Genomic DNA, 61319 nt, shown 5'->3' on the forward strand with positions numbered 1-61319 from the left:
CTCCAACAATCACGAAATGAAACTTCCAGCCTAGTGCCTGGCACACAGTGGACACTCAACAATGTCACTTCCTTTCCCACTGCTGTGGCCATAGAGGTCACATGTAATTCTCATTTTCTATTTGGGAACTTCCTAATTCCCAGGAGACCTGCACCAGACAGTGGGAAGTTACCCCCTCCCTGCTCCATTCTCCACGGGGTCAGAGCCTGGGGCAGGGCACATGGTCAGTGCCCAGGGCAGTGCACGGGGGGCGGTGCCCAGCTGCATGAACTCAGTGCTGTTGTGGCCACCTACACCTCATGGGGGCCAGTGTCTGGATGCTTCCAAGCTGTCTGGTTAGTGATACCACTCTGGCACTTCTGCCTGTGTGTTCTCACCTGCAACACGTCTTCAATCACAACACAGAGAGCGGGAAAATGGGTCTTCATGGAAAGTTCTTGCTGTTCCCAGCCCCACCTCCCGTTTGGGACTGTTTCCCAGGCCACGTTTTCCTCCCACGCTGGCACCAATGTTCTTACTCTTGCCAGTTAACCATATAGCCACCCCAGTATGGAAGGACAGACAGCCATCAGATAGTCCATCCCGCCCTGGTTGTGATGTCAGGAATGTGGGGGCGTCACAGATACACCACTCAGGCCTTCCTCACAGTCCAGAGTCCTCCAGGCTTCCCCAGACTTAATGCTGTCTCCCTCTTCCCTACCCTTCACTCTCTGGGTGCCTTCCCGCTAATCTGGTATTACCCTGCTGCCATCCGCCCTCAGCGCCTCTACCTAGACATCTGCCAGTTCTTCAGCAGTGCCCTTGCACGGAGCTGTCAGCCCACACCTGTCCTCCCACCTCCAGCCCCCGCCTCACCCCTCCCCATTATTAAAGCTGCCCCCTCCCGCATGTGACCCCTTTTATTTCTTTCAAGGCTTCCCATGTTGGCCTGTCTGGGGATAATGGCAGGAGGAGGCAGGTGAAGAAATCCTCCTCCTCAAAAAATGAGAGAGAGAAATGCATGAAAACAAAGGGAATTGTGGAAGACCAAACAAATCACCTCTTATTTCAAGAGATTCCTGCTCCTCAGTGTAGCAACAAAACTCTTCAAGACGCCTCAAACCTATGGCTCTGGGATGCCTCATTTGGAAGGAATGGCCAAAGGGCTTGCTTCTGGTTGACCTTCTTGACACAGGAATTTTTAGTAAGGAAAAAAAAAAGATAACTGTTCAAAATTCTTAGGCCACCTTTTTTTTTCCACAGCAGAAACCATGGGTCTTCCAAACTCTTCTTTAAGAACCTTTTGGGTTAAAGCCTCTGCCTTCAGCTCAGGTCATGATCTCAGGGTCCTGGGATCAAGCCCCACATCGGGCTCTCTGCTCAGCGGGGAGCCTGCCTCCTCCTCTCTCTCTATGCCTGCCTCTCTGCCTACTTGTGATCTCTGTCTGTCAAATAAATAAATAAAAATCTTTAAAAAAAAAAAAAGAACTTTTAAAACTTAAGAAAAGCAAGTGAAATCATTGCTAATTCAACTGTAAATGTCTAATAGGATGAATAAAGCCATTCTTTTATTTTAAGACTTTTACTTATTTATTTTTTTGAGAGAGAGAGCGAGCATGAAAAGGAGTGGCAGAGGGTAAGATAGGAAAGGGAGAAGCAGACTCTGCTGATCAGGGAGCCCGATACGGGGTTTGGACCCAGGATCCCAGGATCACGACCTGAACTGAAGGCAGACGCTTAACCAACCGAACCACCCAGGCGCCCTAATATAACCATTCTTTCTAGATGTGTTACACTCGTGATGTGAGCTATAGTTGTATGAGCCATGGGTGCTCTTCAAAGCCGGTCAGGTAGTCAAAGCAGTATATTTGTTTCTATTTAGCAGTACTTTTATGAGGGAAGCTTTGTGACAAACTGGAAAGAGCCTGTTGGGTTGTACATGTTAAGTTCCTCTGCCTAAAAGTGACTGTGACCATGGCATCTGACCCCTCTTGCCAGGCTTCCCCTTCCTCACCTGCAGACTGAGTGGTGGAAACCAAGAGGACTGGGGAGAACGTTGGAAGTGGAGCCAGAGGATCTACATTCTCTTTGCAGTCCTGTGACCGACTGACTCTAGAACCTAGAGGCAGCCCTTGACTCTCTGAGCCTTGATCTTCTCATCTGCAAAATAGAGACATTGAAAAACAGACCTGGAAGGATCCTTTCAGTTCAGAAGTCAGCCCGTGCTTCAAATGGACATGGAGAGGTAAAGCCCTGTGAGTTGAGGCAAAACTCTGGGAGAACCTGGAGAACAAAATGTGCAGACCCAGACCTTTCATTGATCTTCTCACTGAAAATAGGGCAATGGCAGGAGGGGAGGAGGAGAGGGAAGCTGGAGAGGAAGGAGAAGGTCAAACAGGTATGGCTTCAGCTGGTGAAGGAGAGCTTTGTCAGCAGGCAGGAGCAGAGCTGCCCCTGTAGGCTTGGGGAGTTGGGATCTGAGAGATGCGATTTCATTCTGTCTTGAGCATCACCCCTTCCCAGAAGCTCCTCCAGAGTTTATATCTCTGTTTTTCAAAGATGCCTAAAAATAGAGTTGCTAACAAATATTTGTGTCTTTGAAGTAGCATTTCACCACCTCCAAATGCCAAGCACAGCAGCTAAAGCCTAGGTCTGCTGCTTCTCCTTCCATTCCCTGTCCTGGGCATCAGAATTCACCAACAGCCCCGGGAGCAGCAGAGAATTTAGCCTCTCCTTCCAGGACCCCCCATTAGCTAGTCACAAATAAGAGAAGTCCATCTGTCTGAGATTTGGAGCCCTTGGAATGTGAAAGCTCCAGGGTCTCTCTCCTCCCTTGGGTGGAAATACCTTTGCTGTTTCCAGCATTTGTCTAACTGCCAACTGGGTTTGCAGGCTTCAGTGTTGTATCTCTTCCACACACAGCAAAAGCCAGAAATGGGAATGTCACAGGACCTGTCAACAAAGATGCCAGGGGGCAGAGGTGGCAGAGGAGAATCTATATGGACCCCACCTTCCCCACCAGGCCCCCAAATCAGCATTTCAGCTGCCCCCTAGACACCAGAGGGTAATACACTGACTGTTTCCCAGGCCCCGTCTTGCAGGGAAGCTCTCAGACAGCCATGCCCTCTGGCCAAGTCCTGTCCTCCAACGACCCATTACTCTGTTCATGGGTTTGGCTCACTGAAGTCCCCATGGGGCCAGGATAATGCCCATACTTCTCTATGTGGGCTTAGCTCCATGCTGTTCACTATTAAGCAGAAGCAATGCTCTGGCAAGAATGAAAGATGAAAATGACATTGTGGTAGGGCTGTCTAGGTGAGCCTATGACACTTCCCGTTGCCCTATGCCATGTGGGTGCTCACCAAGCACACATCCTCCCATCCGTAGACAGCAGAAAGGAGGGTAGGAGCCACCAGGCGAGGCTTCCTTGGGAGAGGGAGACACAGTAGCTGGAGGCACTGACCCTCGGAGGGGAAGGGGGTGGGGTGTCTGCCTGGTTTGGCCTCTTGGCAGGATCTCAATGTCTCCCATCTGCACTTTGTTTGGGAGATGCTTTCTCATTCCTCACTCTATTCCCCAGGGTATAGTACCAGACAAGGAAACTGAGGCATGGAAGGGTTTGCTGTAAGGACACAGGCTTTGTGCTCAGAACACATGCTGTTGTTCATCACAGGGATTCCCAGTGTCACTCCAGACACCAGAGGGCCAATAGTCTGGAATGAACATGCTCCGGGCTCCTCTCCACCCATCCCACTTCCCCAAGGAAAGGCTGCTCTGAATCCCTCTTTGCTGGAAAGCTTTTCAGATTGACCCCAGGAGTGCCCCCTCCCCACCCCGCAGCACTGCACTCCCATGCCCTGTTGCACCTGTGCCTTGTTCCCCTCACTTATTTATGGCACCCTTTCTCAAGTGGTAGCCTCTCTCAGCACAGACTCCCAAGCTGGGTTCTTAAGCATGGGTCTGTGGTGCTATCCATACAGAGACCATGACGGGGGTCTGGGCAGTTCTTACAAAGCTGTGTTCTTACAAGATGCTTGTATGAGGCTGTGCCGTTTCACTGAGGAGACAGGGTAAAGCTCTTCCTGAGTCTCTGCAGGGCCCATGACCCAAATATGTTGACACACCACTGTCCTCAATTGATCTAACTTCCTGTGTCTCTGTGCCAGGCCTTGACTCCCAGAACTGGACTCGGCACCATGTTGTCTCAAATGTGCTGACTAACTCGTCTCTCTCAGGCCACTGCTTCACAGTGGCACAGGGGAGGCGAGAGAAGAGGACTTTTCCAGGCTTTCTGTCCACACTCAAGGGGGTTGAGACAGTGGGCAGGGAGCAAGGAGGAGGATCGGATGTGCATGTGGGCCGAGGAGGTTGGGGGGGAGAGAAGATGTATGATAGATCATCAGACAGAGTGCGAGAAAGAGGAGTGGTCTCCTCCCTCCTCCCAGAGAATGGGTGAGTCACCAGCTAGAAGGAACAGGACAAATATTAGCCTCCTTCTCCTCCCTTCTCAAGAGTGTGAATTCAGCTCACAGCCCCTGTGGTGTGTTACTGCAGGAGACAGCAGGGAAGGGCCAAGGGTCTCGCTGAGAACAGAGGCCCCTCGAGCTGCTGTCTTTGGGCACAGAGGTGCTGACAGAGCAGTGCTCCGGAGGCAGTGCTCCGGGGCGAGTGGGAAATAGGAGTAAATGAAGCACACAGGTGGGGAAGTTGCCACCTATGCTGTATCGGGGCCACCAAACCCCCCAGAAGAATGGGTCTCAGCACTTGTGGGGAGGCTGGGAATTAGAGAGTGTCCTGAGGGCTGGAGGGCCATCTGGGGGCAGACAGTGGGGTGGCCGTGACTTCATGGGTGAGTCCCCCTGGGAGGAATGGCAGGGCAGCAAAAAAACAGGCACTGAGGAGCCTGTCCTGCTGCTAATCTCAATGCTGTTGAAAGAAGTGCCTGGCTGTCTACACAGTATTTTAATAGCTCCCACACCCTTGGGGTTTGATGTCTTACTCACCAGCTGTCCTCCTCCCGTATTTTCCACTTCTCTGCTTCCCTAGAGCAGCAGCTGGGAGATTGAGTTGAGCATGACCCCCAGGATACCCTGAACCTTCCTAACCCTTTCTCCTGAAGAAAGTTCCCTCAGCCCCAGTCCCCAAACAGACCCCAGCTTGGGTCCGGTGTCCTGGCTCTCCTAGGAGCAAACTGCTTCCCAGACAGCAACCTGGAGAACCTCACAGTCCAGCACTCAGGCTACTTAGATGGCCCTGGAAAAGCAGGCTTTCACTTTGCCTTAAAGTTCAGACAACCACCTGCCAGTGGGGAGCAGTCTCCATCAGCTTCTCCCAAGAGCCAGGGACAGGAGTAATGCTAGGCAGTGAAGGGGAGGGATTTAAGTTATACTACTGCTGAGGCTGGGAGGTGTCCTCACTGGGGTTTTAGCAACAGCACTTGGCTCTCTGCTTGACACTGGGGAAAGCAGCCTCCTCTGTACCCAGGCAGACCAGGGGCCCTTCAAAGAGCATAGGGAACAATGCTCCTTTTCAACCCTTGTGAGGCTCCTGGTAGGGAAACAGCATGAGAGGGAACTTCTGAGACTGGGTCCAAGGTCAAGCTGCCCTGTTCTAACTGGGTCATAGAAACTTGGGCTTCCAAAATGGGGCCTTTGGGAGCCCCTCCTATCCCTTCGGTCTTCTCCTCTCTCTCTGACTCCATGGAAAAAGTGACCACGGTCTCCGAACAAAAAAAGATTCTGAGCAGGGTGCCTGGGTGGCTCAGTAAGTTAAGCGTCTGTCTTCAGCTTGGATCATGATCCTGGGGTCCTGGGATGGAGCACCATGTTGGGCTCCCTGCTCAGTGGGGAGTCTGCTTTTCTCCCTCCCTGTCTCCCCCTGCTTGTGCTCTCTGTCAAATAAATAAAAACCCTAAAAAAAAAAAAAAAAAAAAAAAGGAAGGAAGAAAGAAAGAGAGAGAGAGAGAGGAAGGAAGGAAGGAAAGAGGGAGGAAAAAGAAAGGATTCTGAGGGACTCTGTGTTCAGGGGGAGAAAAGCCATGGTGATAAGTGACCCCCATGGAGTGCTGTGTAACACATAAAGGCTACATCACATGCTGGTTATGGACATGGATGTGTGTCACACACCTTCAGTGAATCCCAGCCCCACCACTTATCAGCTCTGTGACTTTAAGAGGGTTACCTTCCCTTTAGTGGCCCCTATTTCCTCATCTGTAAAGAGGGCAAGATGGTGGTCTTTACTTCAGAGAGTTGACATGAAAATAAATGGAATAATGTATGTGGCACTTAGCACAATTTCCAGCAGGAAGCACATGTTTCTGCTTTCCCATTGCCCACAGCAGTTCACAGATGTCTAGAAATGTCAACACTGTGGTGAAATAAAATAAATAAAATAAAAGTAACATCACCACCCAACCCTGCTCTCAAGACCACCACCCAGTCCCCTGCTCCTTATGCTCCTGTCCCTTCTCCAGCTGGATCCCCACTGGCAGTCAGCTCAGCCCCACTCAGGTATTAACCAGCCACTCATTGCAGAGCTAGAGGTATCAGTTCTAGGAAATGAAACCACCCCGTGGATGAGTACTTCTTTTAAAGGAAGATTCTTGAATGCTCCCAGACCCATAAGAACAAAGCCATAGGGAAGAATGAGAGATAAGACTACACCGTGGTCCCCAAGGAAGCAGCCTTCTCCAGGCACTCCAGGCTGCCCACTGGCCCCACTTCTCACTCTCAAGAGCTTTCTCCAGGACGAAGGACGGTAGTAGTGATGCGCCCTCCCTGTAGCAGATCAGATTGCCCTCACAGATGTCACTTCACTTTCATAATCTCCTGAAGTAAGCAGGGCAGGTACTGTTATGCCCACTTCACACGTAAGCAAACTGGGCCTCTAAGGTAGTAAGAGAGTTGCCTGCGGTCACCAGGTGAGTAATGTGGCAGACTTGGAACTTGTACCAAGTCCAAGCAGGCTCCACATCCCTCTGTGAGCCCCACGTCTGCTCACTGCACCCTCTTCTGACTAATGCCTGCTCCTCACACAGAGACTGGAGGAGAGTTCTCTGCCCCTCTGAAAGGCTCTCCACTCTGCTCCAGTATCTGGATTAACAGCTCAGAAACAGGTTAAAAACCACCCCAACTGATACCTTCATTTGTGAGAAGAAGCAAGCTCAGTGACTTGTCAAGGTCCCGTGACAGAGGAAGAACCCACCCCACAAGCCCTGCCTCAGACCCACCTACCCCTGACAGCACGGAATTTCCAGCCAGAAAACGCCTCAGGTAAACCAGCTGTGAGGGCTCAATAGATACCACAATCAATGCTCAATTACCCACAATGAAGGAAAATAGGAAGTAAATAGGAGTTTCATCCTTTCCAGGATGTTAAATCTTTCATGGTAACACTTCCCCCAGGCTGTTAAGGCATCAAACCACCTCCTCCTTCCTATCCACACCTCTATGGATGGCCCAGGAAGAGGCTAATCGGTTGGGTCCAGGGGCAAGATCGTCCAACCCTCACTCCATCAGACATTCAATAAAAACAAGCTGGTGATCGTCCTGCCACAGGATGCACTGCATTTCTCGCCCTGGTCCTGCCAGGGACAGTCCTCCCTGTGGTAGCACGTGGTAGGTCACAAGTACCAATGAGGAGGCATGAGGCTCCTACTACAGAGCCTTGCCTCAAAGTCTGATGTCCTCACCATGGAAACCTTGTTTATGCATTATCAAGCCAAGAGAGAGGATTACAGAGGAGAAGGCAACCAAAACTTGGCACTTCCCCTGGAGCCCAGAGGAGTTTCTCCAATCCCAAGCACACCCCAGCAGTGAGCACACTGTGAGTGAAGACACTCAAATGTTAACCTGCTGGTGTTGATCAGGAATGCTTTCAACAGCAAGAATGTCTCGAGCTTTCTTCAGGGACACTGAGGTAGCACACTGTCTTCTGCTTGCCTAGAATGTTCTTCCAGTTCCACCAGGTATAGAAAAAAAGGGAATCAACTGTGCTGACAACAGGAAAAATGTTAAGGTTGGTAATAAAAGGGACTAATCAACTACCCTGTTGCATACAGAGCAGGAACGAGGAGAGTAGAAATGCATAGTAGAAAGCTAAGCCAGAGACCCGCCCATCCCCACACCCCTTCTCGTCTTCCAAATAACTGAGGTTAATTAAGGACACCTGGATGTACCTAGAGGAGGGGCAAGATGGCCTCACTGCAGTCCTTGCCTATGCACACCCCACCATGAACAACCCATGCCCAAGGATGGAATTCTGGCATTTTCTCAACTAAACAAACAAAAATATTCCCCAAATCACCTAACTGATCAGTTCAAACCAAGATCTCACTTTTATACTTTCTTAAATAACGAGTCGAAATATTCTGGAATTTGAATCTGAGACTTGGGGAAAAGAAGAGAGGAAGAAGAATATGGAGGATTTGGGGAAATTATGGGGGAAGGAAGAAGGAGGTCTCAAGGTTAGAAGTGGTTCCATTCATAGCTGACTCTCTCTTGAAGTACCCCTGCCTCAGGAAAGGCCAGTCTACTCATGTATCTCTAGCAGAAATTAACTTGTCATCTCATCTTTCACAGGGTGTCACTGCCAAGTGAGAGCAGGCCTCAATCTCTCCCTTCAACAATGGCTTGGTCCATCTTCAGTGAAAGTGACCGTCATGCCCACCCTCGGTCATCTTTGATCTCCTTTCAAGTCCTTCCTTTGCCTCAGTTCTTGCCCCTGAGTTCACACTAGCTTTTCAGGGAGTCCCTCAAACTTTTCCAAATGCTCAGGATTGAATGCCACACTGTGGCGGCGGGGCGGGGTTGGAGTTCGCTCAAATTACATGATCTTCACCTTCACTACCCCTTGAGAACGACTACCTTGCCATAACTGATCTAGGTCCCATCAATGTGTGTAAACGAGCTTTACACCAGCAGAGGACACTCTATACTGCTTAGACAGAACTAACAGAGCCTATTGACAGATCGGAAACTGGGCGTGGTGATGAGGGAAGGGTGGGAATAACCCAAGGTGAACCTGGGAAGGTCATAAGTTGACTAAGACGGCTCCATTTTTCTGATAATGGGTGACAGGGAGTGCCACCTTCCCTCCAGCAGATATGGGAGGGGCAACACAGTGACACAGAGCATCCCAGAGCAGCTCGGGTATCCATCCTTCCAACAAACACCAAAACTTGCTGGTGCCACCCAAATGTCTTGTGGGCATCTTTACCCTCCCTTTCATCTGGCACAAGATGCCTGCAAACTACGACTCCAGCAACTTTATAGACCATTTCTCTGGCCTCCTGCTCTAGCCAGCCTATTAGCCATGTCCTCTTCCCAAGGGATGGGGCCAGTAGTGTCCACTTCAACCCTTTCACCTGCCTGAGTCCTGCTCATGTCTAGGCTCTTCTCAATGTGTCGCTCCACCAGGAACCTTCTGCTCACACTTGACCTCTCTTCCTGGCTGTTTCTTGGACTGCGCTCCTTCTCTCTTGGTTTCCATGACATCACACTCTCATTTCTACTATCCCCCCCAACTGCTCTTGTACACTGTACTGATTTCTCTTTCTTTTCTGTCCTTAGGAAAATGGTCTCAGGAATTTGTTCTTGATTCTTCTCGTTCTCTTCCTTTTTCTTTTAAGGGAGTAAGTTTCTTTAATTGTAAATGAAACAAACTAATGGAAATAGTCACACAAATCAGGATCTATCTCTGAGATGGAGATATAGCTTTTCCACAACGTCTCCCACTCCATGGGTGCATCACACACACACACACACACACACACACACACACACACACACAGAACAACTGAAAATATATACCTCATATTCTCCAATGGGTGTTCTAAAAATGTCCCAGTTTCCAAGTGCCCTAAAGCAACAGTAATGGCAGCAGCTCTTTCTGCCCACTGGTCCTGTCCTTGTGCTTTAATAAAACTACCTTTTAGCACCAAAAAAAAAAAAAAAAGAAAGAAAGAAAGCAACAGTATTGCCCTAGAAATCTTTCAGAAATATGCTGAGTCATTTTTATGCTGGTCGCTGTGATTGGGGGTGGGGTGCAGCTATTGACACTTAGTGAGCATGACCCAGATTATGCTAGACTTCCTGAACAACTTTTGAATGCCCCACCATTTATAATGGCCCAGCCCAGAACCCAGCTCCATGTCACATACACACACAAAGTGGTTTTACTCAGTTTTCTATTCTCAACAACAGAGTGTTGGAAAATGCAACAGCTGTGTAAATCAAAAGAAGACTATATTTCCTTTTCATGAGAAAGCTTACAGGAATTTTCGCCTTTTAGGAAAATTGTGTTGGTCAATGACAAAGTTGCTCACAGTATTTAGATTGCGAGCACAGCAGACCTGCGTCAACCTGCGTTTATAGCTGACTGCACAAATAGAGATTCCATCTGTCGGTGCAAACATCTAATGCTTCATTATGTGTTCTAACACAGTCCTATCTGAGAAGTTACGGAGTGAAATATAGATGATATGATTACCAGTATTTTCCCTTTTGTGTCTCCTTTATATTGCAGTTAAGGCACTGTGTTGATTTGTTTTAATTATATGTGATTGCAAGATTTACCATCTATTCTTTTCTTTTCCTGACAGTAAAAGCATATTGTTTTAATCTTTGTTATAAAACAGAGACTGATACCTTTAGAATAACTGACCTAAAGAAAGAATTTTCCTTTGCAAAGTAAACTCTTATCAATGTCCATAAAGCCCCTGTTAAAATATCCACAGACGTGTTTGATAGAGCCAAGTAGTTGAATGAGACTTCCTCATAGTCCCTCCTAGGGACCGACATTCTAATGAAGACTGTCCTGGGAGGTTATGGTTCCTAAAATTCCATGCAAAGCCATAAGCTCTGGCTCAAGATCATCTTTAGAATTTTCTCTCCCAAGGGCTAAGGCTAGTGAAGACCTTCCCCCAAGGGAGGGAGTGAAGATGGCAGAACTGAGCTAAGCTAAACTAGGAGCTGAGAGGTTGCAGGCAGAGCTGCTGGGTTCTGCTTTTTCTCCCCCACAGGCACTAGATGATTGTCTGAGGCCTGGAATTATAGGAGAAGAGGCACTCAGTGTGGGAGAAAGGGAAAAGGTGGGATGGTCATTCTTCTTCAGAGTTGGATGAATCTCAGAATTCTATTAGAGATATGGCCATGTCAAAGCCAAACAGTTATAAAAAGAAACTTTGGCAAGTTTAGAACTTTGGAAGAGTGACCTTCCACAGTGAACTGATGTCTGTGACACTGTGACCATTCAAGGAAGAAGAATGACCCAAAAGGAATTCCAACGGTCGATGGAATGATTCTGTCCCTCCAGCTGAAATATTAGGAGTGAGACACATGGATCCAGACCCAGGGAAAGGAGCTGGGTGCAGGCAACTTAAGGTAAGGGCAAAAGGCTAAAACTGGCTCATAGACTGTGGCATGTGGGCGGAAGCCACAGCCAAATTCCAAAAGGTTCATCTGTTGAAGAATGTGCGGTTCTGGTGAGAGTTGGGGGAAGGCTGGGGTGGTAGTACCTCTGAGAAAAGAGAATAAATATTTAAGTATTTTTACTCGCATGTGCATATGCACATACCTTTGGAAGGATTTACAAGAAACTACAGTAGCTCCAGATAAAGGGAACTCGGTGGTAGGGGATAGAAGAATTTTTACCATATGGTTTTACTTATAGATTTCCATCCTTCTGAATACTTCAATAAGTACCTAGCATCAAATTTGCACTGGACTTACCCAAGGATGAAATATGGGGGTCTAAGGGAAACCTGGGTGGCTCAGTAGGTTAAGTGTCTGCCTTTGGCTCAGGTCATGATCTCAGGGTCCTGGGATCCAGTCCTGCCTTGATACTGCTTCTCCCTTTGCCTGATGCTTCCCCTCTTTGTGTACCTCTTTGTGTACTCTCTCTCTGAGAAGGAAAGAAGGAAAGAAGGAAGGAAGGAAGGAAGGAAGGAAGGAAGGAAGGAAGGAAGGAAAAGAGGAAGGAAGGAAAAGAAGGAAAGAAGGAGAAATATAGGAGTCTAAGATTTTGAGAGGTCATCACTAGATCTGGGGGAACTCCACTGTCTTGGCTGGAGAGCCCCTGAAGAATTACATCTAGCCTCGTGGACTTTAAATTTTCTCCTTTTTAGCAAGTTCCTCCCATATCTGTTTTTCTTTCCTACTGTGTTTTCTTGGCAATTCTCCCTGTACCCTTCTTCCTGAGTTATCTCATAGTTTAACTTTCAGATTTTGATGAAGTTCAGTTTATACTGCTAGCCCCAACAATTACATGGAAAGAGTAGAGGCACCTCAAAAAACCTAACTCATCATTTTTCCACACTAGCCCTCTTGCTACATTATGTTATTGCCCAAACCAGAAACACAGAGAATTCCTCAACTCTACCCTTTGTGTCACCCATTCCCAACCCACATACCAATCCATCACCAAGTCCTAATAATTTGAATCCTAACTACCTGTGGAATACAGATCCACATGCTCATTTCAGGCCACCCACCCACCTCTAAGGACCTGAACTTAAGGTGTGAGATTTTGTTGTCTTTTGCCTATACCTTTGCGGTCATTCCCTATCAAGTCTTCCTACTCCATTATGGTCCCTTCCAATCTGGTCTGAGTGATTCCTTTAAAACACCCATCGACCATGCCAGTCTCCTATTAAATTCCTTTACTGGCTCCTTCTCACCTATAATAGCTGTTTCAGCCCCTAAACACTTGGGGGGAAAAAGTGTTTCCATAAGCAGATCTCTCATAAGCAGACCAGATTTCTTATAGGATATTCAGGTACAAGACAAACTGTGGTTCATGCTCAACTTTTACTCCACCAGCAAAGCAACCCTTTTGTCCTCTACTATCCCGGTATATAGTAGGTTGCAATAAACCTATAGATCCAAAACCCCACCTGAGAACTTCTGACCCACAAACTAGAGTCCAGAATCCTTTGATGCCTACAAGGAAGGTCCTTTCTGAGTGGATCTAATGAATTCTTCACCCGTATTTCTTGTCACTAACTTCATGCTCCTTCAGATGATCAAACACTTCATGTAATTTCATTCTTCCATGTCATTACCCATATTATTTCTTCTGTCTGGAGTGTCCTTCTCTGCCTTGTCTGCCCAACAAACTCCTGTTTATCTTCTAAAACCCTGTTGTGCATCCCTTCAGTATGTACCATTTCTAGATCTTCTATATGTTTTTATCATCGCATGTTTTGGGTGCATTGTAACAGCACATTTGCATACAACCCATCACCCAAGCCCTCTGAGCTCTTTAACAGCAAGAGCCGTGTCTTGCTCATCATAGTATCCCTGAACTTATGAACTTGTCCCTGATACATAGTATGTATGAGTGCAGAACTGTATGTTGCACAGAATGGAAGCCCAGATCTTTCCTCTGCTATCTCTCTAGTACTAATGCATTTTCACACATATTATTCAATTTAGTTCTTCATTATATACTGACCTACACATGGTTTTCATTTAGTCCTGTGACCTGACAGGTTTTATTAAGTCTTGCTGTAAATTGTAGGATCTGTGTTTCATGTCTGAACTTACTAAGAAAATCCAAGTCCAAACAAGGTCAACAAGGGTTTCTCTGATGTGAAATGTAACTGAGGAAAGTTATAATGTAAGAAAGAAGTTAGAAAATGCGTGCCCGAGTACTAGAACATTCTCATTGGTTCGTTCACACAGTAGTATTCTAAGCAGCAGTATTCTAGTATCTAGTGCCCCAGAATTCTTCTCTCCCATGGAGGAAAGTAAACCATCTACTTCAAGTCCACTCAAATTCCATTGCTCTAAATCAACAAGCACCAAGCCACCTATTCTGACTAACTCAGTTTCCTAAGTGTCTTGTTAACAGGATGGGGAGCTCTGGTATTTCAGTCACTGAATATATCACTAACTAGTACATGGACATTATGGTTTACACATCCATTGCTTATGTGTTTGGTTCACAAATATTAGTCCACTAGGAGGAAACTCAAATTGGGTACATTAACAAAATCAATTCAACATCCCTACCAAGCTGTCACTGGGTCACAATGACCCTGCCAAGGCACTTATTTCCTTAGTGCCCTCAGCAGCCAGCTGTCCTCTACTTCTCTGTCACTCTCTTTTCATTCCATTTAACCACTTCTATATAACATATTCACAATTCACAAAACATTTCACATTATGTATCCTATCCTCTTGATGTCCAGAAACAAATTGTCTCATCCTCATTTAACCTATAAGACAAGGGAAGTTCAGAATGGCCAACTGATTTGTCCAAGGAGCCACACATCCAGTGAGCTGTGGATTATTTTCTTTAGCCCACCCCTTAAATACCACAGTAGCTTAAACATAGTTTCTCTGAATTGAAGACTGTTCTTTTTCATATCAGTTCAGACAGGACTGGAGACGAGAGATATAGCTCACCAGGTTGTATTTACATTATACTTTTGTTGACATATACTCTCTTTATTCCCCTCAATTCTGCTTGACACTGGAGCTAGGAAGACTTTTGTTAACTGGAAGTTAATAGAATTGATCTCTAGGAAAGTTGATCTCATAGAACCCCTTAGAAGCTGATGTTCATTGGTCTTTAGAGCAAGCATCTACTGAGCTATCTAGAGAGCAACAAGATATGTTATGGTAGCCAGATCAGCAACAGCAACATTACAATCAAAATGGCACTCGCTGTGTGCTTATAGCTTGTAAATGGGGTAGTAAGATCCAAACCCAAGCAAATCTGAGTCCAAATGCCCATGCTTCTGATCACTATGCCTTCCTGTTGAATTACTTCACAAGTATGAGCTATATGTGTACAACTGAACTTCTTAAATTGAACAGATCTTTAGGTAGGTTTCTGAAAGAGAGGAAATTGATATCTAGCTATTCATTACCACTTTTGGTTCTTGAACTCCCTAGCCAAAGTCTGCATTCTGGCTGTAGCAGCTGTTGATCCTGTGTTATCCACACCCCTCTCATCACCAACTATTCCACATAACAATTATTCTTTCACACTATACTTTCCTTTCTTCTCAATACCAAACTCCTCCTTCCCAAACTGCCTGTTCACTGTCCTTTCCAAGAAACACTTCTCAGATTAATACCTCGGTCTCTCCATTTCTCTATGACATCTGCACACTCTGGGAAAGAGTGTGTTGTATTTAACTATCAAATGCTTAAAGATGAATGGTATCTGACCAGCGTCCCCATCTTGCCCATCATTTTCATATGTCCCAACTCCCCCATATGCCATATGGCTCTAAGGTCTTCTTTCCCTCCCACAAAGCACCACACAGGACAGAGAGTGCCATCAACAAAGGAGATTGAGACTCGTAGAGAATTTCAAAATGCAGTTTATTGCAGCAATACAAGGAAGGGGGGAGTTTAAGACCTCTCCACAAAAGACAATCAACTTGCTCACACCTTATATACAAAACCAAAGCAGCACAGAGCTTGCTCCAAGAACTAGGATACTAAGGAGTGTCCAGGGCATGTGCTCCATGTACAACAAAGAAGCCATGGTTCTAACCAGCCCTCATCTGGCTGACTTAAGGAGATGCTTTGAAATGTAATGTGTGTAGTGGTCATTGCTAGACTGTTTCTTGGGTAAAGCACAAAGCAGGGTCACAGCCAGAGGGACTGAGATTGCCACTGATCTAAAAACTTATTTGGGAAGCAGAGAAGAAAGGAAAGAGCTGGGGAACTAGGGTGAACTAGGGTGTAACTAATGATAGCTCTTTTCTCCAGTGAGGTTGGGGCAACTGCCCTTGGTCTTGCCAAGCATATTTGATAGTGATGGAGAGGGAGAGCTAACATGTTAGAGGACACCTCTTTATCTGACAGCTCTGGAATAGCTGGTGGAAACAAACTTCACGCTGGAACTGCCACTAGAGGTCTTGGTACCCCCAGAGCTGGATCCCCGGCCTCCGGAGCTCCCGCCGCCAGAACCCCAGCTGCCGCCTCTGTGGCCGCCACTGCTGCTACCGGAGCCGTAGCCTCCGCCGCCGCCGCCGCCTCCAGAACCATAGCTGCCGCCGCCACCACCTCCAGAGCCATAACTGCTACCTCCGGAGCCGTAACTGCCACCTCCAGAACCATAGCCGCCACCACTGCCGCCGCCGCCGGAGCCGAAGCCACCGCCTCCTCGGCTGCTACCTCCACTGATGGTGGTGTGGCTGGTGTTCACAGCTGCAAGGGGACAGTCAGTTATCGTCAGCCCCACTCCCTCTCCAGCCCAGCAAAACCTTCACATGCCCCTGAGAAAGCAGCTGGTACTTACACACGCTCACGTTCGGGGTACACTCTCCGGACATCCTGTAGGAGGAAAAAGAGCAAGTCTCCCATGATTCCCTAGCCGCACAAACCCTCTCAGCAGGGGCAGAGACTCTCCCCATTTGGGACTCCTCCTACCCACTTGATCTGAAACCCAATCCAGTGCCCTCGGGATCCCAAACTGCTGCCATTTTCTCAGTGTGAACACAAACAGGAAGAAATCACCATAGAAAATAGACAAGAGTCTTGCAGAGAGTGCAAATTAACAGTGCCATTGACCTTCAGGCCAGATGACGTCTGAACCCTCCTAGATGGAGAATAAATTATTCCTTCTCAAAGCACTTCATACAGATGCTCTAGCCCTCCAAACAAGGTTGGGGTCCCAAAATGAGGCCTCATCTTTCCTCCTGAACCCAGTATCTTTCCTCTCCCCACACCCAAGACAAGCTGCAGTCCCTCAGCTGCATGCTGGATGGCAGTCAGCCTACAAGGGAAGAAGCACCATAAGAAATGGCCAAAGTGCCCAGGGTTCTGTCCTCACCTGCTTTCCTCTCCTTCCAGAAGGGTTCTGTAGGTGGCGATCTCCATATCCAAGGCCAGTTTGGTGTTCATCAGCTCTTGGTAGTCACGCAGCAGGCGGGCCATGTCCTCCTTGGCCTTCTGCAGGGCGTCCTCCAGCTCGGCCAGCTTACCCTGGGCATCTTTAAGGGCATTCTCACCACGCTGCTCGGCATCGCTGATGGACTGCTGCAGCGCAGAGATCTGAGAGAGGAGAAGCTCACATGTCACTCACTCTCTTATCACCTAATCCCACCCTGGGCACCTCAGTGAGGCTGGTACTCTCAGTCCAACAGAATCACAACAGTTTTAAGTCCACTTATGGCTCTAGATAACACATCACTGCCTCTGGATAGCTAGTCACTGAGTTGACTTCCATAAAAGTCCTTAAAGGGAATACAGAGCAGCCTCTCCTGGCCCTGGCTTGAGGCTTCTCCACCCTTTCTCCCTTTTTCTAAATGTCTACCCCGAAACCTCCTGACCACCTTTCCTCTCATTCACCAAGTCTTTGCCTCATGGGCTAGATCACTCATGACCATCACATCCATTTCTCTGCTAGGTCATTTTCACAAGCTTCCCTAAAGAGAACCCAGCATGAAGCCTGAATTGTGAAGACCAGAATAATCACCAAAGGCTTGGAACGGACTATAAGATTCTACACTAGAAAAGTGTCCTCCAGTTACCTGAGCCTCCCTCCCCAATGCCATATAGATATAGCTGAAGGAGGGAACAAATACCTGCTTCTTGACACTATCAATTTCAGATCGCAGTCTCTGGGCCACCCGATTCAGCTCTGAAATCTCCATCTTTGTACTCTTCAGATTGTCCCCATGTTTGCCAGCAGTTATCTGGAGCTCTTCATACTAAAGATGGTAGATCAAGTCAATTAGATGTGGCAGCATATACCATGGCTCACACAGAGAAATATAAGAGAAGACACAGGACAGCAAGACAAGACATTTCAGGAAAACTGGCTAGACATTCGGCTCATTCACCTTGGTCTGGTACAGGGCCTCAGCCTCAGCCTTGCTCTTCTGGGCAATCTCCTCATACTGCGCTTTGACCTCAGCGATGATACTGTCCAGGTCCAGGCTGCGGTTGTTGTCCATGGACAGGATGACATTTGTTTCACTGATTTGAGTCTGCATCTGGGACAACTCCTGCAAGACACAACAGCTCAATGACTTAGAATGTTAAAACAAAACACAGCTTAGACAGAGGGAGGAGGAGTCAGGAAATGGAAGATATATCTTTGTTCTTCTGGATAGTGATGGGCACAGGTTCAGAGGCTCTACATTTGGGTAAATGTGGTCAAAAACAAAGGACTTACTGCCTGGTAGAGTGCAGTGAGGAAATCAATTTCCTGCTGCAAGTTGTCAACTTTGGCCTGAAGGTCCACCTTAGTCATATAAGCAGCATCCACATCCTAGAGGAACAATGGACATCACAAAATCATGTTTTTCCCAGGATGAGTCCCTCTCACCAGCTGTGAGGGGCTTTTCCAGTAGAACAAACATTTGGAGTCTCCTCCACATCTTTCTACACTAGGCAGATCACAATCCCTAGACTGCCCCACCCCTTGGAATCACAATCACAGGACAGCTCATCTGAGCTGCTAAGAACTTGCCTCCCCACCTTCTCTGTGAAGGGCTGAGAGAACTGGAGAAGCAAAGGGCCTGGAAAAGCCTAGGTCCATGATAATGTGGGGGGGGGGGGAACCTCTATTCATCTATTCATCAGGCCCCCACCAGGTTCTCCACATCATGACCTCCTTCTACTTAGTAATTGGAGACCCTTTTCTATTCTTTATTTCAGATGTGAGGTCCATCCCACAGATTTGCTCACCTTCTTGATGGTCACAAATTCATTTTCTGCATTTGTCCGCTTGTTGATCTCATCCTCATACCTGCAAGGAAATCAGAGGGATTTGGATATTTGGAGAAGGTGAGATCTGAAGTTCAGCCTCCCCAACTGAGATTGGCATCACCTGTCATTGCCTCCTGTAGCCTAGGACAGCTTGGTCACCCTGTCCTTTGGAGCAACCAAACTTCTAAGCTATTTCCTACTTCTGAGAAGAGGAAGAATTCTAAAAATGCTAAATTAATTGGTCTCTAACCTAAGAAAATATATCACTGCATACTCTCTTAGCTTAAGACTCGTAGTCTTAACTTGCCACTTTCTGGAAGGATTGCTTGGTCAGTCTTCCTTACTTGTTCCGGTAATCTTCCACCAGGTCTTGCATGTTCTTCAATTCTGAATCCATCCGAGATTGGTCACTCTTCAGTTGGTCCACTCTCCTTCTAAGATTGTTGATGTAGGACTCAAAGTAGGGCTCTAAGTTGTGGGTCCGAGTGGAGGTGTCTACCTGCTGCAGCAGCTCCCATTTTGTTTGCAGCACCTGGTTCTGCTGCTCCAGGAACCGCACCTGAGAACACGAGCCCCCGTTACCAACTGGTGTAGAAATGGAGTCCGCCGGCCACTGAGAGCCATAGGCAACCACAGTGAGACCCATGCCTTGTTTGAAAAGAACTTGTTTTTTCAAGTCCTGTTTTCCTGGCCATGGCAGTGAAATAGGAAGAAAATCAAGTTCGCATCATTTTTTGGTACAACATCTAACTCACTGTGAATTCACAGAAGCTTTAATTTCCCTGAGAAGGGTAATTACTATACTGTCACAGCTGGAACTTTTGAAAGGAGTAACTAGACAGATACCAGACAGCAAACCCCTGTATAAAATTACTGCAATTATACTTGAAATAGATACATGATATTTAAGAGATTTGCCTTTCCACTTTTTTTAGGTAGATTGCCACAAACATTGGTACGCATTCCATAAATATTCACACTTTCAGAGGGATGTTGGGGAAATCCAAAATGGAATTTGAAATCTATTGTGTATAACTTTGAGTTGACATGATTGATGATTAAGCAAAAAATAAGAAATGGTTTACATATTTTTCCAGAGGTATACTCAGAATATCAGTATTTTGAAAAACTGCTACGAATGTAACATTTTTAGAGGGCAGAGCTCCCTGCCTAAAAGCAAAAGATGTTTGGTGCTACTTACTACATCCTTTCTGCTACAATATCACAGTGCACTCTATTCACCCTCAACTCCCTTTAGGAAGACTTTTCCAGAGCTCCCATTTGCCCCCTAGAAAGCTGAGTTAGCCCCATTTCTATTTCCTTCATTCACCATATGTTAAGTAAGCCCCAATTCAGCTCAAGAACTGAATGAGAAGACTTCAAGGTGATGTCATATTGACCCACAGACTTCTTTGTTCAAGAGAGAGTTTAGTCATTAGAATCATTCACAAGAATACTTCTAACGTATCTCCTAGAAGACAATTCTACGAAATCCCCAAACAGAAACTTGAGGCTAAACCCCAAGGGATCTGAAATGGACCAAGAGCAGTCTTCCCCATGCACTGAGGAGATAAACTCACCTTGTCAATGAAGGAGGCAAACTGGTTGTTGAGTGACTTGATTTGCTCCCTTTCTTGAGTCTTTACTTTTTGGATCTCGGGGTCAATCTCCACATTAAGGGGTTGCAGAAGGCTCTGGTTGATGGTGACTTCCTGTATGCCACCAGGGGGGCAGACAGGCCCAAAACTACCTCCACCAAAACCACCTCCACCAAAACCACCACCCCCAAAGCCACTACCCCCAAAGCCACCACCCCCAAAGCCACCACCCCCAAAGCCACCACCACCATAACCACCACCAAAGCCACCACCTCCAAAGCCACCACCACCAAAGCCACAACCACCATAACCACTCCCAAAGCCACCACGTCCACCTCCTCTGGCCACACTTATGGAGATACTTTTACTGCCACCAAGGTTGACAAGGCTGCGACTTCCAAAACCACCACCGCCACCACCGCCTCCACATCTTCCCCCTGAAAATCTCCCGCCACCTCCCCCACTGTGGCGCACAGAGCTGCTAGTGCTCCTGCGTTGGAAGCTGACCACTCCGGCAGAGCCAGAGCTAAAGCCCCCTCCGCTCCGGAACCCGGACCTAGAACTGAAGTGTCGACTCATGCTGCCTTGGAGAGAGTTGGAGCAAAGTCGGAATGGAAAGGAGCTCACACTCCTCTACCCCAAGCACAGAGACTGTCCCTTATATACCGGGAGCACATCTGGGCTTGGTCCTCGAGTCAGCGGGACGCAGAGCCTGTCAAGGGTTTGGCTTGCCTGCAGCCATACAAGATTTTTACGAGCCTCAACAATACGATAAACACTACACACCTAGCTCCCAGGATAGCTCTCAAAATTGCTGTGCATGCAAGATCAATCGTGTGGTAATCATTTTATCAGACAAAATCTCCCTTCAAGTGCTGTGACCTTGGGAAAACAGGACCCTGCATCTGCCACCTGGTGCTTCTTGGTAGGATTTCATAACCTCCTGTCACAGAGATATGTATATTCCTGTTCTTGCCTTTGCCCTTGTAAGCTGCGAAGTGCACTGTCCCCTCAAGCCTGGCAGGTGCAACTCCTCACGCTCAAATCGGCAGAGGAACTCTCTGGCCCATATCTGTGATGACTCTCTAGAGCCCAGAGCTCACCAAGTCATATGTCTGAACCCCAAATAAGAGCTTTAATAAGTGAAAAACTCAAACAACTTATTTCTATTACATGGGCTTTAGTATTATAGGAAGAGACACTAGCAGAGAACAGGATGGATGGGCAGGTGTTCTAGAAGGGCCAGACGGAAAGACATGCTCTTTCTGAGTTTGCCAGTTGTTCTTTTTCCTCAGACACAAGCTGGGGCAGGAGACAGAGACACCAGCAAAGGAAATTGGTGCAAACAGAGGGCACAAAGATGCCCGTGGAAAAGCTTAGAGAGCTGGGAGGTAACCAGTAGAACCTATTCCATACATTTTGTAAAGCCAAGGGGTAGAGGTGAGGCTTCACAGGGGCTTAGGGAACAACAATGGGTGATGTGGAGAGATGACTGTAGACTTGGAAGAGAGGACAACGATGTGCGTCTGGAAAGCCTGATCCGAGAAGTGAACGCTGTTTCTGGACAATTGTAATGGCCATAGTAACAGGCACGATACTAGCTAAGATGTGTGAAAAAACAAGCACAGTACCAGACCCTGTTCTACAGCTTTTACATGTATTCACCTATTTCATTTTTACAACTCTGAGACAGATGCTATTATGCTGCCCGGTTTTAACATGGGGAAACTGAGGCACTGAAGCTCAAGTTTACAAAGGCAGTAAAAGGGCATGGAGGGGACTTGAACTGAGGATGTTGAGTGACAGTGTGCAGAATCTTCTAACCAGCAGTGTTGTATGACACCACGCGATGATTTTGGGGTGTGCTGGCTGCTGCATGTAAAGCCAGATGACACAGCCAGCTCCCCACCTCAGAGAGCTTCAAAGGCAAGAGGCCCGTTCCATCCCTTCAAATCCTTAGTCCCAGGCATATGCAAGCACTTGCAAAGCACCTCAACTCACTCATAGAAGGGGAGATCACAGGCACAGAGTTCAGTGGGGAGGTTTCACTTCTATCCAAGTGCAAGAGTGTCCAACTGCATACTCCCGGAGGAGTACCCCTTGATCAATCTTAATGAACAGAAGTGAGTGGGGTTGAGACGGGGAACGACCTGAACCCCACATAGACTTCCATTCTGCGAGTCTTTAGAAGTCCAGCCTACTGCCCACCCTTGCACATGAACACAGAACTGAAGAGTCGGTGAGAAGCCAGCGCTAAGTCCAGCCGGCTCTGCGCAGCTCTGAGTGGTAAATCACAGGCCTGTGCAGAAGGTCCTCACTGTGGAATATAAACCTGGGGGGAAGGGGGGGGGGGGGTCCTGCGAAGACCCTCCAGCCAGGGCCCTGTGTTCCTAAAGCAACACAGCTACATGTCAGTCCTCCCCAGCCCGTACCTCACTGCTGAGTCTTGTCCCTCCTCTTTTCCCAGTTTTTGCGCACACCAGTCTCCAGAAGGTGCCCTTCACTTCTCCACTGATCCCCCTCTGTGCCCCATCTTTGTGACTCTGTAGTCTGGGACTCGGTCTTAACACTAACATCCGTGGGCTGCTAAACCAGCCATGTGTCTGAAGAATGAGTAATTCAGATCCTGTTCCCAACTAGGAGTAATGGGACCTGGGACGGTCTTGGCATGGTAATGACTGTTGCCTAACCATCTCCTGACAGGCAATCAAAATTCTTTTTGTTAAGCATACTCCCCTGGGAGACACGTCGCCCTGCACATTGATTCCTTCCAGCAGTTTGGAGGGGTGTGCGCCTGGGTATGCAAGCGTGTGTGTGTGTGTGTGTGTGTGTGTGTGTGTGTACATGTGTGTGTTTATTCTCTCAACTTTGCCAGCCAACAACAGATCTCTCAGGGGCCCGTGCTCCCATCCCCAAACTGAGAAACTGACACTGGAAGAAAAGAGGTGGACAGGCATTTGCTAGACAATTGACAGAGCTGCAAAACTGACTGTAGGGGGTACCGTGAGGAGGGAAAGTTGGAGGGAAAAGAAGAAATGAGAAGGCATAAACATCACCATCAGCGGACACTTGTGCACTTCACCTGACCGAGGAAATACACCAACACCACCCCACGGGAGCGGCGAGAATGAAGCAGTCAAACTGTTTGGACCCATTTTACAAAGTGGAGAACCGAGGTGCAGGGAGGTGAGGGGACTTGCTTAGACACTCCAGCCCAGAAAACACACATCTGGGACTAGAACCCTGGTTCCCTGGTTTTAGTTCAAGTGTTCTTCTAAACCTGAGAAGGGGCACAAGGACGGGCAAGTGGAACGGTGTCCAGCAATCACAGCATGTTCCCATCTTCAGGGACTCAAAGACCACACCATCTAAGCCACCAATCAAACAAGGTTCCTTGCCCTCCCTTTGCCCTGAGAAGGCAGACTCAAAGAGGTCAAAAAATGTGTCTAAGTCATGTAGTTCGTTCCTGGGAATTGTCCAGTTTCTGAATTAAACTTCTATTCTGTTCCCACCGCTCACTTTTTTGGGACCCCAGCAGGACTGGAAACCGCCATGTCACCAGCCGGTCCAGCTCGTCCTTCCCTGCCATGTCCCCAGGACTGTGGTGAACATGTGGAGATATTAAAAAGTAGACATGGGAGAAAGGTGTGAGCCACTCACCCTTCTTCTGGCTTTCTTGAAGGCCCTGCACTTAAAGAGAGCATGAAAAAGGAGAGAGGCACCCATACCCACAGACACCGACTACATGCTAGGAGCCATAGCTCATCTAAAGATCACCCAAGGTCCTCACAGTGGTCACTAAGATTAGCTTCATTTTAAAGAAAAGGCAGCTTAGGTCCATGGAGGCTTAAAGACATGCACCCAAGCTGACAAGCCAAGCCTGTCAAAGTGTGAGAACATGCCTGCCACCATCCCAAAGACCTCCTCATGTCATGCCCCCCCCACAGCCTACAGCTTTCTTGCCAACCCCTCGCAGAGCCTCACACCTTGACCTTTCCACTCCTGTGCTTTGTCCAAACCAATCAACTCTCTTCCCTCTTCCTTTGCTCCTCTCCATCTGCCAAACCCACTCACACTCTTCTCCCCCCAGTGGGCCATGCAGCCTGTCAGTGACCCACTTCAAACTTCTACTCGTAGGCAAGCTCTGGGGCACCCACAATCTCAATTGCTGAGCATTTGGACCTGAATCAGAATTTGTCCATCAGGCCTTGAGAGCAAATGTCTCCATCTCCCCTGCTCTGCCAGGCAGTGGACAAAGCCCACTGTTCCAGGAGTTTTCCTTGATTAAAAGCACTCGGCTTCTCCATTGGTTTCTTTTTCTCAGCTCAGTTGCTGCCAGATTCAAGTGCATAGTCACATGTGTATGTATGTGTGTTTGCTAGTCCCTCCATTGTTCTGGAAGGCTTTGAAAGCAAAACTAAGTCCTCTGGGTTTTTGGGTGCCCTCCTCACACCCCCACTTGCTCCAGCCTCCCACGCAATCCCCTCACTTGAAAGGTACCCCATCCATGCTGGATATCAGAGTGCCAGAGCACCTCCAATCTCGAGGACACACACACACCCTGGAACTGATCACTGGGATGAAGCTGCCACAGGTAGGCTGTGGCCATGGGCAGGGCCAGGGGTGGTGATGTTTTGATAGCTTTTTGCAGGGACTAAGAAAAAAGTTGAAGAAAGACATGCAATGACAAGTCACCCAGCCCCACGGGACTCCACCAGGGACGTAAGAGAAGGAAATTTCAGGGAAGTGGGGAAAGCTGAAGGCTGGGGGGCATGAAGGAGAGCCACAGACAATGGGGAGGCGGGGTGAGATGTGGAAAGCTGGCAGCCAGCAGAGGAGGGGCCGAGGCTTTTTAGGCAGGAAGGAGAGGTGCTCAACTGGGGCAGCCTGCTCAGGACAGACAGCAGGGAAGGAGGCCCCCAGTGGCTTGCTAGCAGTGCTGGAGCAGAATAAAGACCAGGAAGGAGGAAGCCAAGATGGGCACATAGGAGAGGAGAGGTGGAGGTTGTCTGAGCCAAGGAGTTAGCCAGAGACCTGCTCCTGACTGCACATCTCTAGCTGTGTGACTCTGGGTAGGTCCCTTGCCCTCTCTGAGCCTGAGTTTCCTCATCTAAAAGAGGGACTGCATCTACCTTAGAGGGAAACCGAAGTGTAGGAGATGCTAGATAGAGAGAGCAGGAAGGATTCTCTCTCACTATTGCATTTGGAAGGCTCCAGAGATGATATAACTATCAGGAAAAGCTTTGAAACAAGCCCCTGTTTCACTGAAAACTCAAAAGACCCGGAAAGGCAGCTTAAGTTCTTGCGATGAAGTCATCTTGTGGGTGAAAGCCTTGGGGGAGGAGGCTATTAAGTCTATAACAGGGAAGCTAGGGGCCCAACACACACAGGATGGAATGCTGAGTGCACCTGCACCCGAAGGGGGCTAGGCAGCTGGGATTTACTGTCACTGTGGAATATTTGCTCTGTAGGGTGGGGACAAATCCCATGGCTGAGCATGCCCGAACAGGTATGGAAGCCAGAACACACCCTGGGAGCCCCCAGAAGCCTTTCCAGCCCGGCACTGGGACATTCAGAACCAGTCTTCCATGCTCAAGTACCTCCCAGCATCCCAAGTTCCCAGCTCAGTCTTCAACAGAGTGTTGACCAACCTGAAGACACAGTTTCCTGGACTGATTGGAAAGCTGATAAAACCAGGGCAGCAGGTCCAACCAAATGATGGGAGTTACACCGAGCTTGAAGAGGGCCTATTGGAGCACATGGCTCATAATTGGAAGATGCATTCTGGGCCAAAGGTCCAGCAATGGAGGGAGAAGCAACGTTCTTCACAGGCTTCCTGATATCGAGGACTCTCTCAGCCCAGAAACGTACACCTTGTCCAAGGTCAGACAGAGTTAGAATTTTATTGAGCCAATACTTGCTCCTCCTGTCATTGGTTCCTAGACTATAATCTATGTAGATGAGAAGCTGGTGGAATTAAATTTAGATTCTCAGAGTGTCCTGCCCTGTTCCAGACTCTCAGCGTGAGAAGCAGCTGGCAAACTCTCCCTGGGAGTGGCCTCCTGCCCTCTTCTGTGTTCCCTCTGGCCCGCCCCTCTGGTTCTTAGTGGTTAGGCTTGCTTGACTCTCCCTCTGAGTATCAGCGCTGTGGGAATAGCACTACCCAGGAGCAGGGATGGAATGCTTCCTGGTCCCTGGAAGGACCACAGGTGTTCCCCCCAGGCCTCCCCCAGGGCCCATGAGAATCATAGAGATACCACATGTGGATGCATTTTGTACATGGTTAGAGGGCTATGGAATGGCTGCTTGTTGTCACTGGGGTGAGCTACAGTGAGAGGTATTTGCTCCTAATGGGATCTCATTGCCTCTAACAAGAGTATTGTTTATACCAGGAAGCCTCCTCTGGCATCTTTTAGTGCTAGCCCCCTTGCTCAGGCCCAGAACATGACACTGAGGCTCTCCTTGGAGTCTCCTTGGACTTCCTTGGCTAACTCCTCTCTCCTTGCCCTACATTTCTCATGCCCTGTCCCTATGGAATCTCTGTTCAAATATTCTAGGATTCAGGCACATGGTTCCCTCCATCTGTCCCATAGTTCTCCATCATTGAGAAGGTCAAAGTTTCTGAAGAGAAAGAGCAGGGCCATGTGTTTTGGAACAATCCCAGTTACTGCCCAGAAGGAGAAAGGTGGGTGAGATGACCTCTGATCCACCTTGCTGTGTGTTTTGATCCAGAGCCAGCTTGGATTCCTTAAGCACATCATATGCACATGCATGTTCCCAGGGAGCATCAATCCACACCCTGGACTAGGTCTGGTAGTGTCAGAAGACTTGGGTTCATTTCACAATCCTTGGCCCTGGGGCCTCTCCATGACTTGATCCTTCCTTGGCATCTGAGCTTAATTTTCCCCAATGTGAAATTCCTTTTTTTTTTTTTTTTTTCAGGATCCACCACATGAACTCTTAGGGCAGCAGAGGGATGAATGGCCACTGCACACATCTTCCCACATGTCCTTCAGTCCCTCCCTCAACCTCCTGCCAGTTAGTTAGTCAACCTCTGCTGGAAATGTGCCAATTCCTCATGCCTCTCCCATCTCAGGATCAATAAAAGTTGCTTCTTATCCTGGGCCAAATCTGCTGCGGTTCCTACCTATCCATCTGGGTCATCAGCTGGGGTCAACCCTTCTTTGCAGGGAAGCTCATCATATCTTTGCAATTAACTGTCACATCTCTTCCCAAAGACATCCAGGGCCTTCCACCATCCCCCTTTGGCCAGGGTTTTGGTCACCCACTGCCACCACAATGGCCACTGGCATCTGAATGGACTCCTCTTAAGTAATGTCCTCAGAGTGATCAGACTACAGAAGAGCTAAAGTGGATTCGGAACACTACAATCTTCCTGATCCCCACACCCATCCCCAGTGGCCACCAACAGCTGTTGGTTCATGTGCTGTCACTGTTGGCAGCTGAACACTCTACATCAAATCATGTTTACGCCCACTGCTGTTTTCTCTCTTCCCATCCCTGTCCCATGGGGTTTTTTTACTTCAAATGTGGCATGGCTTCTCTCTAAGTCCTCTCTCCTTCCCTTCAGACAGCTCGTCTGCCCATCTCTCCTTTCCCTGCCTATTCCCCCACAGGGCCATGGCCAAGGTGCGACGAGGAGAAACCTCTCAGAGAGCAGGTAGGGGTGTGCGTGGGAACACACTGTCTTATCAGTATGGGCTGCAGCCATATTTGAATGAATCCCATATCCAAACTGCCATCTGTACTCCTTCAGGGAAGGAGAAAGTAGGTCACGTCTTTTATGTGACTTCTTTACACAGACTCAAAATATCACATAGGATAAAGTGGTAGCTTAATTTGCTCCATTCTTGAATATTAGCATCTGTGTTTTCCCCAAAGGCATGGATTCCAGAAACCCTGCCCAGGACCCCCACTGGGTGAATGGGTTCAGTCTTTTATCTTCTGAACTCATGTCTCCTGGAAAGCCACCCTCTCTCATTCACACACATTCACTCTCTCTTACCTTTGAGTCTCTAGAACACTAATCCCCTGTCTGAAGGGCCCTTCCCTCAGTCTCTGCCCACACCTACTTCTGCTCTGTTCCCCAGTCCCATTCCACATTCTAGCCTAGGAGAGCCAAGTTCAGGGGCCAACTTCTCTTCCCCAGCATTGGCACCTATGGCAGGTCCCACCACTCCTGCAATGAAGGGTCTGCCTGTGACCACAGGACAGACCTTGCTTCCACCTTCAGACTAAAAGGTCCACAGGGACACATTGCTCTGATTTCTCCTCTTTCTGAACTCTCCCCTTTTCCATACCCTAACGTTTAGATTGTGAGTACCTGAAGATTCAGAAACATGTTTAGTCAATACTGCACTCCCAGGGCTAAGGCCACTGCCTGGCACACAGCAGGAGCTGAATAAATGTGTAAGTGACTTTGGAATGAACAGCCACTTTAAGCACTAGTAAGATTATGTCTGCGAGGTCTTTTAAGATCATGTGTTACTCATTTAATAAAAAATAATAAAAATAATAATTTCCAGATATGAATAATTGCCGAGGCCTGCAGAAACTTAAGAAGAAATCACCTATCTCTGACTCAAAAGTAGTTTGAGGTCACAGAAAATTTTATTGTAGAAACACCAAAAATGTCAAGCCCTTCAAGGTACAACCTTCAACCAGGAAATGATGAAGGGACCCCCACTGAGCCCGTCTGAGGTCCCAACAGAATCACGGACTTGGAGGCTGCGTTAGGACTCAGCAAGGAAGCGAAGGTGACTCCAGATCTCAGAAGCAACACTGCCCTCCCCCTCCCCCTCTCCAGGCCCGCTCATTGGCTGATAGTTTCCCCTTCCTGTCCCCTCCAGCGCATTGCAAACACCTGTGAAGGCCTGAAGGAAAGGGTCAAATTCTCGAAGTGCCCAGTCACAGAGAAGAGGAAAACAGAGGGGCTTTGAGACCCCAGGAAAGGACACCAGGCCAGCAGCTTCCAGACTGGTCAGGATAGAACCCTCCTGAGACCCATGCTTGATCCTCCAACTCCTCAGGGCCTGGCACATGGACACAACAGTGCTAGGCTGCATGTGCCCAGCCTCCTGGACAATTCTCAGGAAGGCCATTATGGAGCAGAATTCAGGAAGGGCCAGACTGACAGAGAATGGAACTGGCAGGAGGGGTAGGACAGAGCAGAGCTCCACTGCTTGCCCACTGACTCCTCTATTCACCAGTAATTAGTCCTCCCAGGGGACAAGGACACATGCCCTCTGAAATGCTCCCACCTTGGGTTGTTAACCCAGAGAACAATGCTTAAGACAGAGATGCAGAATCAGGACCAGACACGACTTTGTGGTGTCTGATGAGGACAGCAAATCCATACTCTCCACCGACGTGAAAGCATGAGGCTAACAGACCAACGGACAAGAATGCGTCCGTGGCACAGAGGTTCGCCTTGCCAAGCGACTGGCCCAAAGTCCTCATTCTGCAGGTCCCCTAAGGGATGGATTACTGTTCACAGGGCATCTCAGGTACAGGAAAGATGCAGGAAACCTGATATCCTTGACATTAACTCTCCATCATCCGCTTGGTGGAGAGTCTACAGGCTGTCTTTCTCCAGTGCTAAACTGGGGCCCTGGGTGTCCCCAGGGGCAGGAGCAGGGCCAGCTGAGTGGAGTCTGAGCCAAGAGCCGTCTGGCTGTGATTCTGACCGCCAACCAGCGCCCTCCAAAGCCAGATCTGCAGTTTGGGGTTATCCACCTGCTTCCCCCTCTAGCGTGGAATGTGTTAGCAAAGCTGCTGAGACCCAGGAGAGAAAGGTAAGTGAGAAGGGTTCAGGAAGGGCGCGGGGGAGGGGACAGGATAGCGCCTTGCCGGCGGGGGTGTGTGTGAGCCTCCCTCTACTCCAGGATCCGCTTGTGGGAGGTGTTGGTGGAGGTCTGGATGATCTGCACGCGGGAGGAGCCGCCGCCGCCTCTGCCCGCGTACTTGCTGCTGCTCCGGCTGCTTGGTCCGTAGCTCCTGCCGCCGCCGCCGCCACCCGCGTAACCACCTCCGCTGCCCCCTCGGGAGCCCCCGCCGTAGCTGCCTCCGCTCCCACGGGAGCCGCCGCCGGAGCCCCCATAGCCGCCGCCACCGTAGCCTCCAGAGCCACGGCTGCCGCCGCCCCCGCCGCCCCCGCCGCTGACGGTCGTCTGGCTGCTCTGCACAGCTGTAGGGAGAGGGTATCCCCAGCATGGGTCAGAAGGGCTGGCCAGGGCACCAGCCTGGACCTCCCCCCTGCACCTCTCTGCACCCTCCTTCCGGCAGCCTCCTGCATCCTTAGTGGCTGGCCGCATCTGACTTGCAAAAAGTTACCTCGGATGAAAGGCTTTCCCTTTTCAAAGTATTCTTCATAGGAGAAAGCACTGGGTATTTTAGGGAACTAATGAATGGTTGAATACTACATCAAAAATCAATGATGTACTATATGTTGGCTAATTGAACATGATCATAATAATAATAAAAAAAGACAAAGCACGTCAGGACCTGCTTTCATTATCCATACACCCCGACAAGTTCTAAGCTGCTACTGATTATTAGGTCTCGTGAACACTAAAATACATTAAAAACTAAAATCGTAACAATTTGGTTCAGGGAATTTTTCCAGGCTTTGCAATTTGTTGGCTCACTGGTTTTTTTCACCGTGCAGGACTGGAAACTAGAATGCTGAGCGTGGTCCTTGGCTGGTCAGCCATCCGGGGCCCTCCCTTTGCCCTGCCCCGCCCCAAACAGCCCACCCCCTGGGCCCTGTGACTTACAGATGCTCACATGGCTCTGCAGCTCCCCGGACATCCTGTAAAACCAAAGCACACACATCAGCCAGACCAGCAAAGCCCAGGGGAATGCAGGTGACAGCCTGGAAACATCCGGAGCAGAGACATTCCCCTGAAGTGAAAACTGTCCCCGAGCTTTAGGGAAAGGTGGGTGCACAGGCTAGGGAGTCAGGGAGTGAGGGGCTAGAGAGGGTTTTAAGCAGTTTCTGGAAGCCATTTAGCACTGGCTGCATGGCTTAGGCTGGGGTATAGGGGCATTCTGCTGGGAGGCAGGGGACTGAAGACAATGACATATCTTCTGCTTCTGATTTTAATGCTTCTACTCAGCCAGATCTACTCATCTTCCCAGAAAGCAAGGACTGTTTTCTCTCCAAATAGTCAGTTTCACCACCCCATGGGGGCAGCCTGCACGCTGGCCCCAGAAGCAGGGCCCACCTGCTCTCCTCGCCCTCCAGCAGCTTGCGGTAGGTGGCGATCTCCACATCCAGGGACAGCTTGGCCCCTAGAAGCGCCTGGTAGTCACGCAGTAGCCGCGCCAACTCCTCCTTGGACTGCTGCAGGGCGTCCTCCAGGTCCCCAAGCTTCTGCCGTGCATCCTGAAGGGCCTGCTCTCCTCTCTCCTCTGCATCCGAAATGGCCACATGCATCTGCTCAAGCTGCCCAGGGGACGGTCGCAGAGAAGAACCGAATGGGAGGTGAGTTTCAGGAGCCCCATCTGACAGGGCCCTGTGGGGGGTGGCGTGTCCAGACAGCCCACCCTGAGCATCTTTCTCACCTGCTTCTTGACATTGCCGATCTCTGCCTGTAGCCTCTGGATGGTGCGGTTGAGCTCAGCGATCTCCATCTTGCTGTTCTTCAGCTCGTCTCCGTGTCTTCCCGCCGAGATCTGGAGCTCCTGGTACTGAGAACAAAGACGGCATCATGGTCAGCCTGCTGCACTGCAGGAGGCCCTCCTTGAGGGAGTGAGTCTACCTTCTCAGGCCCCACCCGAATCTGCTCTCCTGGGACAGTTCCCAGCTATGCCCCATCCCCAGAACCGTGATACCCTGATAACACACTCACTCCTGTGCCAAATGTCCCTCATCTGAGCCATGACACCCCCCCTACACACACACACACACACACACACACACACACACACACACACACATATACAGTCTTGTTCAAGCCGCCCTCTTTCTCACCAGTCTCTGGCCAGACCCAAATCCTAGACAAAGCTGCTCCTAGATGCCCTTTTCCACTTACTTGTTCCCCCATCTAGGCCTTACTGCTGGCCTTTACCAACACCGGGACCTCTTCCCTTTTTCCAGCACACCACATTCCTTCCTAGCCTTTTCCAGGATGGTTTCCCTAGCAGGCAAGACCTGATTTCCTCAGAGGCCTTCAGCATGCCCCTTGTTTATTCCCATTCTCCTCTCTACGTCATTTCTGTATCTATGTGGCCCCATCAGTAAGCTCCCACAGGGCTCAGGAGGAGGTAAGGTGGCAGGGAGTGGGGAGAGTTGCTGGTTCAAGGGAAGCTCTGCATTCTGATGCTTTCCCTGTTGACCATCTACCTCCCTGGTCTGACACTGAAATCCACCCTGCTCGGAATGCCTGCCTATAGGGCAGGGGGACAGAGGCCCTCTAGGATTGGTGTTGAGAAAGTAGATCTCAAGTGCCAGGAGTTCAGAATGAAGGAACCAGCCTTTGATCCTTAACTACAGTTTTCACCCTCCAAAAAGGTCTGAGTCCACTGATAATAAATAAGTAATCAGAAATGTGCCCGAAAACTTAGCCACAGAGATGTTTATGCCATAAATGAGGGTATATTCTTACCATGGACACCATGATGCTATTAAAATGATGTATAATATTTAATGTCACAGAACAGCATTCACAAATAATAAGTGAAAGACAAAAGTACAAAACTACAGTTTAGAAGATATCATAATGGAAAAAAGCAAGAATAAAAAACATCATAAGTGGTTTAGGGAATGGGTTTGTAGACAGGACACCTAAGTTTAAGTCCTGCTTCTGTCCGTTACCTGCCATAAGACCCTATAGAAACTAGGGAAGGTCATACTCCACTATCTTCAAAATAAGGGTAGCCAAATCTTTACCTTGCAGGCTTGTCATAAAGAGCAAATGAGATTAGATAGGTTATATATACACATATATATGTGTGTGTATATATATATATAATGTATAGAGATACATATATGTATGTGTGTGTATATATATAACTTCCAAAATAAGAGGAAGATGGTAGAAATTCTGAGGCTATGTCTGGTTTGGGGTACCAAGTCTGGGTAGAAAATCAGCAGTGCTCACCTTGGTCTGGTACAGCGCCTCAGCTTCATCCTTGCTCTTCTGTGCAATTAGCTCATACTGGGTCCTCACTGCATCAATGATGCTATCCAGGTCCAGGAAGCGGTTATTGTCCATAGACAAGATGACATTGGTGTCACTGATATGGGTTTGCATCTGGGACAGCTCCTGCAAGGCATGGAACCCAGGATGACTCTTTCCACTTTCCTCCTGGGGCCTCAGTTTCCCTCTCCTGTCCCCTCAAGTCTCTTTGGGGAAAACAGAAGTCTGGGCCAGATGGGAGTCTTGGGGAAAGATCTTTGAATAGGTGTTCACCCCAAGAGGTACCTTAACTAAAGGTAAAGGCCCCCAGACCTAGTCTCTAGGGAGAAGAAAGGAGCATGAATCCAGAGCCCTTGTAGGCACCCCCTGCACAAAATGCCTCTCCTGTACCCTCTCTCCCTGCCTTAGTTGGCTTGGCTGCCATTTTTGGTTGGGCTCTCTGACAGGCAGACTTGTTCCTTAAGAAATACATGCAGCCATTCCCTCACTTTTGAGCCTGGGCTCTACTGCCAACTAGCTAGTGACTAGCTGAGGGACTGAGCTAGTGACTGAGTCTCTGAGTGCCTCAGCTCTCTTATCAGCAGAATGAAGACCAAGACATGGCAAAGCTCCTCGCACGACATCTGGCCCAAGGTAGACATGGCAACAGTTAAGGTCAGGGGTAGGAGCATATTATCCCTCACCACTGCAGGCTTCATCCTCATTCCCTTTAGGATCCACATTGTCCTCTCCTACAGAATTCCCCAATAGCCCTATTGGCTTCCCAGCACTGATGAAGATTTCTGGTCGGTTTTCTTCCTGTATGTGCTGGGTATTAACCTCATGTCTAGGTAGAAAAAAGGGCTATTCCATCTTCTCCCTCAGGACCCTCCCTGCCTCCCATCTCCAGCACCTGCACCCAGGAATCTGAGCACTGGGGATTGGGAGATTGACTCCAGTCCCACAGAGCTGAGGTGACTAGGGAGAGAAGTCCCTAGTGGGTCATGTTGGGTTTCAGGCCTCCACCTCCAATAGCCCTTTGTGACATGTGAGGAAAGAGAAGAGTTTCTCATGAGGACTGAACTTACCATATCAAATAAATACTTCAGGAAACTGATCTCTCCAAAGAGGACATTCACCTTGGACTCCAGGTCTACCTTGCTCATGTAAGCAGCATCCACATCCTGATCAGCAAGCAGAAATAGTCTGACTTTATTGTCCAAGTGTTGCCTGGACGCTCACAGGGTGACCCAGGCAAGTGGCTAAACCTCTCTTGGTTTATTTCCTTGACTGCAAATTTCCTCACCTCACTCAGGTGAGGGACCTGCAAAATCTCTGGCTCTCCTGGCCAGAAGGAAATGTGACACTAAGCCCTTCATCCCAGTCATTCACACACAGCGCCTCAGGTCCCTCCCCAGGTCTCAAGGCTGCACATGACTGACAGGTGTCAATTGATTGAACTTTGCCTTCAGGACTGTAGAGATAAAAGTACTCCAGGAAGCCTCAAGATTGATATCAACATCACTTTCAGACTTAACCCCTTCAGTGCAGGGACCTTCATTCAGGCCACACCCTCAACAAGCTGCCCCCAGTGGTCACCATTCCCCTCTTGGTCACATAGTATCCCACAGTAGTTCCTCACTCTGCTCAGCCCCCTGGGCCCACTGTCCCCCTGGGATCACCCCCATCCTTCACCTTCTTCAGGACGACAAAGTCATTTTCAGTGTTGGCCCTCCGGTTGATCTCTTCCTCGTATCTGTAGGGGGGAGTAAGAGACATAGATAGGCTGCTGAGGCTGACCTTGGCTCCTTGAGATTTTTCCTCACATCAGGCAGCTTGGAATATTCAAACTTTTAGTGCTAGACTTTCACTATCCCCTGCCACTCTCACAGACAAGCAGCTGAAACCAGTTCTGGGCCTTCCAGGTCAGTACAGAGGACAACAATCCAAAGTGGAAAATGCAGAGCCACATAGAACCACCCTGAAATGTCCCTCTTTCTTTTGATGTTTTACCTTTGTAAATTTGTTGCACTCACTCATTTTTTGCAGTTGAGAACATAAATAGCCACTTTTGCTAAATTGTTTTAAAGAGAAAAAAATGTCACCTACCATGTTGCCCCCTAACACCTTCAGTGTGAATTTCATCTTGCCCTTTTGGAGCCACAACCTCTTGACTTTCTGATTGGCATGTCAGGGTGGCGTCAAGAGTAACACCCTGCACTGTCACATGGGGAGGGAGAAGCCATTCGGTTGCCTACAGGATGCAGGAGCAGCTGATCTGGCATTAGACAAGTCCTGCCATCCCTACAATTCTGACTAATAAAAACTAGTGCTTAGTATGTGCAGACACAGTCTAGGAACTCATCAAGCATAATGTCATCTAAACAGGTGGTTCTCAAAGTGTGGTCCCCAGTCCACCAGCATCATGTGGAAGCATACCAGAAATGCAAACCCTCTGGTGCTTTTTCAGGCCTACTCAACCAGCCTGCTGCACACTGAAGCCTGAGAACCCAGATCTGCCTGTCAGAGCAACCCAATAGGGAGGGTGCTTACCATCCCTACTTTACTAAGATAAAAACTAAAGGCTTAGAAAGACAGAGTTGCAAGCAGTCAGAAAGTGGCAAAACCCACTAGAACTTGGCTCATCTGGGTCCAGCACCCTGAGGATAGTCTGCCCTTCCCACCCAATACAACTGAGAACTATCCTACCCGAGCTGCCATAGGCAAGATGGTGCCCTCTGTGGTTGTACAGTACAGAGCTAGGTAGGGACCCTGGTCCCCCCTGACATAGTAACACGAAAGCAGAACATCTTGCCCCTGAATCAGTTCTTGGCCCATTTACCCTTCCTGGGGTCTCACTTGTTCTTGTAGTCCTCCACGACATCCTGCATGTTCCTAACTTCACTGTTCTGGCGCATCTGCTCGGTGTTGAGGAAATCCACCTGCCTCCGCAGCTCACTGATGTAGTTCTCCAAGATGGGCTCCAGGTTATTGGTCTGAGTAGAGGTGTTTACCTGCTGCAGCAGCTCCCACTTCGTTTGCAGCACCTGATTCTGCTGCTCCAGGAATCGCACCTAACAGCAAGAGACTTCCAAGTTCATCCTGGGCTGTGGGTCCAAGAAGCACCCCCACGGGTAGCAAGTCTGGCAACCAGACAGCATATCTGACCTCAGAAAATCAAGATGGTCCCCCTTGGGATCAGAGAGCTTCCTTTTCTGTGGGATCAGGACACACAGAACACAATGTGGTTTCTGATGGTTGATCAAGGGCTACAAGGTCAACTTGCCTAAAATTAACTCTGAGTTACTAAGCTAACTCTGGGGGCACCTGGCACCTGGGTGGCTCAGTCATTAAACGTCTGCCTTCAGCTCAGGTCATGATCCCAGGGTCCTGGGATGGAGCCCTGCATTGGGCTCCCTGCTCGGCGGGAAGCCTGATTCTCCCACTCCCACTCACCTCTGCTTGTGTTCCCTCTCTCGCTGTGTCTCTCCCTATCAAATAAATAAACAAAATCTTAAAAAAAAAAAAAACTAAGCTAACTCTGATTTTGATGGTCAACCACCTCCAGTGGAGTGCCTTCTTTTCTTCAGCTACAGCCACGTATTCCACAGAGCTGTCACTCCCACACACCACACCCCCAGCGTAAAGAAATGCAGCGTAAAGAATGCAGAGCGTCTGAGACATTAATATCCAAGGCTCATTTCTCTTTGTGGCTGAAATGTTGTCTGTGATTGAGAAGAGGAGACAATAAGAGGGAGGAAACAATTTGACTAAGAATATGATACTGATTTCTGACCAAACCAGCCTGGGTGCCCCCATCCTGCGGGGTCCACCATGTCCATTTCCTGCCAGTGTATGTTTCAGAAGGTCACCTCACATAAATGCTAACTCAGAATTTTAAAAACAAGTTGCCCCACTTCTTTTATAATGTTTTATCTACTCGTTTGGGAGACAGAGAGCATGACGGGGGCGGGGGAGACAAAGGGAGTGGGTAGGCAGACTCCCCGCAGAGCAGGAAGCCTGAAGTGGGACTCAGTTCCGTGACCCTGAGATCATGACCTGAACCGAAGTCAGATGCTTAACCAACTGAGCCACCCAGGTGCCCCGTTCCCACTTTTTAGAAATGTTATATAATGCATAAGCATGCCCTAAAGTAAGGACTTTGGGGTTATCTAGTATTTGGGAAATACTCATGTTGCGATTCCCTTCATTAACATTCACTGACATGGAAAATGGAGAGTGGACATCATCCTATATTCTCACTACCTCTTCACCCAAAACTGGGCACAGAGGTCAGGTACAGGGTCCAGAGAGCTGACTGGCTGTGCAGACCAAGTGCATGGATTGTGCTCCGCAAGATTGTGATCAACCTTCACCTTACCCCCACAGGTGGCCCTTAGATGGAGCCTCCCTTCCCACGCCTTAGGTGAAGATAGGGGATGCCTCTATACTTCGCTCGGGTGCAGAAACACACACATACGTGTACACACACACACAAACATTCCAGAATCCTCCTGGGAGTTGTGTATGAGGACAAACCCACTGCTTTGTGTGGTCAGGACAGAACCCTGAAGACACTCCCCTACAATGCCACCCAGCCCTTAGGACTGCCCTTCCGAGGGGCCAGCCTTGTTAACTCCCTTTGAATTTTTACTCTAGGCTGGGAGACAGTGAACACTATTCCCCATGGCTCATATTTTTAGCTTCATTAAAGCAAGAGTTAAGGCAAGCAGATCTCACAGGTTGTCTCAGCTTGAACGCCCTCCCAACTCCCGCCATGGGAAATTCCTGCCACCTGGCCTAGTTTTGTTCTAGCAGCATTGCGAGGAGGTAGACAAATCAAACAGACATGGGGTCTCAGCCCTGTGCTCAGTATTGCAGGAACTGAAGGAAAAAATTTCATGGACCCACAAGGAATCTCCACATCAAACAATGAGGGGCAGGTTAGCCAGAGGACCTTCTCCCTGTGCACATACACGATAACTCAGAGCACATCAGCAAAGGAACCCATGGTTTCGTCAGGCCACCCAAACTGCAAAGGCAGAGACTGGGTGCAAAGAGTGCCAGGCAATTTTAGTAGGATTTAATAGCTAGAAAAATCACTGAAAGCCATTGTGTTTTTTCCCAGGCCCCCCAAAACATACCTGGGCTATGTCCCATCTGTACAGATGAAACTAGCATCATGCTGAGCTCACCTTCATTCTGGAAAAAGCATACCCCTCTTGACTTGTCATGCTCCTCTCCCTCCTGTTTATTACAGTCCAGCCCCAGGGACCTCCTGCTGCCTCCAGCAACTCTTTGCCTGGCTAAGCATTTACCCTCTTGATCTCAACTAAAGTGGCATTCTCCTGGTGTCTCACCTTTATAGCCCTCAGTCCCTTCCCCGGAGCATCTAGTGTGACTTGCCGTCACTTAGTGCTGTTTGAACATAACCCTCCTTGGCTGGGGGAGCCTCAGGAAGGCAGGCCCATGTTGGCTTTGATCTCCTGTGAACACAAGGTGCTCAGACCCATAGACACACAATGCCCAACACAGAGAAGACAGTTCATAAGTATTGTGGACTAGTGAAATGCTAAGGGCTTTGGAATTGCCTCCAAGTGTAGACAACTGTCCCTCTGAATAGACTAGAAACTCCTAGAAAGCAGAGACTTTGTCTGTTTTGTTTATAATTGAATCTCCAACACCCAGAATAGGCTGGCATATGATAATTACTCAATAAATACATGTTGAATGACAAGTCTAGTCAGCCCTTCAGGTGTCAGGCTTGGACACTCAGAGAGTAGAAATAGACACAAAGGCTTTTGTAGAACCAAAGGCAAGGATAAAGGACCTCTAGAAGGAAAGGGGGGGGTGTCCATCTATTCCCATGGGGATACCGGCCTGATCTTGTTCAGCTGAGCTTGAATCCTCTATGCCAGGGTGGTAATTGCCCTGGATAGTCTACACCCAGAGGCATTTGAAATATACAGTGTGTCAAATGGCCTTAGGGACAACGGAGAAAAGTAACACAGGGATAAGGATGGATAAGGATGCTGGTATGTAGGTGCTACTTCAAAAGGGAAATCAGGAAAGGTTCTGCTAAGATAGTGGCATCTGAGAAAAGATCTGAAGGAGGTGAGGGATCAAGCCAGACCACTCTCAGGAAGGAGCAGTTCAAAGCAGAGGGAATGGCAGGAGCAAAGGTCCTGAGGCAGGCATGGGGTACTAGAAGGGTCAGGAACACAATAGTGTCCTGGTAAGTAAGAAAGAAACAGGAAAGGAACATAGAGAGAGTGAAGGGTCACTGCAAGCAATGAGTTTGTACCTTGGGGAGCTAAAGTCCAGTCCTCACTCTGTTCACCAAAATTTGCAGCTTGAGAGATGTTCTACCCAGTGGTGGCAATGTTGCCTCATTCTCACAAATGCAATCTGGGAGTGAGCAGCAGCTGTGGGGCGGAGGCTAGATCACACAGGGCCTTATAGGATCTTGGCTTTTATTCCAAATGAGACAAACAGCCAATGGAGTATTCAAAAATAGAAGTGATACAATGATACAATGTTCTTAAATGGTGGCTCTTGTGTGACTCTGAGAATGGACTATATGAGGGTAAGGGTGAAAGAAGAAAGACCAGATGAGAAAGTAGAGTCAGAATCCACTGCGGTAGCCATGGGTAATCTGCAGTCAGACCACAGGTCAAGCGCTGGCCTCAACACTGAATTCCTATGGGACTGAAGGAAAGTCACTGAGCATCCAGGGGTCTTTGTGCCCCAGAGTGCTTCCCATTACATCACCAAGAACAAAGACATTTCTGGGGTGCCTACAGGGTCTACTGTGCCTCCAACTCTGGACAAAAGGAAACGCTGGAGGAAAGTCCTTATCATAGGCCTCTACCAGCCTCTACTTGCTGATCTGGGTCTGGACCAGCCCTAATATGAAGTTTAATTAAGGAACTAGAGAAAGGGGCTATAATGGCTCCATCTGGCCCATTCTTGGAACAGTGATAGAATCCTATGAAGGATATCCTATCCAATGAAGGATAGTATGCTATTCACTTTAGCCCCTAGTAATACCCTCAGAGCATTCGTCTAGACTGTGCCATGGTTCCTTGAGGCCGGGACCTGTGTTCTTGTCACTCTGTAGCACCTGACACGGTATCTGACATATAATAGATGCTTAGTAAATGTTTGTGGGATGGATGTGTGGATGGATGTGTGGATGGATGGATGGATGGATGGGTGAGTGGGTAGTTGGAAAGTAAATAATGATGAATGAGAATAAAGTCACTACACCATGTATTTTTTCTGTGGGACATTTTCACACTTCTTACCTCCTTTCAGGCCAAAAGGAAAAGACAAATCCCCTCAGCAAGTCAAATTGAGGCCTAATGAAATAAATGCTTTCTTAAGGTCTCAGAACATATACTTCTGGAAGTGACTGTCACCACCAAACTGAGATAATACAAGGTGGTAAGAGGTGGCAGGGCACAAGGCCCTCTCAATGATTTGATCAGGGGCCAGAGATCCCCCTGCCCTTGAGGTACTCACCTTGTCAATGAAGGAAGCAAACTTGTTGTTGAGGACCATAATCTGCTCCCTCTCCTGGGTCTTGACTCTCTGAATTTCAGGGTCCACCTCCAAGTGAAGTGGCTGAAGGAGGCTCTGGTTAATAGTCACCTCTTGGATGCCCCCTGGGGGACAGGAAGGACCAAAGCCCCCAAGCCCAAAATTGCTACCCCCAAAACCACCTCCTCCATAGCCACCACCTCCAAAGCCACCTCCCCCAAAACTTCTGCCCCCTCCTCCAAATCTCCCTCCTGCACCCCCACCCTGGCAGAAACCACTAGCACTTCTTCCCACTAAGCTAATAGAGATGCTTTTACTGCCTCCCAGGTTGTAGAGGCTCCTAGAGCCAAACCCCCTGGCATGGCTCCCATACCCGCCACCACCACCACCACCACACCTGCCTCGGACCTGACACACAGACCCCACAGCCCGACTCCCACCGCCAGAGCCTGCAGAAGAGCCTGTGCTATAGAACCGCCTGCTCCTAGAGCTAAATGCTGACTGAGAGCTGAATTGGCGGCTCATGGTTACTAGAACATCCAGAGAAGCAGCCAAAAGAAAAGTCCCGGCTGGAAGGAGGCAGAGACCCAGGAGGAAAAGAGCTATGACTCCTTTGACAAGACAGCTGGCTTAGTCCCTATATATACATGCATTCGCTGGGCTGGGCACCTTCCGAATCCTGGGAGGGGAATATTTATGTTTAGTTTGCCTGCCAGCAACATCTGTTTAAAACCTCACACCTATGAGTTGCAGAAATTGTACTGTAGATAAACTTCCCCAACTTGATCATTTATCATTCATCTCTTGCCATTTAGAGATCAGAATGCAATAATCTCTCAGGACCGAGTTGCTGGAAACTCCTATACAGTTTCCCCCAAATCATTAGCTGATACCTTCCTGAGAAATGCCACCGTTGAATTGTTTGTCTTGGGGTGTGACCAGGGAGATCTGGGGCAAAGCTAGGGGTTGTCTAGCTGCCTTTGATCACAGCTGGGACAGGGGTAGAACAGGTAATACCATAGCATTACCCTGATCAGGTGAAAGTTTTGTTCTCCCCTCCCCTCCCCCTGCTTTTGCTCCCTATTGTGACTGATCACCACCATGCACATCCCAAATTTTAATCACATGAGAACAGAGTATTGTGGTCATTGAGTGCAAGTGAAAGCCAGGAGACTCTGCCCAAGACTGTTCTCATTTTGCTGGGTACATCATGTGCTGTTCTGTGTGCCTCAGGCTCCTCCTCTGCAAAGAAGATAAGCTCCTATAGCACTGAAGGTCTGTGGTTGCAGATGCATTGAGCATCTCTCAGGACTGAACATGGTCTTCTAGACCAGAAGACAAACTACCATGAAATCTCTTTTTTTATGTCCAATGTATTTTAGACCAATGCTTTTGTAAAATAAAATTTTAAAAATTTCCCTTAAGAGGAGAATTTTTTTAAAGATATACAATATATGGGCCCTAATTTTTTATTTTTAAATTCAATAGACATAAAATTGTTCTACTGTAAATGGGAAAAAATAATAAGTTTCTAAATGGTTATTCTCAAGTTCTGTATTTATCTCTTCTCAAAGTTGTAACAAAGTGCCCCTGGACCAGCACTAGTGTATGGGCCCAAATTCTGGAAAGCACTGCCAGCAAGCCTGGAATGAAGCTCTTTTATTGAGCATCAGTGTCATCCAACAAAAATGTGTGTTTCCCCTCTGAACTCAAACGGATGGTGGCTTTCAGCTGAAACTTAATAAAAATAAAGTAATAATATTAATAATAATAATAAATGTGGGAGAAATAGCCTTAAATGTCCAGAGTCTAAAAAATGGCTAAACGTTTGCTTGTCCATTTAGTACAACTATTTAAAATTATCTATCTGCAAGGAGACTGAGTAGCAGCATTGTTGAAAACGCTTATGATACAAGGTTAAATGAAGAAAGCTAAATATACACCAGTGTGTCTGCACCATGAACTCATAAAAATTAAGAATGCACAGAAGGGAGGCTTAAAAAGTAACCAAAAAGTTCATCAACTTATTGAGAATTATAGGAGGGTTTTTTCCTAATATTTTAAATGTCCTTTTCCTTTGTATTTATGCAATAAGTAAATATTTTTGCAAAAGTTGGAACTGAAACCACAGCGGCCAACAACTACAGAGGTGGGAAAGGCGGGTGGTGGGAAAAAACAAGACAGGTGTCGCGGAGCCGCAGTGAGGAGAAGGCACCTTAGGCTGGGAGGGGCTCTGTGGGTAGCTTCAAGTGTCCCCACCTTATCTGCTCAGTAACTGCTTTAGTGGACTGTCTCCAGGAGACACTGTGGGATAGACAGAAAGTGAACCTGAAATTTATAGTCACAAAAACTGGTTTCAGCTCCCAGCCCTGCTTCTACCAGCCTGTGATCTTAGGCAAGTCACTTACGCCAGAGACTCAGTTATGTAAAGGACTCAGAGAAGATATTTCTCAAGGAAACTTCTCAATGCTATAAGGCACGTGAAAAGGCATGGAACATTATAACACACTAAACAAGCATAGATATAGATAACTCTCAGATCCTGGTAAGATGACCAAGGGTCCCACTTTGCCTGGACTTTTAGTGCCTAAACCGGCATAGTGCTAGGCAAGTCAGGACAGTTGCCACCCTAGTTCTGGCATATAAGAACTAGAGCCACACAGCCCTAGTTCTGACCCTAACCACTTTGGGGAGCTCTTGGTAGGAGAGGGAATCCATGGCTCCAGTCTTGGGAGACATAAGGAGAAAACCAGCGAAAGGGAAGTGAAGCTATGGCGTGGGATGGGTCATGTAAGGGAGATATCTGAAGGCGAGGATTCTGAGTCAGGAGAGGCTGAGAGAAGCAGCAGAGAAAACAGAGGGGATATGGAGAAGGGATGGTAGGTCCCAGACAGGAAGTAGCAGCAGTGTGGGGGAAAGATCTTTGGGTTCAGCTTCAAATCCTGGCTCTACCCTTCCCGGCCCCATGGCTTAGACAAACTCTTACCTCCTTGAGCCTCACTTTCTTGGTTTATTAAAAAGGAGGATAATAAGGCCAGATTCACAGGGTGATTATAATGAGTAGCTGACATCAAACAGGGAAGAGCACATTAGAAATTCCAAAGAGTCATAAAAGGGGGGTTCCTCAGGCCACCTTCCATGAATACCCCAGAACATGTGAGCTCACCCCACGTTCACCTGATACAGTGCTCTCTTGTGCCACTCACTTTCAACCCCTGCCATGAGGAATGCGCATCATTAACCCCTTCTCATGCGTCTCTCCTGCCAACTAAATAAATAGGAAGCTCACCAAGGATTATATTTACCCCTATGCTGAATATAGGGAATTACTAAATTATGATAAAATAAAAGAGGAAGTTCCAGACAGAGTTTAGAAAGCTTCTTTGGTCTCTGGCTGTGACCAGTTACCAACACTCAATGCCAACACCCCAGTCTATCTCTTGTCAGTTGGATGGTCCCCATAGGCTGCTGTCACCCCCTCAAAGGCTTAGGGGTGGGGGACCCAGCAAATACTACTCCCTGAGCCTTTGCTATAGGGTGATGGTTATTCTCTACTCCCTCAAAGTAAGAGAAAATTGAGTCAAGGTGATGCATGAGAGATTTTTAATAGTCCCAAAGGAGATACTTGACCTCAAATAATATTAAATGCTGGATGAGGTTTCTGGAACAAACTGCTATCCCTAAAGGAAACCCCTCCACTGGTTGGATGACAAAGAATAGTGATTGCTAAACTCGCTACAGGTTGGGATCCCCTGGAGATCTTCAGCAACAACTGATGCCTGTACCTCCTCCAGCTCTCCTCACCCCAGACCAGGATTTTACCAGTCTGGAGTGTAGTCTAGGCTCTGGAATTTTTTAAAGGTCCCAGAGGGTCTTACTGGGCAGCCAAGTTTGGGAATCACTGGCTTGAAGGAAGAAGAACCAATGAAATGGCCTCTTGAGATTCTATTCAGGCTGAGGACAAAAGAATAATAATGAGCATCATAATAATAGTTAACCTCTTACAGAGTACTTTTTCAGTGGGCCATGCACAGTACTAGGTCTAAAACATGGAAAGTCTCAAACTAAAAATCAACATAAGGAAGTCATTCTTTTTTTTTAATTAGCATATAATATATTGGGGCGCCTGGGTGGCTCAGTGGGTTAAGCCTCTGTGTTTGGCTCAGGTCATGATCTCAGGGTCCTGGGATCAAGCCCCGCTTCGGGCTCTCTGCTTAGCAGGGAGCCTGCTCCCCCTCCACCCCCCACCACCTGCTTCCCCGCCCCTACCTGCCTCTCTGCCTACTTGTGATCTCTGTCTGTCAAATAAATAAATAAAATCTTAAAAGATAAACATATAATGTATTATTTGTTTCAGGAGTTCAAGTCTGTGATTTCATCAGGCTTACACACTTCACAGCACTCACCATAGCACATACCCTCCTCAATGTCCATAACCCCACCACCCTATTCCTATCCCCCACCCTCTAGCGCCCCTAGCAACCCCCGTCAGTTTGTTTCCTAAGATTAAGAATCTCTTATGGTTTGTCTCCCTTCCGATCCCATCTTGTTTCGTTTTTTTCCCTCCCTACCCCCCACGACCCTCCGCCCTGCCTCTCAAATTCCTCATATCAGAGAGATCATATTGATAATTGTCTTTTTCTGATTGACTTATTTTTCTCAGCCTAATACCCTCTAGTTCCATACAAGCCTTTCTCAAGAAACAAGAGCAGTCTCAAGTACACAACCTACACCTAAAGGAGCTGGAGAAAGGACAGAAGTCGGAAGTCGTTCTGACAATCGCACTCATTTTACAGGTGGGGAAAAGAGACTTGGAGAGATCAAGGAACTTGTTCAAGAATGCGGGAGTTGGGGGAAATTGGAAGGGGAGGTGAATCATGAGAGACTATGGACTCTGAAAAACAATCTGAGGGGTTTGAAGTGGCGGGGGTGGGTGGGAGGTTGGGGTACCAGGTGATGGGTATTATAGAGGGCACGGATTGCATGGAGCATTGGGTGTGGTGAAAAAATAATGAATACTGTTTTTCTGAAAATAAATAAATTAATTTAATTTTTTTTAGAAAGAATTTTCAATAAAACACTTGTAAACCAATTCCAACAGTACATTAAAAGAATCATTTTCCATTATTTAAAAAAAAAAAATGCACAGATGAGAACGGTGGTGCGGAGATTTGAACCACTCCGATACCCACATGTATTGCAGAAGAGGTAAGCTCTCTGGTGAAAGAGATGTCCCCTTCCTTTCCTTCATACTCTGCCCACCTGCCACCAGCTCTCTCCTTAAAGGAAAGGGGCGAGTCAATGGAAGGCTTGAACTGGCCCTGCTGGTCTCCCAGGTACTGAAACCGAGGGCTGCCAAGAGGGTGAGGCCCAGGGCACTTATCAGGCACCGAATCACAGTCTCGGGCAGCAGCGGAGGCAGGGTTCAAGAGGAGTTGCTGGCATGACCGGCAGGGACAGCCCCTGCAGATCTGCTCCCCATCTCAGCCTGCATCTCCCAGGTCTGGAGGTGGATATCACTGAGCAGCACCCACGTACGGCAGGGGTGTGGGGACAGAGAAAGGGAGGGTGGAAGAATTTCAGTTACCAGCCCGCCTAGGAAGGAGGGGACAGCTGCAGTACTAGTGTAGGTATGGATGCTTTTAATCTCCCTCAAATGGGAGTTTTTAGACCCCTGGGCAACAGAGGAAGGCAATGATGTGACAGGGATCAGAGAAAGCAGTGTCCTGGGACTGAATCAAAGCTCCTGGTCTTGGCCTCCACACCCTGAGACTATTATTCTCCCTACAGAAGAATGTCAAACCTGGATGGGTGACAGAGACCACCAGCCCAGAGCCTTCCTTTTACAAAAGAGAATAGCTACAAAGAGAGAAAGGACTTAGTCAAGGTGACAGGGAACGTGGTTGGTGCAGAGAACTGGAGCTTGGGTGCCCTACCTCCAAAACCAAAAAGAACATGAGCCTTTGAAGAATTCCCACAGCCTCCGTGCTCCTGCAGCCTGGGGGAGATGGACATGGGGGAGCCCCACTTCCCACCTCTAATAGGCCCTGCCTAGTAGGTTCAGAAGGCGGTGCCGGGCACACAGGAACACCCCTGGGGAGTCTTTCTCCTGACTTCTGGGTTATGGTAGATGTTTTTAGTAACAACGAAGCCTTCAAGCTTCTCCTCAGGCTCCAAACCAGCCAGGACCCCCACTTCTGATATCCTTTGACGAGTATCCCAGGACCTACCCAGAAACTATTAGGCAATGTCTCTCTTTCTCCTAAAACTTAACAGGTGCTCTGGGCCCTCAAGCCCTCCCAAAGTCTCAGGGCAGCCCTGCACATTCTCATGGCCAAGGTCCAGAGATAATGTTGTTCCAGGCATATTGTGCTCCTCCATCCAAAATGCTTGAAGTCATGACTATTTATACACCCGTTTATAAAGCTGGCAACTCTCTTGTCTCTGAGGCAAAAGGAGCAGCTACCCAGGTGTGGGCCCAAAGGAAAATTAGAGTTAGACCAGGATCGACTTCCAAGAGAAACTTCAAGGCCCTGGTAGGGGACTGGGATTGTCTGGCAGAGGATGTTTCTATATGCTGGGTCAAAGAGGAAAATGGGAGAGACTCAAGGTTACAGGGCTAGTTAGTGCTGCAGTGGGGACCAAAACCACAAATCCGTTGTGGGTGGGGGGCAGAATATGAGAGCTGTGGGAAACTCCCAGGTCATGTCTCACTTTGCCGGTGATGGGAGAGACACAAATGAAAGGAATTAACAGTTTGTCACCCTTACCTCCTTTAAAGAATAGGTGGGTTCCTGAAATGTTTTCCAGGGGCGCCTGGGTGGCTCAGTGGGTTAAGCCTCTGCCTTCGGCTCAGGTCATGATCTCAGGATCCTGGGATCCAGCCCCACATTGGGCTCTCTGCTCAGCGGGGAGCCTGCTTTCTCCTCTCTCTCTGCCTGCCTCTCTGCCTACTTGTGATCTCTCTCTCTCTGTGTCAAACAAATAAATAAAATCTTAAAAAAAAAAATGTTTTCCATAAAAAGTAATGACACTTTACTGAGCTTTCACAGTGTGCCAGGAGTTAAACAGATGACATCATTCAACCCCAACAACCTCATTTTATTGCTGAGATTTAGCACGGGGCCAGGTATCAAGCAGCCTGCCTGCAGTGACACAGCTTGCAAGGAGGAGGCCCAGATCACACCAGGCCGGCTTGCCTCTAAAGCCTGAGAACTTCCCGCCGCGCTGTATTACTTCCTGCTTTACGAGACAGTTTCAGGATGCTTTGGAGTTTGGCTGTTAGAGCTTGAATCTTGGCTCCACCACTTAAAAAAAAAAAAACTCTCTGTGCCTCAGTTTCCCCATTTGTAAAGTAGAGATAATAACGCTGCCTGCCTCTGTGAAGATTGAAGGAGTTAATTCATTAAAAACAAAAAAAAAGCTACTAGCAGAGTGCCAGGCAAATCACAAGAGGGCATCGGTTTTAACAAAGGTTATATATATTGCTGCACAATATATGCAAATTTCAGTGAGCCAAACTGTATTTTCCATCCAGATTCCCTTAACAAATCAGAATGGCATCATGAGCCAGAAAACACGGTGTTGTGGTTTTTTTTTTTTTTTCAGCTCAGAATGAATTTATTAATGGCATACTTATCATAAGTTACCAAGGGAAAGTAGGAATGGTACAGCTTAAAATCTACACATATGTCAAGAGTTATCACTTAGTTCATTTCTAACCTGCCCTCTCTGTGCCATTTTCTGAGACAGCATTCCAGGTTGTGTAGCCCAGGCCTGACCCAGGATGATATTTTTAAATCATATGAAAGATGCGGAAAGCTTTCTTCTTTAACCATTCTGCTTAAAGGAATGTGGCGATTTCTTGTACATATGAAATGAGTCATGAGGCTAAAGGTACCTCTCTCCGAGCTACATTTACCGGCCAGGGAGGGGGTATAGCCAACAGTGGGTTTGCTTTTGAGAGGTGAGGCTACAATCCCGGTGAGGACCAGCTGCGGTGGGACAGTCCCCACCCTTCTCTCTCTCTGACTGTTCTGGCTGTTCCAGGTAAACTTTCCACTCTAGAGTCAGAATGTTCTCAGTCAAAGCTGCACTTGTGTGCTGTGTTTCTGTAGCCTGGTGAGCACCTGGCCCTCCTGCAAGTGTGTGTTTACTTAGATAAGAATGTCTGTGATCACTATAAGGTGTGTCTCCTCTTTCTGCTTATCTGACATCCTTTGTCAGTCCTTTATGCTAATGAGGACCATGATTTATAAGGAAGGTACTCCTGCACGTACTCATATGTTTGTTCACCTTTTATTTTGCTTCTCCCACCTACACATCCCTGATTTGAGAGGGGCTCCCTGGCCCTGCACTGAGCTTCTATTCTGTCCAAGTGCCTCCAGATCCGCCTTGATGGTGTGCTGTGTCTGGTGTAGGAGTAGGGGGAGACCGGCCATGAGGCTATTCTACGTTCTTTGTCAGCTCTCATAACTCTTCATATTGGAAGGCTTCACCCCAAAATAAATCAAACATAAAATATACCCTTGGCATATGTAATTTTTTTATATAAAACATTTGAATATTTATCACTGCTTTTTGAAAATATTTGTCTACCAGCAACTCATTCGATTACAATGAGTTACAATTAACGGACAATTTCAGACCTACCTGGAATTACTGAAAAGCAAGGAAATCTAACCTACAACTTTTTTCAAATGTAATGAAATTTTTAAGAATTCAAAATCTTGGGCGCCTGGGTGGCTCAGTGGGTTAAGCCGCTGCCTTCGGCTCAGGTCATGATCTCAGGGTCCTGGGATCGAGTCCCGCATCGGGCTCTCTGCTCAGCAGGAGCCTGCTTCCTCCTCTCTCTCTCTCTGCCTGCCTCTCTGCCTACTTGTGATCTCTCTCTGTAAAATAAATAAATAAAATCTTTGAAAAAAAAAAAAAGAATTCAAAATCTTATTAATTAAAAAAGTTGATCTGGGGACGCCTGGCTGGCTCAGTGGGTTAAAGCCTCTGCCTTCAGCTCAGGTCATGATCTCAGGGTCCTGGGATCGAGCCCCACATCCGGCTCTCTGCTCAGCAGGGAGCCTGCTTCCCCTCCTTCTCTCTCTGCCTGCCTCTCTGCCTACTTGCGATCTCTGTCTGACAAATAAATAAATAAAATCTTTTAAAAAAGAAAAAAAAAAAAAAAGAGAAGAAGAAGTCGATCTGTATCCTGGCTAGTATCTGATAGCTGAAAAGCATGCCTCTCCTGCCTGAGAACTCTAGAACTTCCTCCCTAGAGTCTTCCTCCAGGCTCAGGCCAGAACTCCCTGTGTGAATAGTACTGCTCCATTAAAGCCAGTGACCCTCTAATCCAAAATGAAAATTCTACCACCGTGTCTGAAACACAATGCAGTTTATTGAAGATACAGAATAGAGAGTTCTTTTCTGGGAGTCAAAAAGGGACAAGTATCACTCTGGGAAATCAAAGCACCAGCAGGAGGTGGGGCGGGGTCGGGGGGGGGGGGGGGACAGCTGGCTGCAAGATGGGGAAAGAGGTGCATGCAGGGGTTGGCTGAGGCTTTTCCATAAGGCAATGGGATGTGGGGCTGGAGTGGGGGCACCTGTGAGGCATAGGAGATGTATCCATCCACCTCCCGGGCCCGGCCCCTCAGCCTGGCTTTGTGCAGATCAACCTTCCCAGCAAATTCTGGACTACAATGCCAGTCGTCTGGAAAGGTGAGGCTCCAGGGCACAGGTCAGAAGATGCAGATGTTTGGGCAGGTGAAGGGGTCCGGGGACATCTTGGACCCCCATTCAGAATTTGTGGTGGGACCGCTGGCTCTGGGAGGAGCTTTGCGAGTTGCGGCTTGAGCTGTGGCTGCCGCCCCCGCTGACAGCACAAGAGCCGCCAGAACTGCCAGAACCAGAGAAGCCGCCGCCTCGCACCACAGAGCCCCCCACTGAGCCCAGGCCCCCACGGCCCCGGCCCCCACGGGTCGAAGCTCCGCCTCCCAGAGCTCCGCCTTCCAGGGCACCGGCTCCCAGGGATCCCCCGCTGCCATTGCCACCGCTGCTGCTGCTGTTGTGCACCATCTCTGCAAAGAGCATCTGGGATCAGGGAGTCTGTGGAGCGTGCTTTAGTCCCGGAGGCACCCCCTCTGCCCTCTGGGTTCCCCGAGGTCCGACCGACTGAAACTCTGCACAGGGTGGCGATGGCCAGCGGCCGGCAGAGGTAGGAGGTTGGCCCCAGAGACTCAGAGCCCCGGGGTTACTCAGGCCACCACCAGAAATCTCTTCCAGCCTGCAGCTAGGTTGCTCTCTCACGGGCTCTGGCCCCGGATTGGAGAAGCATTATTCCCAGCCATCCAACCCCTTCCCAGAGAAAACCCTGGGTCCTCACCGATGGACACGGAACTCTGGCACTCTCCAGACATCCTGTAGGAAGACCAAACCCCAGTGTCAGTGACCTGTGCAGCACCTCCCTTCCCCAGATGCACCTTACCTAGGTCAACAATTGATGCTAACAGTAAGAAATAGGATGGTAGTTACTTGAAAAATCATGGCATGCGTTCCTTTTTTCTATTGGGTCAAGTTGAACTTCAGTTCTTGCCCTTTCCACTAACATTCCATAGAGTCACAGCTGAGGAGCACTCCCTGGCCCAGGCCTCCTCTTCCCACTCCTCAGGATCCTCTTTATTCAGTGAATATTATTTGAATCCACATAGGCCAGGGTCCTTACCTAAGGGCTAGGCTACAGGAACCTACTCTACAGAAACCTACAATTAAGGCAATAATAAAGAAATTGCCTAGAAATAATCTTTCTGCCTATGACTGTTGTTTGCAGACATGTATTCTACAACCAAAACATAAGACGAGAAGGAGGGGAAAGCCCATGCAACATAAGACTCTGGGGTGTCACTATTGCATGGGGACATAGCTCTCCTGGAGGTCTGGTAGCATCTTGCAGCCCTGAAGAGGAGGAGGCTGGGCCTGCCAAGGGCTTGGCGCCACCTCTAGCGATGAGCACACGCAGCCACAGGGTACCTGGCAGCAGGCTCAGGCAGCAAAACCACCAGGTCCCTCGGCCTCTTGGGAACCAGAGGGACTCCCACTAACCTGCACTCCTCGCCCTCCAGGAGGGTCCGGTAGGTAGCGATCTCCACGTCCAGGGCCAGCTTGACATTCATCAGCTCCTGGTACTCACGCAGCAGTCGGGCCAGGTCCTCCTTGGCCTGCTGCAGGGCGGCCTGGAGGTCCTGAAGCTTGACATTGGCATCCTTGAGGGCCAGCTCCCCACGCTGCTCTGCATCAGCGATGGCCGTCTGCAGGTTGGCATTCTGGGTACAGGGTGCCAGGAGTCCAATTTAGATTCATATACTGAGGGCCTGCACTGTGTGCTTGGTGCCTGCATATGGGTCCCCTCACGTAGGGCAGATGAGGAAGCCACAGCCCATAGAGGTAAAGCCTGGGCCTCCATCTAGGCCCTAGCCCATCAAGGAGTGAGATTAGCGACACCTGGACTCAAGAACCTAGCCCAGCTCAGAAGGAGTCAGACTCTTCCTTTACCTTCTCCCCTTTCATGGTAAGAGACAGAATCTTCTGAGGACCTCCCTCCTCCAAGTCTTCCCGAATCATCAAAGAAACTTTCTCTCAGCCCTAGCACAAGTAGCCTTCCCAGGCTACTTTCCCATTTCAGTGTTCACACAATCAGCTTCTTTTCCCAACCTCCCTAGTCCTGCCAGTGTTCAGTATTTCTGACCCCCATCAGCCACTAGACTCCAGAGGGATGACGGGACCTTTGTTCAGGACCCAGCCCAGAACTGCACCTGGTCCACCTTAGCACGTGCGAGTCTAGGACAAGATTTCACTGGAGTAAGTGCTGAGCCCTGAGTGTTACGGTGCAAGCATGAGCCCGCAATCTCAGACATACGCTCTTCCTCCTCTTCTCACCTGCTTCTTGACACTCTCGATCTCTACCCGCAGCTTCTGGATCATCCTGTTGAGCTCCATGATCTCACTCTTGGTGCTCTTCAGATCATCCCCGTGTCTGCCGGCTGTGGTCTGCAGCTCCCCTAGCTGTGGCCAGGAAAGAGTTCCCCTTTCAGAAAGCCAGCAGAGTCCTTACGGATCCCCTAACCCAACCAGGAAAACCAAAACACAGACACGTGACTGTGCAAGGTCAGTCAGCTGGAGGAACCAGGTACTCTCCTCTGCACCCGGGGACCTGGCTTTTAGCACCGTGACTGTGTTCGTGGAACAGACACTTTGCACCCAGCCCTGTGCTTTATCTCCTTATACTTCACAACTACTTGATGAGAAAGGTATGATTATCTCCATTTTATGCATGGGAAAACTGAGACACAGATTGCTTAAGTTCCATGACTGAACTCATCTAGCTATCAAGTGAAAGTGCTGGAACTTGAATGCAAACATTTCAGATGCTAGAACCATTTTCTTCACCAGCAGTCTGTCCCTCCTTGGGCAGAAAAGCCAGAAGAGGGGGTGCCTGGGTGGCTCAGTGGGTTAAAGCCTCTGACTTTGGCTCAGGTCATGATCCCAGGGTCCTGGGATCAAGCCCCACATAGGGCTCTCTGCTCAGCAGGGGGCCTGCTTCCTCCTCTCTCTGCCTGTCTCTCTGCCTACTTGTGATCTCTGTCTGTCAAATAAATAAATAAATAAACCTTTAAAAAAAAAAAAGAAGAAGAAGAAGAAAGAAAAGCCAGAAGAGTCAACAATAGATGGACCTACTTATGCCCCATTCAGATTTGGGATGGAAGGAGGGGGACAGACACAAGTTCTGGGGTCCCTTTGCTCAGTCTCCTTCTCCTTCCCCCGTCTTCTTTCCAGACACTAGCTTCAACCCCTCAGTGTGATCAAATCAGAGCACACAATGACAAGGTCCAGGAGGAGTAATGGAAGTGTCCCCAGCAATAAAGGGAATGCAGCCAGAGGGACTAACGATTTCTCCACCTTGGCACTACTAACATTTTAGGTAGGATAATTTTTTTTGTTGGGAGGTGGGGTCATGCATTGTAGGATGTTTAACAGCATCCCTGGCCTCTAGGCTATCCACTAGACTCCTCTGGCAACCCCTGATCCCCACCCACAACCAAAACTGTCTGCAGACTTTTCCATATGGCTCCTGGGAGAAAAATCTTGCCTTCCCTTCCTGTTGAGAAGCACCAAGTTACAGCAAAGTCAGATCTCTCTGATTAGGAAGGGAGATGCAGGGACACCTAGGTGACTCAGTCAGTTAAGCATCTGCCTTCAGCTCAAGTCATTATCCCAGAGGCCTGGGACCAGATCCCGCATGGGGCTCCCTGCTCAGTGGGGAGCCTGCTTCTCCCTCTGCCTGTCACTCCTCTGCTTGTCTCCTCTGTCTCTTTCTCTTTCTCAAATAAATAAATAAAATCTTTAAAAGAGGGGAGATGGATGTGGGGGACACCAGACCAGTGGGGAAGCACCCACTGGAGATATAGAAGAGAATGACTCAGAGGCAATGGCTGCCCAGGTAGCTTGATGGGGAAGTGAGAGTCCCCAGAGTTACAGGATGGTGTCGCCCACCTTGCTCTGGTACAGCGCCTCGGCCTCGGCCTTGCTTCTTTGGGCGATCGCCTCGTACTGGGCACGGACCTCAGAGATGATGCTGTCCAGGTCCAGGCAGCGGTTGTTGTCCATGGACAGCACCACAGACGTGTCACTGGTGTCTGACTGCATCTGGGACAGCTCCTGCAGAGCCAGATAGACATGCTTATTCCTGAGCAGACCCACACCAGGGATCCCCAAAAGACAGGGATCCATCAGCTCAGGAGGAGTTGAGTCTGAGGACCAGGTGGGAAGGTATCACTTTTGTCAGAAGCACAGATGTGACTCAAGGGCTTCCTGCTAAAGCTCTGGTGAGAGCCTTCTTCTCCAGGAGGTGGAAAGCAGGTGGGTCAGAGACTTGCAGGTGAGGAGCAGACTTACAGCATCATAGAGAGCCTTCAGGAAGTTGATCTCATCTGTCACAGTCTCCACCTTGGCCTCCAGTTCCACTTTGGTCATGTAGGCAGCATCAACATCCTGAGGGACAGCTCAGTCACTGTCCCCGCCAACCTGTGGGCTGGCCCAGTCCTGAGCCCTGATGAAGGGGCCACAAGAGCCACCCCCTGGGAGCTCCCACTCAAGGGAAATGAGGCCCAGGCAGACATATCATAACAGGACTAGACCGCTGTCTGTCAGGCTGGCCTGGCAAATACCCAACAGAGAAGAGCAGAAGAGGCAAAAGGCTGAGAGGGGCAAGGTGAGCGGGGCCGAGGCCACCATACTGGGCCTAGGTGTGGAGGGTTTGTGAGGAAGGCCTGAGGGAGAATCTAAATTTGCAATACTCAAAACTTCTGTTTAAATAGCTCCTGAGAATGTGTTCCTGAAAAAAAACAAAACCCTATTTCTAATCAAAACTCAAGGCCTAACCAAATTCATAAACCCCATGGGCCCATGAGGAGAAGGAGCATGGCCAAAGTCTGGTAGGCCTTTTATAGCCTGCTGCATAGAATCTTCAGGCCCTGCCCCTGCCTGCCCTGCTCTACAGGCTCCCTCCCTAGCCCAAGCCCTCACCTACATGGCCTAAAGAAGACCCTTCGCTTAGCAGGACTAAACTCTGCTTCCCCTCAACCTTCAAACCACTCTGCTTTTGGAGCTTTGGGCTGGGAGGGAAGGGGAGAGATCCTTCACCTTCTTCAAGAGTACGAAGTCATTCTCCACAGCTGTACGTTTGTTGATCTCCTCTTCATACCTGTGAGATAAGAGTCCCCTTTGGATCTGCCTTCTCTGGCATGCCCCCATGGTCCCCAAGCAATTCTCAGAAGTAACATGGACTCAGGACCTCTGCCAGTTTAGCTCAAGACATGCGTCGGTGCAATGCAAAGCCTTCTGGATTCAGATGAGAGTTCATTCAACAGACTTTACTGAGCATCAACTATGTGCCAGGTACCATGTAGTAATGGTGATGGTAATTACTGGACACTACAGTAGGAGCCTCATCCTACTGGGGTCCTATTTTGATTAATCCTAGAAGGCTTCCTGGAGAACTTGGGATTTTTTTTTTTAAACCATTTATATAAGCAAAGGGAGATGACTGAGCTGCCAGGAGCTTTCACGGGGAGATGTGTGGTGAAAACTCTGTGTATAGCAAGTATAGTAGCCCCATGGTCTCCCAGTAGATATTTTCTGAATTAATGAAAACCAAGAATGGGTCGCTAAGAATGTGCCAGGTCCTGCTTCATGAATTATGCTTGTATTAACTCATCCCATCTTCATTACAACAAATAGGGTCAATACTTCTACTATTTCCATTTTACAGTGAGGAAACTGCAACACAGAGAAGCTGAGGTACTTGCCGAAGCTCACAGAGTTCATTAGTGGCAGAATGGAGCTTGACCAAGGCACAGCAAGTTGCTACTCACTGAGAGGTTTATTGACAGGGGAAATAAAATTCCTATTTGAAGGGGAACATGAAGAGAATCTAGCCCAGGGAGGACAGACAATGCTTTCTGAGTCTGTTAGGTTCATAAATGAGTTTCAGGGTGTGTTGGAACTCCCCAAATTATATGTCTGTGCCCTTTCCTTAAAGTCTCCAAAGGACTTCGGCCTCAAGCAAGCCATGAGCCTCTCTTTTACAGACTGGGCTATCGAGAGTCAAAGAGGATGGGGTAATTCTTCCAAGCTTGCAGCCAACTGGAACAGAGCTAAACTGGAGACTAGGCCTCCTGCCATCTGCCCCTCCCACCCTCCAGCTCCATCCCCCACCCCCCGCCACCATACCCTGGGACTGAGCAGCACACACCTCTTCTTGAAGTCTTCCACCGTCTCCTCCATGCCCCTCAGCTCACCCTGCAGCTTGTCCTTCTCCAAGTGCAGCCCATCCAGGAAGGCCTTGAGGCTGCTGATGTAGTTCTCAAAAAAAGGCTCTAGGTTGTTGTTGTTGGTATTAGAACCAGAGCCCTGCTCCTGTAGGAGGCTCCACTTGGTCTCCAGGACCTTGTTCTGCTGCTCCAGGAAGCGCACCTGCAGCCCAATGAGAAGAGCATTGAGGAGCTGTCTGGAGCCAGCTCCAGTCATGCAGGCTCATGACTTCCCCAAACCAAGTCCCGGGGGTCTCCTTGTCTCTCCAGCAGGGCTGCGTTTTGAATGCTGCCATAGCTTAGTGCTAAACCCTTGTGGACAGCCCTTTGGTGTGATGTGGAGAGCCCGACTGAGCAGATACAAGGAAACTGAAGCCCAGAGATGACAATGGTCACACAGGTCAGTGACAAAACAGAACTGAGGTTTCATGATACATATATTTGATGATCTTCCTGCTATATCATTCATTCATTCATTCATTCATTCCTCCCTCCATCATTCATTCCTCAACCATTAAGTATTCAACAAAGAGTAGGAGATTCCAACATCCTAGAGCGGCTATAGTCCTCATGAGGAGGTTTGCAGTACAGGTGGGTACACTGCACAAAGGTGGGAAAGAACAAAAGCCATAGGGAAGTGGATTTCAGGCAGCCCTTGCCCCAGGAACAGGGTCCAAATGCACCTAGATTCAGCCCCCTCTGCCAAGCCTGGTTAAATACAAGGCTCAGCTGCATTTAAACTGCACCATTAGCTAAAGGTGTCTCAAACTTTCATTTGCTGCAAAACATTTCTGCACACAAGTTCAAGGCCAACTGCATAAACATGTGGAATAAATGCCAGTCAATTGGCCATTCAACAAACATTTGCAGAGCTCTTGCCAGGCCTCATGCTGGACACTCAGGACCCCAAGACTCAGGAATCCCCCCTGAAGGGTGATGAGAGCTGATGCTGAGAGCTGCTCTTGGGCCCAGCATTGAAGGAGCAGCATTGTCACATTGCCTTCCACATTTCTGTGAGTTCTTTATCAGGACACCCATGTATCTGCTGGCAATTAGCAGGCCACTTGACTTTGAAGAGTTTCACCTCTGCAAAGGTCTGGTATTCCAATGTTAAGATGCTTTTCCTCTTTTGGTTTTGCCCAGGACAGGTGTAGGGTGAGGGGACCCCAAAGGGTCCCTATGAATCCTCTCTCTTTAAGGCCTAATATTGTCCCAGGATCACAAAGAGATTTCGCCACATCATACTCAACAGTATGGATGAAATCCTCAGTTAGCAGCCACCCAATGCCCTCTGGTGACCATAACAATTAGCATTGTGGCCCTTGCATGGACTATCCAAAGCACAGAAATCCCTAGAAAACATCTCCCCAGCCTTGCTTGCACATGTACACAAGTACACAAATGCCAAATGACCCCAATATCCACAGCTCCCCACACCAAAGTCTTCCCATGAGAACCACCAAGGAGGAGGTACCTGTTACCCCTACCCATCCCACCTCCCAAAACCTCTCTACATCCCTCTTCTTAGGCTGATGGCAGATGAACTCCTCTTTCAGACAAATCCAGCTTGGGAAGAGTCGGCCTCTCTTTCAAAGGGAAATAGCTCATAACTCCTCTGGCATAGAGAGGAAATTCTGAGCTTGGGTTTCAGAAGGCAATAGTGAGGAGATATCCATGATGGCAATGAACAATCCCAGCAGTGCCTCTGACAAACCACAGTGATGGGCCACGTGGAGAGGGCGGTAACTCCAGCCAATATTTCCATCATCTGCAGTAACATCACTTGCTGAAATGCCACAGAGGACGCAAGGTGTAGGATAAACCCACAAGTTCTTCCTCAGATTCACAATGAGAAGAAGAAAAAGAGACCATCCCAGTTAAGCCAGGCTTCCTCACTGTCCAGCTGTCCCAAGATGGGCTCACCTTGTCAATGAAGGAGGCAAACTTGTTGTTGAGGGTCTTAATCTGCTCTCGCTCCTGGGTCTTTACTTGTCCAATCTGGGGGTCGATCTCCACATTGAGGGGCTGCAGGAGGCTCTGGTTGACAGTCACTTCCTGGATTCCTCCGGGGAAGCCACCAGGACCAAAGCCACCAGGCCCACCAAAGCCACCAGGCCCACCAAAACCACCTGCTCCACCAAAGCCACCAGCTCCACCAAAGCCACCAGCTCCACCAAAGCCACCAGCTCCTCCACCAAAGCCACCAGCCCTTCCACCAAAGCCCCCACCCATCCCTCTTCCACCACCTCCAAAACCACTGCCTCTATGGGTCCCCCCAAACTCTCCAGCCCGGGAGCTGCCTCCAGCCACGCTGATGGAAATCTTCTTGTTGCCCCCAAGGTTGTAGAGACTCCTGCTGCCAAAACCTCCTCCCATCATAGCACAGGCAGCAGACCCACCACCGCCCCTGCCTGAACGGGATGTTGAGGAGGACCTGGTGGAGTTAACCCGGCTCTGGCCCGACACTACAGCTGACTGGCCACTGAAGCCCTGGCGGTGGCCCCCGCTGGAAGATCTGCAAGATTGTTGGCTGTGGCTGGCCTGGCGATTCATGGTGGACAGCAAGGTATTCCAAAGGAAGGACAGATGGAAAGGCTAGAGGAAACTCAGACACCTTCTGAAGTTCTGGGCTGGGAATGGCCCTTATATAGGGCCAGGGAGCTTGGTTGGCTTTGGGTGCCAGCCAACTAATTGAGGTATTATCAGCTTTGGTTTGCCTGGCAGCAAGAAGTTGAGTCCAAAATTCGTAACACACCTTGGTAATCACCCCAAATTTCCAGATTGCTTTATTTTCCCAGGGTTACTCACCTGAAATAAGCTCAAGTTGGGATAGGGGCCATCCTGCAGGGCTGGACACAATCCCTAATCCCCAAGAGACTTAGAGTCTCCCCCCACCCTCACTCCCTGGGAGTGACAGGTCAGCATTTCTCCACCTGACCCATGTCCCCGAGGCCACTCTGCCAGACCATCCAGCCTCAGAAGATTACAGGGATGGTGCAGAGTCCCAGCAAAGAAGTGGGTGAAGAGCAGGAAGAAGGGATGGGCTGGGAGGGGAAAGACCGAGGAGGTGGAAGGAGATGCAGAAGTCAGGTAAGGGACAGCAGATGCCTCTTGGGTTCTTGCTGTCCAGGGAGGAGAAAGCCTGCATGTGAAACACACATGGAGTCAGTTCTTAGCCATGAGGGTTTTGGAGGGAGAGCTGGAGTGGGGTAGGAGAGAAGGGTCAGTCTGAGAAGGGTAGGCATGTGCAGTGGACCAGAAGGAAGTACTGACCATGGCCAAGACCCATGAGAGGGAGGGGGAAGGTGGGGAGAGGGGTCCAAGGAGAGGGGAAAGCTGGACGAAGGCCAGACCAGCCAGGAAGAGAGGTCTAGACCCCTGGTCCAAGCCCAAGAAACCACCAGCCTTTCCTCTTCCAGGCTCACATTAAGAAAACAAATGCAGGATTCCCAAGGCCTTTCCTCTTTGGCTCACCTGAAAGACACCACCTTCCCAATCTAGAAAGGTTGGGGTTCTCCCCAGGAAATTTTAAGAAGAATGGAAGCTAAAAATTCACCTCTTTTCTGCAGCTGGGCAGTAGCCTCTGAACTTGACTCAGTAAAGCAAGTGAAGGCTCTTTTCCATCACAAGTTTTCTAAGTATCTATTTATCATGGTGATGTACACTACAGGGCTGGTTACATTCAACACATCATGATCAAGGAGTAGATTTTTTGTCCTAAAATTCTCTACATTGCTCTTTCTTCCATACAAGAGATAAAAGTTTCAGATATCTTCGAAACACTACGTCAGTATCTCCCAGTGGACTGTAGCACACTTGTCCTCATCTCTAATTCTTTTCCTAGTACACACTGCCTAAAATCTAGAAATTTTACAGAAACCCCATTGAATCTGCCAATTTCCCTTTTATTATTACCATTAAAGTTATTTTTTTAAAAAGGAGAAGACAAATACTTTCTATTCCTCAGGTTGTTGAGAGGATCATGTATGAGAAAAGCTCTCTGTAAATTGTGTGCGGTGTGAAGGTAGGTCCCTTTTATAACACTTGTCTCCTACTTCCTTTCAACAGCAAAGACCAGTCTTGATGACTCTGCTCCTGGCAGCAAAACCCAAGGCACTCTCTGGAAAATGAGTCTCCGCAGAGAACATCCACCTTTACAATGAGCCTCCCCTCTCCCATCACATCTGGCCTCCATGCTCAGACACACGCTCCTCCCAGAACCCTCTCTCATCTATCTCAGCCTTTCCCCCCATTCACCCACTCCACTTCTGGCCACTGGGCTCCTACACTTGGCACCAGGAGTGCAAGAAAACTGCTCCCTTACAAGCTCACTGGGGAGATGACCGTTTTTTTTTTTTAAGATTTTATTTATTTATTTGATAGACAGAGATCACAAGTAGGCAGAGAGGCAGGCAGAGAGAGAGAGAGAGAGGGAAGCAGGCTTCCTGCGGAGCAGAGAGCCCGATGCGGGGCTCGATCCCAGGACCCTGAGATCATGACCCGAGCCGAAGGCAGCAGCCCAAAACA

The 61319-nt window shown here is 48.7% G+C and overlaps 3 protein-coding genes and 1 long non-coding RNA gene across 5 annotated transcripts; 1 reads left to right on the top strand and 3 right to left on the bottom strand.

The window, feature by feature from the left end:
- Positions 1-15623: 15623 nt before the first annotated feature.
- KRT1 (keratin 1) lies at positions 15624-20833 on the bottom strand. Of its 2 annotated transcripts, XM_059404860.1 has the most exons (11): positions 20758-20833; positions 20539-20709; positions 20237-20421; positions 19001-19215; positions 18636-18696; positions 18121-18216; positions 17786-17950; positions 17528-17653; positions 16774-16994; positions 16240-16274; positions 15624-16148 (listed from the first exon to the last, which is right to left on the bottom strand). In XM_059404860.1, exons 1-11 carry the CDS (start codon positions 20831-20833, stop codon positions 15793-15795), a joined length of 1707 nt encoding a protein of 568 aa, XP_059260843.1. In that variant the 3' UTR covers positions 15624-15792. The 2 variants fall into 2 exon arrangements, with proteins under 2 accessions (XP_059260843.1, XP_059260842.1); XM_059404859.1 differs by having other exon boundaries at positions 20237-20833.
- A 9242-nt stretch (positions 20834-30075) lies between these two features.
- On the bottom strand, positions 30076-41463 carry KRT77 (keratin 77). Its single transcript, XM_059403189.1, has 9 exons — positions 40921-41463; positions 36256-36470; positions 35092-35152; positions 34485-34580; positions 33379-33543; positions 31841-31966; positions 31501-31721; positions 31051-31085; positions 30076-30461 (listed from the first exon to the last, which is right to left on the bottom strand). The coding sequence occupies exons 1-9, from the start codon at positions 41461-41463 to the stop codon at positions 30151-30153; spliced, it is 1773 nt and encodes a 590-aa protein (XP_059259172.1). The 3' UTR covers positions 30076-30150.
- LOC132019713 (uncharacterized) lies at positions 31671-36348 on the top strand. The gene is made up of 3 exons (XR_009404838.1): positions 31671-31760; positions 31874-32027; positions 36268-36348. It is a non-coding gene; the product is annotated as an uncharacterized LOC132019713 (long non-coding RNA).
- A 9261-nt stretch (positions 41464-50724) lies between the features above and the next one.
- LOC132020343 (keratin, type II cytoskeletal 3-like) lies at positions 50725-59168 on the bottom strand. Its single transcript, XM_059404521.1, has 10 exons — positions 59039-59168; positions 58716-58921; positions 56735-56955; positions 55624-55684; positions 54877-54972; positions 54475-54639; positions 52861-52986; positions 52027-52247; positions 51311-51345; positions 50725-51005 (listed from the first exon to the last, which is right to left on the bottom strand). Exons 1-10 carry the CDS (start codon positions 59166-59168, stop codon positions 50725-50727), a joined length of 1542 nt encoding a protein of 513 aa, XP_059260504.1.
- Between the last annotated feature and the right edge of the window lie 2151 nt (positions 59169-61319).

This window comes from Mustela nigripes, chromosome 6, assembly GCF_022355385.1.
Source record: "Mustela nigripes isolate SB6536 chromosome 6, MUSNIG.SB6536, whole genome shotgun sequence".
NCBI lineage: Eukaryota > Metazoa > Chordata > Mammalia > Carnivora > Mustelidae > Mustela > Mustela nigripes.

Bases quoted from the DNA above. Each gene is read 5' to 3' on its own strand.
- KRT1 (XM_059404859.1), bottom strand. From the start codon at position 20,833: ATGAGTCGACACTTCAGTTCTAGGTCCGGGTTCCGGAGCGGAGGGGGC. The intron at 18,697-19,000 runs GTAAGGAAGACT...ATTTCCTTGCAG, and splicing joins GTGGAAGATTACCGGAACAA to GTATGAGGATGAGATCAACA. The intron at 16,149-16,239 runs GTAAGTACCAGC...GTCCCCTTGCAG, and splicing joins TACCCCGAACGTGAGCGTGT to CTGTGAACACCAGCCACACC.
- KRT77 (XM_059403189.1), bottom strand. From the start codon at position 41,463: ATGAGCCGCCAATTCAGCTCTCAGTCAGCATTTAGCTCTAGGAGCAGG. The intron at 36,471-40,920 runs GTGAGTACCTCA...TCTTGCTGTTAG, and splicing joins TTGCTTCCTTCATTGACAAG to GTGCGATTCCTGGAGCAGCA. The intron at 30,462-31,050 runs GTAAGTCACAGG...CTCTCCCTACAG, and splicing joins GCAGAGCCATGTGAGCATCT to CTGTGCAGAGCAGCCAGACG.
- LOC132020343 (XM_059404521.1), bottom strand. From the start codon at position 59,168: ATGGGAGGAGGTTTTGGCAGCAGGAGTCTCTACAACCTTGGGGGCAAC. The intron at 54,973-55,623 runs GTGAAGGATCTC...GCTGTCCCTCAG, and splicing joins ACTTCGTACTCTTGAAGAAG to GATGTTGATGCTGCCTACAT. The intron at 51,346-52,026 runs GTTAGTGGGAGT...GTCTTCCTACAG, and splicing joins CTGGAGGGCGAGGAGTGCAG to GATGTCTGGAGAGTGCCAGA.